Here is a 72,089-nt window from a genome sequence, read left to right on the forward strand (position 1 = left end):
TTGATTAATTTAGAATGAGGCTATTAATTAGTAAGTGAGTTAGAATACTCTAAGATGAGCGGATTAATTATTTATCCACCCTCATGAGACGATCCTCAATTAGTTAATTTTATTTATTTAATCCGACAATTAGGATTTATAATAGAATCTCCCAGATTATTATCTCAGAATAATAATTATCGGAATACGAGTCATGCATAGTTAAATTACGCATTCTCATTAATTGAGGATTTCATTCGAACAAATATCTTACTTTATATCATCGCAATAAAGGTGAAGCGCGAGAGTAAGAATAGCCAGACAAGAAGCTACTTTACCAAAGCAAAAGTTGCTATCAGGTGGGCATTACTTTTACTATACGTATATAGAGATCCCCTGCTTGTCATAGGCCTCTTATACGAATGAATGCATGAGATGATTTAACTGTTAATTTCAGTTTTATATATCTATCAAACGAGTTTAATGCTACCTTTGAGCAAGTTATTTCATGACAAAATCTTTGAGTTAAAGTTATTTCAAGTATTGTCTTGCCATAAAATGTTTAAATTTTAGTATGATATCTATCTGCTTTGGCTTTGCCAATGATGCAATCGAATTCGGGTCCTGAGCAGTTGATAGCTATCCTGCCAGGACTAGTGTACACCAGTGACCGTGAGTCATCTAGCGGGTTGGCCGGTCAAGTGACCGTGAGAGGTGGCCACCTCTCCGGCACAAAGTTCCAGATATGATAGATTACAAGAGAACTTAGTCTGCAGACGAACTTTAAGAATCACAAATGAACTTAGTAAGCTTGGGCCTTTTTAGCGAAAAACTCCCTTGTTGTACTGTTTATGATGGCATGACAATTTACAGTTTTGAAGTATGTATTTTTATACTTAGGCATACGTGCCCACTGAGTACTTTTGTACTCAGCCCTGCATATATTTCTAAATGTGCAGGTTGAGTAGCTGCCGATGGTGATGAAGTGACGAGCGGGACTCTTTTGTCTTATTATGTATTAATGAACTCTAGGGATACATGTCTTCATACATGTAATCAGAACCTTATTCCGTTGCGTACTCAGAAGTTTTATGTTATTTTGGCTAAGTCGGAGCTATCCGAACTTGCTAGTTATTTGAATCTATACGACCAAACCTCCGCTATTTTATAAATATCCCTTTTGTTAAAAATGATGAAATGCGATCCTTCCTTGTTTGATTATCCCCCTTTCTACCCCGTTTCTAATCTTCCCCCATTAGTCATGGTGTCCCCGGCTTAATTATCCTTAATTAGGGCCGGTTGTGACAGAGTGGTATCAGAGCAGTTCATTTGCTCTGAACCCTAGAGTTAACCCATTTTTCTAGTATGATCACTAGTATATATGAGTCAGTCGACTAAAGCTCAACACTTCATCACATCGCCATGCTCAACCAGGAGGAAGAACAGCAAAAGACAAAAGCTTTATATTTCACGCGAATGCGCAAGTGTTTAATATCCTATTTATGTCTTTTATTAAGAAGATCACTCAATGAACTTAGATGCGTTAAGAATGCATGATCACTGTTACGAGAAGAACAATAGAAGCTAGAAACTCAGTTATATTTCACTATAGCCATGGTGAAGTGCCAAGAAAGAGAAAGAGAATCCAATGAAAGTAGTACAAGTGGAGTGCCACGTACGAATCACTGACGCAGGCATAGTTCTTCATTCAGGTTGTTCACGCGAAACGGAACACCTAATCGACTATTGCCTTATTCGATGATAGTTTAAGTATGATATTGCTTATAGCGATGAGTGCGACTTATGTAATCAGTTAGCTAATCCTTAATAAGCTGAGACTCGCTTCTAGCCTCGATTATCACTAGCTATGGCTTGAGGATAACCTTCATGATTCATGTATGAACTTCAGAATTAGACTTACGAGGGGTCAAAATGCTTTGTATATAATGTTATAATATTACGATTAAAGCTATCAGCTTATAGTTTCAGATATTCGGAACCATTCTACTTATAGTACCTATCGCAATAGATGAGGACATGACCGAGAATCCCTATTGATTACGATCACCTACTACAAATTTGAAAGACGAGATGTGATATGGGTACTAGCAATTACCAACCATTATGATTGATCATAAAAGTTTACGCAAGTGTGTAAGACGAGAGAAGTTCTCGAAGATGGTTTAGAGTTTAATAATAGCCAGAAGCGCCGACAGTGGATCAATGCTGAAATAAATGAATTAAGATTCTAATGAGACCCTAAGGATATACTCAAGATAAGTATACATACCTTAACCTATCGAGGACATCGCCTCAGTTAGAACGTCTTGGATTAGTCATTTAGTTTAGTAGCCGGAATGAGAGCATTGACTAAGATCATCCCATGACTTAGCATTACGTATGGTGAAACATACCCTGTAAAGATGCTCAGAGGAGCAAAATCTATTTCCTTATTGAAGGCGTGATATTTCAGAAGGTCTTTTGAAATGACACGGAAGAGTGCTTCAAATTATATGGTTGCATTTCAAGCGCTATGTGAAGAAAACACTAAGTACTAGAAGTACTACATAAAAATCATGTAGAGGAAGATTGTTGAGTAAGGTCGAGCCTACCTTATTTCGCCTATAGAAGATGTTTAAGGATTGTATTAAACTAGGAGGCAGACTCCATGTTTGAGAAGCTCTAGAATATTCTCAAGGACATGTTCAAGATGTTAAGAAGAAAGTGGTGATTTTAGACCAAATATTCCTTTTGCAGCCAATGAACAAGAGTTGCCAAGTTCGGAAAAGTATTTCCGAGTAACTGAGAAGTAGTTGTGTCGGACCTGGCCAGTCCACATGACCAAAATCTCAGTAGTCGTCATATATGGGTCTTTAAACCTATATATTTTAAACCTTCATCTGAAAAGCCAAACGGGTTCAGACTATTAGGTCATTTCGTTTCGACCTTTCAGTCAATTCATTTCTACCCTATGGTTATTCATTTTCAATTGTTTGGCAAATTATTGAAACACTTTGTCTAATTGCCATTTGTGATTTGAATCATTGCGATCTACTAGCTGTTGGTAGATTTTCTGTGACCCAAGGACAAACAGATACTCATCAGATTAAATCAGTCAAACACGTATGCTTCAACCCAAGGGTCAAGCACGTAATGCATACAAACAATCTCTTGTGCATTTAGTAGGACCTTATTTGTGTATTTCGAAAACGATGATCATTTCGATGCTTTTGTATGCCCCTATGTTGGCTTAGTTATTTTGACTAGTATTAGTACGGAAACGCTGGTTAATAGGGCATTTTGGAACTGAGCTCTTTCATGATGAATTTGCAAGATAACCAGTTCATCATGTATAATGCTTGGATAGATCACCATATCTATATTCAAATGTTGATGAAATAGTCGTCATTGATACTAATTTCCCATGTCTATGTAGCGACCTTATCGATCTTTTGCGGCAAGTCACTTCCGCCACATTTTACTTATATGCTTGCACGAGGAAGAGTGCGAGCAAGATTTGAGAATCAAGAAACGGTTTACAGAAGTGATGATATGCATATGTATGTATTGATGACTACGTGTCAACTCATCAGTACGCCACCAAAACAAGGGAGTCCGAGAAGAAGAGGAAGAATTCCACGAGATAATGAAAAAGGCCCAGACCATGGCTAGAACAATATAACGCCACTAACCATACAACAAAAACGTAGAATAGAAGAACTATTTCTACGAGGAAACCCACCTGTCTTCGATAGGATAGGAGATCTAACAAAGGCTGAGACTTGAATACAAGCTAGTGAGCGCATCTTCAATTTCTTGCGCTGCACAGATCTGGAACATCTTACTTGCGTATCCTTTCAGCTGACTTATGGTGGGAAGCAAGGAGGAAGACAATGACAATTGAGTAGTTAGGAAATTTAACGTGGGAATAGTTTAAGACTGTAATATATGACAAGTATACACTCAAAAGCTATCGCAAAAAGAAAGAAATGGAATTTTACAATCCGAAGCAAGGAAGAACAACAATTACTCCATACGGCATGATGTTCTGCGATGCGTCAAGATATGCGCTAGAGCAAGTAGACACATATGAAAAGATGGTTAAAAGAATTATGTGTCGGACTGAGGCACAAGATTAGAATGGCTTGGGCAAGCCATGGTGGATCGTCTTACGTGGAGTTGCTTAGCAAAGCGTTATACATTGAGGCAGCAATGCTGGGAGAGAGACCAGCAACTGCGCCTACGTCTGCACCTCCACAAACTCGGGCTCAAAACTTTTGAGAAAGAAAAAGAGAATGGGATATAGTAACCCTGGCCAAGCTAAGGAAAGGGCCATGGCAGGGGCAGACGTCCCAGCAACGTTGCTATGACACCTCAAAACAGATGGGGAATAACAAGTATGGGACTCCACCCTGCCCAAAGTGGAACAAGAACCATGGGAAACTCTCTAGGACTGGTAATGAAGGTTGTTGCATAGTAACTGGAATGAACATTATATAAATCGTTACCCGAATAAGCAACAAAGGGCGGTTCTCAGGCTAAACTCGCCTGTTCAGACTCTGCATTTGAACAATCCAAGCTTTGCCCAACCATACCAAGAGCAGTAACCACACCAGCGATAGCAACAACAACAATAATAGCACATGTGTGCTTGAATTTAGAGTTAAGCATAAAAATTATTCAAGTTGGAGTGAACAACTCGTATGTTATGTCGATGAGAGACATATACATAATTTTAGGAATGGAATGGATAGATGAGAACTATGCCACCATCATTTGCAATGAAAGTCAAATTTCTTTTCGACCACGGGGAAGAAACTGACACGTTTTCATGGGATCAGCATGGGTAGGAGAAAGACGATCATCTCCGCCCCTCAAGCAACAAAGATGATCAGAAAATGGTGTCCACCATACCTTGTGTAGTTGCACAGAAAAAAAAAAAAAAAAAAAAAAAAAAAAAAAAACTGAGAACAGTATAGGAGACGTGACAATCGTACGTGAATTTCCAAATGTTTCCTGGAGATTTCACCGGGGTGCACCCGTTCTTTTTGTAAAAGAATAAAGATGGCACATTGAGAATGTGTATCCTCTACCGAGGATACACATCAACTTATAGAAAGTTGAACAAGGTGACACTCAAGGACAGGTATCCTCTATCGAGGATAGACGACTTCTTCAAGCAGCTCAGAGGAGTGAGTGTGTCCTCAAAGCTAGATTTAAGGTCTAGGTACCATCAACTATAGATTCGATGAGAAGATGTACCCAAGGTGGTCTTCCGAACCAGATATAGACTCTATGAGTTCGTAGTGGTGTCATTTGGATTGACCAATGCACCAGCCATGTTTGTGGACCTCATGAACCGAGTGTTCCACCCATACTTAGGCAAGTTGTCTTAGTTTTCGTAGATGATGTCTTGATCTACTCGAGGAACGAGAAGGACCATGAGAAACACCTGAGGATAGTCTTAAAAATATTGAAAACAAAGCATCTTTATGCTAAGTTCTGCAAGTGCGAATTTTGGCTCAATGAAGTCACATTTTTGGGACATATTATCTCATGAGAAGGGATTAGAGTGGGTCCTGACAACATACAAGTCGTACACAAATAGAGATCGCCTACTAACCCTAATAAGATCAAGAGTTTCTTGGGATTAGCAAGTTACTATAGGAGGTTCGTAGAAGGATTTTTTTTTTTCAAATATAAAGACCAACGACGCAACTACTCAAGAAGTGAATCAAATTTTCTTGGACAGAAGGATGTGAAAGGAGATTTTAAGAGCTCAAGGAGAAGTTAACCACTGCACCAGCGTTAGCTGTTCCAACGATTGACAAAGAATAGGTGGATTATGTATACACGTCCAAGATAGTACTCGATTGCGTGTTAAAACAAGAAGGAAAAGTGATAGCATACGTATCATGAAAGCTTAGACCATATGAATTGAACTATCTAACTCATGATCTAGAACTAGTTGTAGTAGAGACACCACCTATATGGATTTAGATGTGAGATGTTCACAAACCATAAAAGTTTGAAATATTTTTTTTTTTTCTTTTTTCGAGCAAATGAATCTTAACATGAGATAGATGAGATGGCTCGAACTAGTGAAAGACTATGGCGGTGCTAATAACTACCACCCAGACAAAGCTAACATGGTAGTTGATGCCTTGAGTCGTAAGACTCAACTTAAGTTGGGATCTCCCCTCACTCAGGAAGAGGAACCCATGAAAGATTTTAGTAGAATGAATTTAGAAGTGGTTCAACCACTAGAATCTGTAGAAGGGATTATTGCCACGAAGGTAATAACACCCAACTTTTTAGGAAAGCTGAAAAAAAAATGGGAATGAGACCTTGGAGAAAATACGTTTAGCAATAAGATTAGGAAACATATCATGAGACGTGGATAATGCGTTGATGTTGATCAAAGATTGTGTGTGTTCACACGATGAACAATTCAGAGATGAGATAATGAACGAAGCTCATGACACGCCATATACTGGCCACCCGGGAAGCATAAAATGTACAAAGACTTGAAAGAAGAATTCCGATGGAAAGATATAGCTACACTTGTTGAGAGATGCCTAGCATGCCAACGAGTGAAGGCTTTGCACCATAGACCATATGAAAAATTACAACCATTGGAGATTTCATAATGGAAGTTAGAGCACTTTGCAACAGATGTCGTGACTAGTTTACGAAGTCGAAAAGAGGGAGTGCTACCATCTGGGTAATAGTGGAGCGACTTGCGAAATGAGCTCGTTTTATATTAATACCGATCAAATACGGATCAGACAAGTTAGACCAATTATATGTTTGAGAAATTGTGCGCTCCACGGTATGCTCGTGTCAATCACTTTGGACTGAGATTCGAAGTTTACATCCAGATTATGTATGAACTTGTAGAAGAAATTAGGCACAAGGTTAAATTTCAGTACCACCTTTTGCCCACAAACATATAGATGGTGGAGAGAATAATTCAGACTCTCGAAGACACGTTAAAAGTAGTACAAGGCAAAGGTGAAAGTGATGAACAGTGATGTCATCGATTGAGTTTGCCTACAATAATAGTTATCAGGCAACAATCAATATGGCGCCTTATGAGGTAATGCATGGAAGAAAATATAGATCACCACTCTACTGAGATAAAGTAGGTGAAAAGAGAATTTTAGGAACAGACACGATGAATAAGATGATTGAGATAGTCTGACAGAAATCAAGATGAGAGAGTACCCAGAACCTTTTTGCAATAATATGCAAATTTCGGGACGAAATTTTTGTTAAGAGGGGTAGTATGTAGTAGCCCGCTATTTTATTTTATAATTAAGAGCAATAAATGCAATATTTATTTTTGCATCTTTCAGTTGATTTAATCCAGTGATTAATATTCAGTTAATTCAGCTCAGAGTTCTGAATTAGATGCCATTACCTGAGATGGCCACGATTGAATTATTGAGTAGTCAATGATTTATTTCAGAATGATAATTGACTTAGCGAAGTCGAGTTATTATTTTATTTGTAATCGAAATATTATTTCTATCTATTACTTTACTCAGTCGTGGATTTAATCCCGACTAATAGAGCGAGTTAAATTAGATATTTAATTCGCAGAGGCTTTATAAAGATTAGTAGAATCCAAAAAAATTAGATTTTCAGATCCTCAATTGATACAAAAACTACTATGGGATTCTATTTGTCACCTCAAGACTTTCCAACACTTACAATCATAGTCCTCTTTCCTACTCTATTGCATACTACACGCATGCTCTCCAACAAATACCATCAACAATCATTTCTACACTACTATTCACTATCTAGTGCAAAAAGAATAAGGGAAATGAGTGCTACTTTATCAAAAGAAGGAAAAGAGAAAAGGAGGAAAGAAACAAAAAGGTGAAAGAAACATCAAATACTGTTACAGCACTCCCCTCCCTTCAAACTCTGCGGCCACCTACTCACAGCCATGCTATAATACAAAGTAGCGGTCTTTCAGCCGCACACCTTATACCTAATCCTATTCCTTCACTTGTAAGCTCTCTTATGGAATTAAGATAGTCAAGTAGCCAACTTCACTTAAAAAAAAAATACAACACCAGCCATAATTCTTTTCCTTCTTTTAGGCGCACCAAGGTTCAGAGAGGGAGGGTTGTTTCTTTTAACTCCAGCCTTGATTTCGAAGAGGTAAGTTGTAGCTTGAACTTCCCCATACCTAATCCTATTCCTTCACTTGTAAGCTCTCTTATGGAATTAAGATAGTCAAGTAGCCAACTTCACTTAAAAAAAAAAATACAACACCAGCCATAATTCTTTTCCTTCTTTTAGGCGCACCAAGGTTCAGAGAGGGAGGGTTGTTTCTTTTAACTCCAGCCTTGATTTCGAAGAGGTAAGTTGTAGCTTGAACTTCCCCATTCTTCCATAGTTCACCTGCATTCGTTAAGGAATCATTTTTATTTCAGTTATTCTCCTACTGAAATCAATAGCAGCAGCCACCAAACACCAAACAATTACAAGGTAATTGCTAAACTCAGTTATTCTAGTCAATGTTACATGCTCATACCCATCAAGGCATCTTTTAACCAAAAAAATACTGAGTTCATAAATGAGTCTATATACTTAAGGGGCTTAGCAATCACAAAGTCAGTAAGAACTCTTATGATATAGAAACAACTACATGCTTAGTTTAATCTCTTGCATAATCGAAAATAGGAATCAAGATGATTTATGGCCTGCACCAAATTGGAAAAACAACTAGGCGTCGCGAACCATGTACAGATATGCAATAGAGTCTCCCAGCAACATATATGCAATAATAAAATGGCAGCAATAAGTGAGTGACGTATACAAAACAAATCCCTATTATACTGTAGAAATAAGCTCGAACTTAGCTTTGCCTTGAATGATGCTGGCTCGCCGGAGTTCGAGCAGGGGCAGCGATGGTTCAGAAGCCGGAGCAGCGGCTTCAGCAAGATAGTATCTTGCTGAAGAATGGGGAGAGCGGCGCCAAGGACAAACGGCGACCGCTAGTCGCTGGGTTTACAGACCCAACAACGACGACTGATCTGCTACAACACGGGGAAGAGAGGAGCAGTCGAATTTGTTTCCGGTTGAGTAATTTAGCGTCGGCCTCGCCGGATTTTCAGATCCGAGGTGACGGCGCTGCGATTTCAGAGATAGAGCTAGGGCTCGAAATTTGCAGAAGATGATAGGCTGAATTGAGAATTTGAGAGGTGTGGAGTGAGAGAGGGAGTGAGGCGGCGCCGCTCGCCGGCCTTCACAAGGCGGCGGCGGAACTTCAGCGTGAGGGAGAGAGACGGAGCCTCCGAAATCGAAAGAGGAGAGGGAGATGGAAGCTCGGTTTCATGAGGAAATCGAAGGCGGACAAGAGAGAGAAGAGCGCCGGGCTCAGGCGCGGCGACGACCGACGCCGGCCGGAGCAGGAGGCGGACGAAGCCGCCCTTACGGAAGGGAGCTGTGAGCGTTTCTGAGAGAGAGAAAGAGAGCGGATGATTGTTAAGGAAGAAAAAGAGTTGGGCCATTTGATTTTTTTCTCTTTGGGCCGAAAAATTGGGCCTTCATTTTAATTATGTGGGCTGCAGATCTAAATTTATAATAGGCTGTATTTAATTAGTTTGGGCTAGAGTTAATTTTTATTTGGACTGCCATTATTATTTTTGGCTTAAAATCAGGCCCAATTTAAGGGTAGTCTAGATTAATCTATTTATTAAATTGAGCTAATTCTAATTATTGATTAATTTAGAATGAGGCTATTAATTAGTAAGTGAGTTAGAATACTCTAAGATGAGCGGATTAATTATTTATCCACCCTCATGAGACGATCCTCAATTAGTTAATTTTATTTAATTAATCCGACAATTAGGATTTATAATAGAATCTCCCAGATTATTATCTCATAATAATAATTATCGGAATACGAGTCATGCATAGTTAAATTACGCATTCTCATTAATTGAGGATTTCATTCGAACAAATATCTTACTTTATATCATCGCAATAAAGGTGAAGCGCGAGAGTAAGAATAGCCAGACAAGAAGCTACTTTACCAAAGCAAAAGTTGCTATCAGGTGGGCATTACTTTTACTATACGTATATAGAGATCCCCTGCTTGTCGTATGCCTCTTATACGAATGAATGCATGAGATGATTTAACTGTTAATTTCAGTTTTATATATCTATCAAACGAGTTTAATGCTACCTTTGAGCAAGTTATTTCATGACAAAATCTTTGAGTTAAAGTTATTTCAAGTATTGTCTTGCCATAAAATGTTTAAATTTTAGTATGATATCTATCTGCTTTGGCTTTGCCAATGATGCAATCGAATTCGGGTCCTGAGCAGTTGATAGCTATCCTGCCAGGACTAGTGTACACCAGTGACCGTGAGTCATCTAGCGGGTTGGCCGGTCAAGTGACCGTGAGAGGTGGCCACCTCTCCGGCACAAAGTTCCAGATATGATAGATTACAAGAGAACTTAGTCTGCAGACGAACTTTAAGAATCACAAATGAACTTAGTAAGCTTGGGCCTTTTTAGCGAAAAACTCCCTTGTTGTACTGTTTATGATGGCATGACAATTTACAGTTTTGAAGTATGTATTTTTATACTTAGGCATACGTGCCCACTGAGTACTTTTGTACTCAGCCCTGCATATATTTCTAAATGTGCAGGTTGAGTAGCTGCCGATGGTGATGAAGTGACGAGCGGGACTCTTTTGTCTTATTATGTATTAATGAACTCTAGGGATGCATGTCTTCATACATGTAATCAGAACCTTATTCCGCTGCGTACTCAGAAGTTTTATGTTATTTTGGCTAAGTCGGAGCTATCCGAACTTGCTAGTTATTTGAATCTATACGACCAAACCTCCGCTATTTTATAAATATCCCTTTTGTTAAAAATGATGAAATGCGATCCTTCCTTGTTTGATTATCCCCCTTTCTACCCCGTTTCTAATCTTCCCCCATTAGTCACGGTTTCCCCGGCTTAATTATCCTTAATTAGGGCCGGTTGTGACACATTGGCACCTCAGGCAATTTTTCATCTATTAGATCGTGTGAGGTCCAGAACAAAAACATAATTTACCTATAACATAAATTTTAACCTCTTCACCATACTAAAACAACATAGTTCATAAACCTTCAAATGCATGGTATTCTCCTTTGTTTGAGAGCAATCAGCAAGGTCCGCCTTATTCAGCACAATGATCCGGCAAGCGGAAGTAGTTTTCCTCAATAGCAAATATTCCGATGATAATGGAAGCTAAAAGGGAAGAAAAAGAGATATAAGAAAATATCAACTCAATTTCCTTACTCATAAAAGCATCTCATTTCACAAAGACGTCTTCGGCAAAACCAGCAATAAAACAACTTTGATGAATAAGAAATAATATTGACACATTTCGACAAACATTGTATAGACATGTACAGGTGAAACGTACCTCTGACTTCGAGGATAAGATCGACAAGTGTGGCGCGCTCCTCTATGGCGTGGGTGGGGCCGCCAAGTGAGGAGTGTACCACCACTCGAAGCATTTGCTTTTTGTCACCGCTTTCACTGATTTTCCGATGGCTTCAATTACACTCTCTCTTGCCGCCATTGGCGAGCAGAACGGAGAAATTGCAGAGATCTGAAAAAACTAGGAATCTGACGATTATAAAACTGGGTCTAAAAAAAATTACTATAAAACTGCGAGAAATTAACGACTACCCCATTCAACGACTACCCCAGTTTAATAAATATAATAACGATTATCCAAAGTTAATAAATATAATAAACAATTAAATTATATTTAACGACTCGACTACGACGGACAATTAATTTAACTATATATCAAAAAAAAATATTCTAAAAAAATATAATAAAAATTACTCCCTCCGTCCACCAAAAATATGTCACAATTTCCTTTTTTGTCCGTCCACAAAAAATATGCCACATCCAATTTTAGTAGTAGGGTCCACACCATTCCACAATAACTGAATATTTATTTGATAAATATAATAAAAAAAATTAAATTATATTTAACGACAATTCAATGATGATTATTAATTTAATAAATATAATAAAAAATTAAATTGTATTTAACGATGATGCAATGATAGAATATTAATTTATAAATATAATAAAAAATTAAACTATATTTAAGGATCACCCACGGACAAAATATTAATGTAATAAAAACAAAACATAAATATATATTAGTTCACAGTGCTACAATGACAAACTATTTAGATAATAAAAATAGAAACAATGTAGTCAAATGGCCATAATGAAGATTGGAAATCAATTTTTGGCCCCTAATCTTAAAACATCAAAATATGGTCATTAATTAGGTGGTATGCCTAATTTCCCCTTTTTACTCGGCCGCTGGAGGTTTATGGGTGAGCTGCGCGCTCGCGGGAAAAAGCCAGCGCCCGCTGCGCGTATGACACTTATGGCACTACGCATCATTTTATTACTTAGGGTTTAAACACTTATGGCACTATTAGTGTCATAAGTGCCAAAAGGACCATTTTAAACACTTCCCCGTAGGGTTTAGATATTTCATTTAGGGTTTAGATTATTCATTTAGGGTTTAGATGTTCGATTTAGGGTTTAGATTATCCATTTAGGGTTTAGATTATCCATTTATGATTTCTTGATTCTATTATTGTTGTTTCTGTTGCACGTATGGCACTATTAGTGCCATAAGTGCCAAAATGACTATTTTACTTGGTTTTATTTTGGATTTCCAAAGTAAAATCTTGGCACTAACAGCGCTATGAGTGCCTAACCCGACCCGGTCGTGTGCCTGATCCTACCCGGTCCGCCTCATTAAGGGTAAAAACGTCCAAATCAAAAAATGGCCAAATTTATGTGTGGCCATAAATTGTATTTTATGCTTCATTTTGGCTGCTTCAAAATTTTACTCATAAAAATATATTAATATTAATGTTGCAGCAACGACGGAATATTAAAAAAATAGATACTCCGTCCATCCTAATTCAATAAGCCATGTTTCCTTATTTGGACATCTCAATTCAATAGGTCACTTCCTAAAATGAAAAGTCAATACATAATAAATATCCCCACATAACTCATTATTTACACCTAATGTCATTGTACTTCACATATAATTATTTTTTCCTTATTTATCTCTCATACTTTTGGACACATATATCCTCAACAAAAGTTACTTTCACTCTTCTATTTTATTACTCCCTCCGTCCCAATAATGTTGTCTTCTTTCTTTTAGGCACGGAGATTAAAGAGTGTAAAATTAGTATGGTAAACTAGAAGGTCCCACATGTTTAACAAGAAATTAAGTATAGCTTAAAATTATCATTGTTTCTTCATCACTTTCCCGGCGACAGCAACAGTAGGCGGAGCCACACCTGTGCCGCCCCCTTCCCCGGCGTCAGCACAGCCACCAGCCGCATCGCCGCCTCTCTCCATCCGGAATAGTGAACAGAATCAAGCAAAAGAACAAGAATAAAAATCAAATCTTTAGCCCAATAACAATTTCTTCAACAAATTTTTCATCATCTTCATAGCCCAAGAACAGAAATATAATCATTAAATTTTCCATCGTCTTTGCTAACCAAGAACAGAAAAATCAAGAACAATTTATGGAGAAGCCAAGAACAGAAAAAACAAATTTCTTCAACAAATTTTCCATCGTCTTCGCTAATCAGGAGAGGCCGTTTTTCATCGTCTTCGTTAACCAGGAGAAGCCGCCGACGGAAGGGGCTCAGATCTTCATCCTCAGATGTACTAGGCGAGCCCTAATTTCTGAAAAAAAAAAAAAAAAAAAAAAAACAGAGAAGAGGGAAGGTGGATTTACAGAGAGGGGAGGCTTAGATCTGTGCAAATGGGTGCGGCGCCAGAGGCACGATGGGGAAGGAAGCGGCGCCGAAGGAACGATGGGGGAAGGAAAGGGAGGTGGCGCTGGAGGAACGACGGGTGCAGCACCAGAGAAACGATGTGGGAAGGGGGAGGCGGGAGGAACGATGGAGGAAGGGGGGAATTGTTTGCTGGGTTTAATTGTTTGGGGGGGAGGGGGACCGATAGGTTTAATTAGAATTAATTAGTATTTGACCTCCAAAAAAAGAATTAATTAGTATCTAAAATTTGCCTAAAAATGAAATGAGACAAGATTATTGGGACGGATGTAGTATAAATTATTCGTTTCTTAATATTTGTACCCAAGCCTTGTAGCCTATTGAATTGGGACGGAGGAAGTATAAAAAAAATAAAAAAAAATAAAAATAAAAATAAAATTACTATATATGACGACTATTGCGTCGACAAGCCTTGTTAAGATTGAGAAATTAACGATAATTCTTTTGGCGTCATTAAATCTCATAGCGAATCACGTATTTTCTTCTAGTGTTGCACAGCGGGACATGGTAGCGGTATCCTTGTTTTTGCACATCGTTAAATCTCGTAGCGAATCAAGTATTTAATTATCTCGGTTTAGGACTTGGCAGATCATTCTTGTTCACAAAAAGAGTGACAAATTATTTGGATTGTATTTGTGAGAATATACTTTAATTATGAGTTAATATACTACTCAAGCCCATTTCATATGGCAAAAGAAAAATTTGTCTATGAAAATAAAAATTTGAATTATACAATAATTTTTTTTGACGTAAATATACTAATTTATCCTTAATAACATTTTAAAAAGAGTAATTAAAAAATGTTTGTAGTCCTTCCTAAATTTAGAGCGTAGCCTGTTCCCCCCTCCCCAAATTTCCCCAGCTAACGAGGGGCAGCGGCTCCCCCCACCTAAAATTCCTAGCTCGGACCCTTGTTCTTATGCTTCTACCGCCGCCACTTGCAACCCGTTCTTCTCCCTCTCTCCTCGCTTCTCTTGCTTTCCACTTTCACCGATGCTCTACCGTATGCTGTCGTGGCGACAACTCTTTAGCGTCGCCGATTTATCCATCACTTTCACCGTCTGCTTTATCTGAAAATCACAATTATTATATAGTTTTGCGAAATGATATGTAATAGTGCATTTTATAATGTTACCCATTTTTTTTTGTTACACATTTTTTTTGCAGAGTATGTAATTACGAAAAAAGTGTGTATCACTTAAAAATACAATATTATATATTTTCTGGGACTATTACACGATTTTGCAAAATCACGTTGTCTGACCAAAAATGTTGTTAACGAGTAAATACTAACTTGATATAAGATTGTCAAGATACTCTTACTTATCCATAAATTTTTTTACTTTTATTGGTGCCCAAAATCCATAAACTTTTTTTTTTTTTGTTGGTGCCCAGTTATTTCTATTTTGTACGCTGCTACAGGTTATCATAAGAATAGGTATTTTAAAGCACGACCATAGAACAATATTGTCTGGGTGGTGTAGTCGGTTATCACGCTAGTCTCACACACTAGAGGTCCCCGGTTCGAACCCGGGCTCAGACAATTTAATATTTTGCTGCCTCATAAAATAAATTTTATTAATTTTAATATCAATTTTTTTTTTTTGAAAGGATATCTAAATTAATTTTTATTAGTTCTCATTTATCTCCAATGTTGATTATCATACTCTTTTTCTATTTTGTTTTCGCTTGTTGGTGAAGAAATAAGTAGATGTCATTTTTTCTTCTTTCAAATCATTTTACATGGTTAATAATTATTATTATTTTAAATTCAAATATTTCAATTTTTTAATGCAATTAACGAGAATGAAATTTATATTAATTTTAGTGTGAATTTGTAAATAAAAAATTAGTTATATATCTTAAAATTAGAATTTAAAATAGTATATAGATTTATTTAATTATGTGTATGAATTATTTATTTTATATAAACATATTTATTCTTATATTTTTCTTTTTATGTTATTCACATGTTTTCCTGATTTTTAATTAATCTTGGACTGTTTAAATATAAAGTTTTAATAATAATATAGTTTGACTTTTTAAGAGGTCAAAATTGTTACACTTCCTCCTTCCACAATATAGAGTTCTAGTAAGGGACGCCGAGAATTTTAATAAAAAATAGTTTATGTATTGTAAATGGAGAATATATCTCACTTAAAAAGTAGTGTTTATAATGATAATTAATTATATTGTGAGTGGAGAATAAGACCTACCATGTGATTGATAGTTTTCAAAAATGGAAAGGGGGTAATTTTTGTGGACATCCTAAAATGGTAAAAATTGACTATTTTTTTGTGGACGGATGAAATATTAAATGACGACTTTTAATTTTGTTATATTGATGGTTTAGTGTTATTTGCCCAAAATGGATTGACTTAAATTATTTGTTTTACAATCTATAAATTTAATTATTATTACACGTATATAGTTAATATTATATAATACTCATTAAATTTAATATTATAATCATTAAGTTGATAATAATATTATTATACACTATTTTAAATCAAATACTAATATTTCAATTAACATAATTTTTTGTTACCAATTAACTCATAATAATGATATATTAATATTTTTGCATAATTTAAAATTTTAAAAATAAATAAATACTCACTTCGTCCTTAAAAATTGTGGCTTTATACTATATTAGGACGTCCCTGAAAATTGTGATATTTCCTTATTTGGAAATGACCCCACAAACTTGTCCTCTCACTATTTATAAAAAGGTGTGGACTAATCTCTACTTAAACACAATTACTACACTTTTTCTTAAAACCCGTGCCATCACTTTTGGTCCATAATTTTTAGGGACGGGTGGAGTATATCATAGGATGTGCATTGCACGGGGGAGCATACTAGTCTACTTAACTTTAAGGCATCAATTTAGTTCTTGATTAAATATGTGTGAAACTACCATTTTCTTATATACTAGCATTACCCAGTGCAATGCATGAAAAATAATTTATATTTTTTTGTAAAAATTGTTATCAAAACTTAATTATCATATTTATAAATATAATAAAAAATTAATTTTAATTGAATATATTTGAGCCAAATATTGAAAAACTAAAAATATAAAGAAGGATTCACAATAATAAAAATAAGATAGTTTAAACAGGCCAAAAAAAGTTTAAAATAAAAATAAAAATAAAAATAATTAAAAAAATATTTATTCAAAAAAAAATGAGAGGAGAGAGATATTTTTTTTAATTTTAATCTTTAAATAAATATAATTTTTACATTTTAAATCAAATATTTACAAAAAAATATATCAAATGATCGTAAAGATTCCTCTCAACGTGGCCGCTCTCATGAGGTTTGAGTGTCCTCCAATAAGAGTAAGAAATGTATCTAAAGAAAAAGAGATTATTTCACGAAGTTTCCTCTCTTCGTCCTCTAAGAGCATCCGCATTGGGACCTCCTTGATAGCCTCCTTGATAGCCTACTTGATAGTGTTTGTGTTATTGAGTAGGTAGTGCTGCATTGGGGTTCCTTGATAGCCTCCTTGATAATATTAGTTTTGATTTTATGTTTTTCATTTAAATTTTATTGCATAATTTAAATTGCATATTTAAATACTGGATTAAACATAAAATTTAAAAAACCTATTTAAAACATAAAAAAAATACATAAAAATTTAAAAAACCTATTTAAAACATAAAAAAAAATACATAAAAAATTAAAAAACCTAAAACATCATTAAAATCACATAATTAAAAGCCTAGGATAGACCACGACGCCTGAGCACGTCGGCGACCATGGACGCGTGCAATGCACGTTGTGCGTCCGTCATGTTCGTCGTATCCGTGTTCAGGAGCTGCATATCGAGCTCCCTCTCTCGGATATCGTTCCTCCGCTGGTACTGGGCGGTGAATGCCCTCATCTGCGCGTCGTTCCTATCCAACCTCTCCACAATTTCTGGTGGAGGATCCGAGCTCGTATGCGACGCTGCTGCCTTCCCTTTCCCTTTCTCCGCCGCCTTCGCCGCCTTGGCCGCCGCCTTCGCCGCCTTGGCCGCCGCCTTCGCCGCCTTGTTGCCAATGGGCCGAGCAGAAGAGATCTCCTCGCCCGACGCCGAGGTGGTGAAGCCGCCCTCTTCCGTTGTCTTTGTCCTCTTGGAGGCATGCACGTCTCCAAGGAGGTACATCGACTTGAACTTGGGATTGTTCCGGAGAACTCTCCACGCGTTCCAGAAATTGAAGGAGGCATTGGTTGGGCTTCTAGCCTTGAAGATGGTTTGGGCCTTTTCACGAATCATATCATCCGAATGACCGGACGGCCAATTGTTGCGCGTCTCCACCCAAACAGCTTTCCAGAGACGCACATCCGCGCTCACCCGGGACCAGTGGCCTTGAAGTTGCTTGATGCCGAGGTCGACGCCGAGGATGGGGTTCACACGTTCGCGGATCCGGCCCCAATATGACTCTCCCTTCTGATCCGTCCCACGGATCGAGTCGTTGGTCTCCTCCGCCCAAATTTGGACGATGAGATCCGTATGCTGTGGAAGGTAAGTATGACGGTAAACTTTTGGTTTGTCGTGCTTCATTTTGGTGGCCTTTTCCTTCCTTCGGCCGCCTTTTTTTGGTGGGGAGACACTCTGCTGAGCACTCACCGGTTCCTCCTCGGGCGGGCTCTCCTCCAAGTTGATTCCTCCCATATCGGGATGATAATCGGAGGAGAGATCAGGGCACCAATTTGGATCGTAGAAAGGGTGTTGTGGATCCATGACGGAGAAAATTGTAGGAGAAGAAGAGGTGTGAAGAGAAGAAGGAAGAAGAAAGAATGAGAATAGGTGTGGAGAAGAAGGAAGAAGATGGGTAGTTTTAAAGAAGAGAAGAAGGAGAAAAAAAAAAATTCAAACGGTCGGTCAAAGGTGCGGAGACCGAGGCACTGCAGTCACAAAAATATATATAAATTCGAATTTTCGAATTTTTCATATATTTTTTTTTTAAATTGGGCGCGTGCATTGCACGCGCCATCTCCACCGGCCTATCGAGGATACTCGATAACTCGAGGAGTCCTCGAGGAGCTCCTCGCCGCATCGCCCTCCTCGACGCAGATGGTCTCCTCGAGGACCTCCTCGAGTACCCGCGATGCGGGTGCTCTAAGGACTTTTATAGATTTATTACTTTAGATTTCACTTTCTTTTTGTTTATTTAATATACATATTTTCTCATAAAAAAAAAAACAAATACTATTTCTCATTCTCCGTCTACATATATTATTTAGGGTTAATTACGCCAAAAACCATGAACTTTGGTCGGATTTCCAAACTTGCCATGAACTTTTTTTTTATCAAAAATTCCCAGAACTTAAGGGGTTGAACAATTTTTCCATGATTTTCAAAAATCCCCAAATTGAGTGCTGACATGGCATTTTTGAGTGACCTGAAAAATGATATGGCACCGCCGGACGGGAACCAAAACGACGCCGTTTAGTTGGGCGTAAAACGACGTCGTTTTACCTCAAATTCTAGCCCACGTCTTCTCCTCTCTAAACTCCGGCGAAGAGCCGCCCACCGGACCGCCCATGCCCTCAGTTTTGCAGAGCCCTAGTTTTCCAAATCTCTCATTCCTTAATCTCGCCAGAGCGATGAAAGGCGGCGCCGCGCGAAAGGGGGCGCAACCCTAGGCGGCGCGAGGTCGGGTGGTGGCGCAGCGCGAAAGGGGGCGCAAACCCTAGGCGGCGCGAGGTCGGGTGGTGGCGCTGCGCGAAAGGGGGCGCAAACCCTAGTGAGGTGTGAGGTCGGCGGCGCGAGATCTGGGGAAGAAGAAGATTTTTTGAGGGAGAAGAAGTCGACGGCGGCGATGGATGTTTGGGGAAGAAGAAACAATGTGGCTTCTTTGAGTGAGTAGATCCTAAAGTAAAGCCTAAAATTGAAGATGACGAAGATGAAAAATTGAACTTCTGGATTGGAGAATTCTTCAATCCTAGAGCTGACTAAGTATTCTTCAATTCCAGAGCAAAGTATTCTTCAATTCCAGGGCTGACTAAGCCTTGCCAGAGGCAGCTCTACCGACTTTGCCCGACTCAGCTCTACTCGACTCTGCGACTCAGCTCTGCTCTGACAACTCTACTCTGTCGACTCTACTCTGTCTGCTCTGTCGACTCCCCCACTACCACACCTCTTCCTCTACCGCCTTCCCCCACCACCATCACAGATCCACCACCTCCCCCACCGCCATCCCCCGCGTCTTCTCCAGCGCCCTCTGTCGCCGCCTCCGCTGCCCTACCCCACCAAACTCTGTGTGTTGTCTCTCTCTCTCTCCACTTTCTCTCTCCTGGAATTGACGTCGCCGCCGCGAATCGGAGCTGCTGCTGCGTGAATTTGGTGTTGATGGAATTTAGTGATGATAGTGGTGGATTTGGTGATGATGGTGGTGGAGGGCGGTTGAGCGATGGATCCGCGTGGGTGGTTGGCGGCGGTGGATCTGATGATGGTGATGGTGGAGGGCGGTAGAGGGGGTTCGATGCAGCAGAAGAGGAAGGCGACTGATCTGGTGATTGTGGGAGGCGGCGTGAGGTCTGGAACGGCGCGAGAAGGAGGAAGGCGGAGGTGGTATTCCTCGGCGCTGCTTCGCCGGAGGAAGGCAGCGGCGGTCCTTTGGTAGCGGTCCACCGGCCGACTTGGAGAAGGGGGAGGGAAAATAATGAATTTTTTTATTTTTTTTTTATTGTTTTTCCAAGTACGTGCCACATTAGCTCGGTATTACCACGTAGGCGACATGTCAGCTTGGTATTACCACGTAAGCGACACGTCAGCTCGGAGCTTCACCGGAGCAAAAAAACATGGAAAAATTGGTAAACCCCTTAAGTTCAGGGAATTTTTGAAAGAAAAAAAAAAGTTCATGGCAAATTTAGAAATTGACCCAAAATTCATGATTTTTGGCGTAATTATTTAATCATATTTCACATTACATCGTAAGAGGCGCTCCAACCGTTTGATGAAATGCCCACAAGAATTTGGTATATTGAGAAGTGCTGCAATGTTATAATCGGAAACTTTAATCTATTTTTGCTGATATTACAATACCTCCAAATTCGAAAAATTGAGATGATTGAAAATATTGTGAACACGATTCTAAAAACAATTCATAAATAGTACTATTTCCGTCCCACGAATCTTGAGTCATTTTCTTATATGACAAAACAATTCTCCTTTATTCACCTTTTCACTTTTTCACTTACCACACTTAACACACTAAATACTATTTTCTTAATTCCCGTGCCGAAAAGAATTGACTCAAGATTCGCGGGACGGAGAGAGTAAATTTCATAGTTATTTATGAAAAGTTGAAGGTTTATGATAAGGGGACAAAATTTCAACCATAAGAAATCTACCAATATCGAATAGCCCAACAACTTAATTAAGACTAGATCCAAGCTCGGCATACAGAAAAAAAGGCCACAACAACGACAACAATAACAACAAATTTTCCAAAACGTACCCCGTTGCAACTGGCAAAAAGGGAACGGCAGAAAGTATACAAATTATGTCTACTAGAATAAAACAGAGATGCAATACAGCCTTTACAAATTACTTGATTTATGTAAACGAAAAGGTGTACACGCTACACAACTTTTATTTGGGAAGTCATGTTATATTTTCATTTCTAGGCAAATCATATAAGTCATGACGAATAAAACTTAGAGTTTAGCAATGGCATACGCAGGTAAATTAGAGTTTATGGGGAGTTTCAAATCTTCCCAGTCACCATCATCTACCTTGGAGAAGTAACGATCCACCATTTCATCGCTGATCAACTCTAGCTTCGAGGGCTCCCACTGCAAAACCAGGAGAAACAAGAAAAGAGAGTCTCAGCAAATAGTCTGTTGTTAATTCTCCGACTAAAGATGTAAAAATGCTCGTGCACCTTTGGATTTCTATCCTTGTCGAACAGTATAGCTCTGCAACCCTGAATTTTGGAGTAGATTTTGTTTAGGGATTTTTACGGGAGACAATAGAGAGTTAGAGACAACGAGTTAAGAGTAGGTGCATTGGTACGTACCTCAACAAAATCCTTGCTAACTTCTCCCCGCATCACATGACAAACCATTCTGAATTCTCGGATGAGGCATTTACCAATGCCCTGGAGCCTTCCTTCTCTAATCTGGAGAGGATGAGCGGAAACGTCAGATGTTAGAATCATGTAAAACTCTAACATAGGTTATGTAGTTGCAGAAAAAACTTATGCAATTTAAGCAATCCATGCAGATTTGAGAAATGGACAATGATGAAGGTAAGACAAGCTTAAGTTCCTCAGTTCAAAATATGAACTTTTGCCGCATTTTAAATAATGAGACCTCATCCAAGAAATCAAGTGAAGGGATCTATATAAACAACAATTTTTGAAATATAATTTCTCCAATATCTGACAATATAAATGCATCTGATTACCATCCTCCTAATTTAGAGTAATGAAGCAACTACAAGAGACTCAAGGTTGGGTTGGGCCCACAGATATATGTGGAGAATAAAATTTCAAGCAAGAGATGATACTTCTGAGATGTCGATTAATACAAACTAACAATGCTCACTGAAGTGTACCGATCTCAGAGAGATTTTAAGGCTTATAGGTGAAGCTTTCTTGAGTGACTGAATGGTGGAAGAGATCCAATCGTCCTTCTTGTCAGCGACCACCTTTTCCTAGAAACAGGAAATCAAACAACATGATAAAAAAATTGCAAAACTAGAAGCATCCTAGGCAAAAAGCACTAGATCAAACAAGTATGCCTTGTCTCTTACAAGGGCTGCAATAATATCTTCGATTGTTCTTCGAGAAAAGCACTTATTAATGACATCCAGCCTGCAGATACCATTGCATCAGAATCAGATTTGAAAATCTGGTCTGTGGCCACACTACTAAATAAATCACACAAAAAAACTAGTTATGCAACAATTATGGATTGTAAGAGTATAGTAGTATACATATATAACAACGGAACAAATATGTCAGTTCTGGATCAATCATGATATTTAGATGGACTAGGAACCGTTCAGACAATCAAAAACCATGCATAATCCATTCAGTTACTAAAGTAGGTAGGGGAGTGATTTTCACATGAAGTTACAAAAAACGTTCTGGAAGTTGAATGTCATTATTTGTATCCAACCACTCTACAGAAGCCATGGTGGCCTGCCAAATTCAACTATATTCAGAAAATCTGAAAGGTTTTCTAGTTGTAGCAAGAAAAAAAGTCCTAGGAAACTATAATCAAGCAGAACCAAATTGCTCCAAGATAAGTGGTGTTAATTTATACCTGTGATAAGCACTATTTCTTTTCAAATTTGGAGCATGTGAAAATTCTTCAATTATAGTAGATATAACCACTGGATCACTGGAATTTGCTTTTACAAGTGCTTCTTCTAACAATGGCAATCTCTGTCCAACAATGGAAGCATATAAAAAAATTCAGACATGCCCTATCATCTACAAAGCAAAAATATTCTACAACTAAATATTAAAGAAAGTTCTGCATTAGTCCAATAGGTAGCCTGAAAAGAAAATAAACTTTGCAAAAGTAAGTAATTACAGCATATCACTAGAAAATCTCTTAAGAATACACATGATGATAAAGTTAATTAGTAGAGAGACATAAACGAAAAAACAAACTAATGATTGGAAGGAGTCAATCTGAGGTTCGTAATTAGAATAGATGCACTCTGTTATAGATGGATTTTGTTCCCAATATCTCTACTTATATGATTGGTTAGGTTATGTAGGATTAGAATAAAGGGATGGACAAGGCTTTTGTTTCCAGAGACCTAGTTCGTTTTGTTATTTAAGTAGTAGAGTTGAATGATTAAGGATCATCAGAAAAGTTATCTTAGTTGAGTTGTCAGATTTTCTGCTTGGGAAGGAGGAAACTCAGTGCTTGGCACTGCAGGTCTGCCTGCAAAATTTTGTTTTCTTCTGCAGGCTCTACTGCAAGTTGTTTTCTTCTCTTTTAGTTTTTGTTCCTTTCAAAATGAATTTTGATTCGAATTCTCTTCCATCTAAAAATACCCTTCACTCCACCACAGTCTTACACTGGACCTGGAATCTCTAAGTTTTATACTAGAATGAGAATTTGAATATACCCTTTCTAGAACATTAAGGAGGCGTTTACTTTGCATAATTGATCAAATGGATGATTGAGTATTTTTATCCTCAATGGTAGGATTACTCCAATCCCACTTTTTTGACGGGATAAGAATCAAGCAAAACTAGCTTAAATGATAAAAATAATCAAGGGCCTTAGGATATCCCAAAGTTTCAATCCAACAAAGTAAACAAGGGATTAGCCTTACTTTTTTTATCTATCAAGGCTAATCATTCAAAGTAAACGCCCCCTAAGGGACTATTAAAACAAAGCAGTAGCTCGTTTAGACCTTCCAGTACTACTCAAAATAGTCTTTCTAAAATTAGGCATAGATGTGAATGAAAAAGAGCAAGATTAAGGTAAAAATCAGTTAAACATGTAGTAGTACAAGTTTTGAAATGGTACTAACACCTCACCACAAGTACACTTAATCTGATTTAATTTAAGGGATAATTAAAATATTCTAATTAGAAAAGGCAAGCTTTCACTTGAAGGGAAAAAGGTCCAGAACAGCCAACTCAGTAACAACTTCACCCCACTAATGTCCAGCATTCTGGAGGAGTTGGAAAGAAGTATACCTCTGACTCAACAAAGTGAGTTGCCAGACCACATGCAAGCATTTCAGCACCATCTAACCTTGCACCTGTAAGACCAACAAACTCTCCTGCCAGGAAAAGTCCAGTTTCCAGGAAAGGAAATAAATCAGTGCTATTCGGACACATGCTTTTTCCCACATAAGAACAACAGGGAATGCAATAAAGGCCATCAACGCCATAAAACAGCAGAGAAAATGCAAAGAAATGAATATGTCTGTGTGTAGTTTCTCATAAAGGTAACATATACATATGGTAAAGTAGAATTCAAAAATCATCTAAATTCGACTAGATAATTCCTTGTGGTGATTTGATCTAAACAAATAAGATCCAGATCAATAACAAAATTACTGGAAATGTACTGTACATTATTATCCTCAAAACTGATATGTGGAATGATTAGCAAAGAGAAGTTACCAAAGAATCCAGGGAGTCTTGACAAAAAGTAGGAAGCACCAATATCTGGAAAAAGTCCCAAAGCTGTTTCAGGCATAGCGAAAAGCTGCATGAAGGTCCGAATCTCTCTTAATAAAACAGTAATTTTCTAGATTAAACTAGCATACCATTATCTTCAAAATGAAGAGAAAATACAAACTTATGTCATATTAGATGGACCTATGTAAAATAGCAACATCACTCAACCAGAATAAAGATGGTACCTATAATTCATATAAGTTAGGGAGCCCTAACTTAACCCAAAACCATGGTCAAGGGTAAAGGGTTGACCTGCCTAACTTATATGTCTAACACAATTGCCAATTACGAACACATCAAGTTATAAACTAGATAGTTGGATGTGCATAACAACTACTTCATTTCAGTTGATTCATCTGATCTTCTGTTCTTCACTACAAGAAGAACTATTATGCTTCATCCATGCTATTAATTTCATAATCGGGAGGAACATGCCATACATTAAGCCTTCAAACGCCCAAATAATAAGTCATAGAAGATCAGCATTTTCGTATATGAGCAACACATGGTCTTGCATATACTTTTAGAACTATGCCTCTGAAAAAGTTTATTTCATAATCGTGGTATATTTATCACCTCAAACATATTCCAAATTTAACCCTAGTTGTTCTATAGCACACACTAAAAATGTATATCTAGAATGCTATGTTTTTCTCCTAGATCAGTGCAATGTTCAAAAGAGTATAAACAAGGCAAATTTGTAGATCCTTCCTGCATTTGGGGTTGCAAACTCAAAAGATTATGGTTATTACTGCTATCAGAAGAATACAGTTGCCCAATCCAATATCACACGTCATATAACATTTATCATAGTGCTTTCTGGTTTCAAATCATATCCTTCTCCAGGATATGGTATCTTACATGAGCGGTTACCTTAGCAAACTGTAGTTATGGTTTTTCATGCGGGTTGGAAATGGGAAGCGGAATTTCTTACAAACACTTAATCTTATTTCATTTCTTGTATTAAGATATGCATGCAAATAATGATGAGCATGCCTCACATGTGTGTATATTTAAAGCTAACTATTATTAAGATGTATCAAGCAAAGATCACAAATTCACTAAAAGGTAAAATTGAGCAAGATAAGTACCGAGTTCTCCGTGGCAATGCGGAATCTACCGTGTACAGAAACACCTGCTCCTCCACCCATGACAATTCCATTAAGAATTGAAACCTTTTTAATGCATTTTTAGAAGAACAGTTAGTCATGCATCATAGTTCAAATAAGAAAGGTAGCCAATAACCACAAATAGTTAAGACAAAAATAGCAAACCAAAATGTGAATTTTTCTAAATAAGAACCTGGGGTTTGCGGTATGTAGCTATGACATAGTTCATTGTGAACTCCTTTCTGAAATACTCTGCACCTAACTTCCAATTACCTGATGCTCAAAGGAAAATATCAAGCATTATCAACTGTAAGGAAAGAGCCTTCAGTTATTAACTCCAAAATGTTGATAACATCATTCCACGAGAACGAATGGCTTATAATGAAAGCAGGAGCAGATAAAAGAATTTCAGACACAAATATCGCTCTGATTCTAATGAGTCTAAGTCTAACTAATCAAATCCCGGTAGCAGCAAAAATTAGCTTATTAAAAGGAAACCAAAGCATGCATTAACTTGGTTAAAGCAAACTGTAGAATAGTTCATAATCAGAAACCAATAAAAATGACACAGAACAATTTTCTTAGGAAGCTACACAAACTTTGAACTTCTAGTAATAAAACAAGAAAAATGTTTCACACTACTTACATCCATTGTATCTACAACTAAAATTGAATGTTCATGTTAGTCTCAATTAATTGAAAAGTTCAAAATCTAAATTCACCAACTTCTTGACATTCTAGTTTTATAGCCAACATAAGTGACTCATAATCCACCATTTTGTTTCAACTTATATGCATAGAACTCACTAAACTAATAATCAGAATCTATACAAAAGCCTCCAAATGCAACCTAAGGTTGTTTTTGTTAGACTATAGGAGTTCGTGAGGTGAAACTGTTTATGGGGAAAAGAGGCAATACCTTGTTTAATATCACGAACAACTGCCGCTACATCACCTCCAGCACAAAATGCTCTCCCTTTTCCCTATTATTTATGGCCAAAGATCAGAACACTTCATCACTTGTGCAGGTGACAAAGCTCAATTTTAATTATCTTAGTATTTGATGGAAAATACCTTTACAATTATGAATTTGACAGAGGAATCTTCTCTGCAAGCAAGAAAAAGCTCCAACAGACGTGACACCTAGAGCAAGATCAGAAACAACTTCAGCACATGATCAAACCAAACTTAATCAACAATGTAACCAAAGGCAATATCGACATGATGTAAGCAGAAGAAAGCAATCCCACAACAGATACAGGAGCATAGTGCAGAACAAAACCAAGAACAAAAGGGGAAAGACTCGTTTTGACATAGTTTTACCGATTCCCGGCAATCGGATCTCCTATGTTTTCTTAGAGCAATTAATGGCTCATATTAGTAATAACTGGTGATGTTCTATAATACACTCTGATCACAAAGAAAATTTGCACATATTCATTCAGCAAAATCTATATAAAAACCAAATCCAGAAATACATAGAATACGTTGGTTGCACAGTCTTCAGTCCACTTTACTCTAGCTACCACAAGACATTCTCTAATCAAAATGATCTTCAATTACTAAAAACAGAATCTAAAACAGCTAAGGATCAGCCACAATCAAAACGTTCAAGCTCCCAACAATTTCACCGAGCAGCCAATGATCAACCCAAGACATACCATTACATTTGAAAGTGCATTGAGCTGCTTAGGCCTGTTCAACATGAAAATCCTCCCACATGATCTCTGTTCCACCAAAACCTGCAATTTCATCATAACTCGTAAATATTCAAGTAGAAACTAGGCGAAAAAAAAAAATCCACTATACTTAGGATCACAAGCATAAAATTTCAGCAAAAGACAACATTTTCAGTTCATATGGGCAAAAGAATTTAATCAAAGCCCATTTCTTAATTGTATGCCGGAAAAAACCAGATAGTTATAAAACGACTTGGAGATGTAACAAGAGATTAGGAACAATAAAAAAAGTTTAGAATCGAAGAAGTAAGTGGAAATTGGTGAAATTTCACATACCTGATCGGTTTCTCCATTTGTAGAAGCCATTGTACTTGTCGAAGGTCGTTTGGAGAGGAGAGGATAACAAATGGGCTAATTAGCAATCAGCAAAAACAATACTAACACGAATCGGTTATTCGACTATCAGCTGCCTTTCACTGAATTTCCACTCCAAGAAATCGCGATTGTGTTTTTACTCGAAAACCGAACCCATTTTATCTACAGCCAATTTTCAAAATATTTAGAGCAACTCCAGCAGTTACTCTAGCGGCCAGCGTTAATTTGACGTGAATGCTTCCTCCAACAATCTCCTCTTCGCTACTGTAAATTAGAGTTGGTGAACAGTGACCGCTTCCGGTAATTTTTTTTTTCTTTTTTTTTTAATTTTCATTTTTTGTTGTTTTATTAGAGCATCCGCATTGGGGGTTCCTTGATAGCCTACTTGATAATATTTGTGTTATTGAGTAGGTAGTGCTGCATTGGGGTTCCTTGATAGCCTACTTGATAATATTAGTTTTGATTTTATGTTTTTCATTTAAATTTTATTGCATAATTTAAATTGCATATTTAAATACTGGATTAAACATAAAATTTAAAATTACTTAAAACATAAAAAAAAATACCTAAAAAAATACATAAAAATTACACCAAATTCAAATTCTGCAAAAAGCCTCAATCTTCATCGCACATTCAGATCAAGAGAAAATCCCCAAAATTCAACCCAAAAAGCCTCCGCCCCGCAGCAGCGCCGCCTCCCCACCGCCCCCTTCCAGCCACCCGGATCCTCCAACCCCGGCATCCCCTTCCTCTCCTTCGACGTCAACTCCGCCGCCGCCTCCACCTCCTTCTCCGCCGCGCCGCACTTCCCCTCCTCCTCCGCCGCCTTCGACGACGAGCCGCCGTTCCTCGAGGAGCTCGGCATCAACACCAAGCAGATCTACCAGAAGACCATCTCCATCCTCAACCCCTTTTCGAATTTTTCCTTTTTTTTTTTAAATTGGGCGCGTGCATTGCACGCGCCATCTCCTCCGCCCTTCGAGCATACTCGATAACTCGAGGAGTCCTCGAGGAGCTCCATGCCGCATCGCCCTCCTCGACGCCCTCCCTCTCCTCGAGGAGCTCCTCGAGTACCCGCGATGCGGGTGCTCTTATACTACTTGTTTTTTCTTTTATCTTTAGAAAATGTTGCTTGCTTTAATTTGTAAAATATAATTTAATAGTTTCTATATTATTTATATTTTTAAATTAACATAAATATATACTCTCTCTAGGGGTGGTAAAACGGTTCCGGTTAATCGGTTTTAACCGTAACCGAACCGAAAAAACCGGTTTTCGGTTAACTGATAACCGGTTTTTACCGGTTCGGTTCGGTTATCGGTTAGTGTGTTCATCACTAATCGGTTTAACCGGTCGGTTAACCGGTTAAACCGATTAACCGATTTATTTTACATTAAATTAATTAATTTATATTTTAATATTTTAATTTAAATAATACATTAATATTTCAAGTATCTATAACAAAAATTTTGTTCTAAATTATTATAAGTTATGAGTTGGTGCAGTGCACCTTATTCTTTCTTTCAAAGGTTAAGAGTTCAAATCTTATTGAACACATTCTACAAATTTGATTTTTTAAAAAATAAAAACTGGTTAATTCGGTTAACCAGTTAACCGATTAACCGAATTAACTAGTTAAATTCGGACAAATTGAGAAATCGTGGATTAATCGGTTTGATCAGTTAACCGATTAACCGGGCCGGTTAATCGGACCGGTTAATCGGTTAACCGGTCCAATAATCGGTTCGGTTATCGGTTAGGGAAATGGCCCTTAATCGATTCTGATTAACCGGTAAATCGGTTCGGTTAAAACCGAACCGACCGGTTTACCAGCCCTAACTCCCTCCGTCCCACGAATCTTGACACGTTTGGTTTCGGCACGGGAATTAAGGAATTGTAGATTAGTATTTTAAGTGTGTAGTTAATAAAGTATAAAAGTGATAAAATAGAAGAGAGAAGGTAATAAAAGTGATAAAGTAGGAGAGAGAAAATGAAATCAGCGTTGTCTGTATTGCCGTTAATGTAAGTTTTCATAATCCTCCTATAAATTTAACAACATTCAAATTCCAATAAAATTCATCACAGAGTAGCTGCATCAACAAATGCTCTTCCAGGTTGCCTTAGCGCCAAAGGTCCATGACATCCAAGAAGCTTGGCATTCACACCATCAGGCATAATCCTGTTCTCAGACTTCCATCGCAGATAGTCAGTTCGATTGTACTTGGTAAATCCCCATTTCCTGCTGACGATAATCTTTTGACGACCAAGAAACTTAAATTCTGCACGGCGTAGAGCCTCCTGAGCATGAGGGCTGTTGCTATCCTTGCAGCGAACAGACAGAAGGACCCGACTAATGGCTACACGAGCACAGACACCCTGGGGCTTTCCAAAAGCACCCCTCATTCCAGTCTGGAGCCTATCAGCCCCGGCACATGACAACATTTTGTTGATACGAAGGACATGGAATGGGTGAACCATCACTCTCAAATGGAAAGCATCATTTCCAGCAAACTTTGCCATGTACTTGTTGCATGCAATATGTGCTGCTTCAAGTGCCTCACTTGAAACATTTTCCTTCTCCCAACTGACCAAATGCACACAGAAAGGAAATTCATCAATACCCTTTCTTTTCATTCCCACATCATAAATCCTGATCTTGGGATCAGGCACACCACGACAGAATCGTGACTTTGGGTAGGGTTTGTTCTTGATTTGACGATAGCACCTTGCAGGTCTTCTCCCCATGGCGATGAGTCTGCTCGGCTCCCCGATTCAAGACCTCCTCCTATAAATTTAAAGTTATACCCTAATTTACTCACCCCTCTCCTCCCGTCATAATATCTACATTGATTGAATCAATTATTCATTCATATTATGGGACCACTTATAAATCAAGTCTGCATTAATCTGACTCACGATGATTTATGATATTTTTTCCGTCTCTTCGTCGAACGAACAAGACAAAGAATCAGAGACCATGAAGTCATTTTAAGACAGAGAAGAAAAAATGAAGAAGAAATGAAGAGAAATGAAGAAGATGTGATGAAAAAAATGAAGAGAAATAAAGAAGATGTGAATTTAAATAAAAGAAAAATGAAGAAGAAAAAAAATAAAAAAAAATCGGCAGTAGTCATTTTCTACTGTAGAGCATTTAATATTTGAAATTCAGATTTTTATTTTTTATATTCAGCGCGTGAAGACACGTGTGTGCCTTAAAGAGGCGATGAACCAAGCTCATCTGAACAAGTCGTGACTCGACCTCCCCATCTCCGCATCGATCGACTAATTGTTTGGGCTGACTCGAGTCAGCCCTATGAGCCAACTGATGTGAATGTTCTTAACAAGTGTATTTATTCTTTTCGATATTATAATTTAGGTAAAAATAATTAAAGAGTAAAAAGAGAAAAAAAAAATAATGGAGTTCACTTTTCTTTTGTGAGATGAATAATTTAGGTGAGAATGATTAAAGGGTATAAAGATTAAAAAAAATGGTAGAGTCCATTTTTCTTTTGTGAAAGTAATAGTATCATTTTTTTTACAAAGGAGACACTTGTTATGGGACAACTCAAAAAGGAAATGAAGACACTTGTTATTGGGGATGTCAATCAGGCCAGTCCATCGATTTCAGACTAGTCATGTCGGGTTGTCGGGCTAATCGGGTGCAGGCTAATCAAGTTGAAAAAAAATTGGGTTAAAAATTTATAACCCAACCCTAAACGGTCGGGTTTTGGGCTAACCCAATGAACTAATCGGGTCAAAGGCTTAAAAATAAAATTATCTTTTGTATTTTGGTGTGGGAGCGATCTTGTTCAGGGAAGGCTAAGACGAAGTCTAGAATGCCAAGTGTGGTTACCTGCATTCCTATCAATGACAGAGAACCTCTCGAAAAGTTCCCTTAATCCATCGGTTAGTTCGGGTAAACTGCAAGTGGACAATGAGGATATTCGACAAGTTACTACCGAGAGACAAGAAGGCTCTGATTGGTGTATACCCGCATTTACTCAGCCATTAGAAATAAATCTCCGTCTCCAGAGTCATCGAAGGAATTGAATAAGGGACTACCGATCTACTTGTTTACTTGTAGCTATGAGAAACTAGAGGGAGGCTTTCCCCTTCCTTGCTACGATCGGATCGTACATCAGAGCTTGCAAACTTGGCTTTATAAGCCCAAACCAGAACAACTCTGAACATTAGGGAAGTTTGATCATGCCCTTAGACTCGTTACGTTGTTCGAACTCGTTGGCAAACGCGCTCACAAGGTGCACAATAAGAATAAGATCAGCCCTCTTTTTTTTTGTTCACCGCGGCACGTGATCCTTGCAGTAACTGAAAGTCCCTTCCTCCGGTCGCTCCTATTTTCTTGTTCTTTCTGTCATTTATTTGGGACCTCCCAAGGAGCAGGAACGCCGAAACTTTCGTCTTTATTCACTGGCGGGCAGATATTTTATTATTCTTAATGATCTTATATATAACTAGTGTTGTATCCTATGCGATGCCCGATATGTATAGCTTTGAGAAATTTTAATACTCCCTTCGTCCCACCGAATTTGATGTGTATTCCTTTTTGGGCCGTCCCAACGAAGTTGATGCGTTTCCTTTTTTTGGCAAAATTTAGGTAATTTAGAACATTAATTAACAAAATTAATTGCACCGCTTATTTTTCCTTAATCATCCCAACATACTCCATTAGGTCATTTCTTAAAAAATCTTAGCATACACAATCTTGACTCCTTCGCCGCCGCCGCCGCCTCGACGGCGGTGCCATCGACGGAGGGCAGCGCCCCTTCTCATCTCTTCGTCTTCTCTCTCTCCGGTAGAAAGGGGGGAGGAAGAGGACAAATACGTCTACTGACTGAGAGATACCTTACCAATGCATCAAATAAGTAAGTTAACAATAGTCGGACAAATACGAAGATTTTCTGTTCAATCTTTCATGCGGAATTCGATGGAAACTTGCTTTAACGAAAATCTTTTGTTTGAATCTCGTATTATTGACTTAAATCAAACTGATATGATTTTGGTAAACAGTTTGGGCTAGTGCAGTTTGTGACGCGGTGAGGTTAGCTTGCTAAAAGGTTTTGCAGATAGAGCAAAACTGATCCTGAGTACAAAATGTAAAAACACAATCAATTTTCTTTTGCTTAAGACTTGTTGGTTTGAACATAGTAAGAGCATCGGCATCGCTGGGTGCGATGGCCGGATCGAACCCGGCCTATCGCACCCAGCGCCGTTGCTGCACCCGGGTGTGAAGGGGGGGGCGATGCATCGCACTCGGCGGAGACGGGAGCGAAGGAGGGGGCGTGTAAACACGCGCCCCTTTTCGAACCAAAAAAAAAAGGAAAATTAAAAAACAAAATTTAAAATGAATGCAGTAGCCGTTTTTTACCGTTTTTTTTTCGTTGGCGTTTTTTCTTTTTTTTTATTATTTCTATAGCCCCTCTATATATACATATACAACCTCATTTTCTTCTTCATCCTCAAACATTCATCCATTCTCCTCATTCATCCATTCATCCATTCTCCTAATCTTGTATTGCAATGTAGGATTTGAATTTTAATTTCTTTTATTTCTATCAATGTAGGATTTGAATTTTAATTCAATGAAATTTTAATTTCTTAATTATTGTAAAATGGAAACTAGAATAAAACTAATTCAAAAATAAAATAAAATCTATTGCACCCAAGTGGGTGCAATACTATTGTTGGAGTGGGTGCAATAGAAGTGGGACCTATTCTATTGCACCCACTATGGGTGCAAGCATTGTGGATGCTCTAAGTATAGCAAGGTTAGTTCCCAATAAACAAGGCAAGAAAAGAAAACATTAAGTACAACACAAATATTTTAACGTGGTTCGGAGCAACTCATCTTACATCCACGACCCTGACACTCAGGGTAATCCCTTAACCTTTAGTTAGCAATTTTCGCGGTTGCAATACCATACTTGAAAATTTACGTGATTGCAATGTTGTTACTTCGCCAACTTTCACACTTCTCACTTGAAGCTTACTCGTCGAGTTCTCCTTATTCACTTTGTGTTTACAACTTTGTGAGAAGTTACAAAGGGGTAGGGGGAAGGGGAAGGAGGGAAGGGGTTTATCCAACTAGCTGTTGGAAGAAGCATTCTACAAATTTTGATTCGTTGTTCACTTAAGAACCTCTTGTTGTAGCGAGGAATGACTAAGATGTTAGACCTGCACATCCTTACCTTGATGTTGATGTTCAGCAGTCATCCTTGTACTTTCTTCTGAAAAGCGAGATTCATATTTAATACATATTCAGAGGCATTTGAATGTTCGGAAGATTGATACGCTTTAAGGGCTGACTTTGCTTTGAGCTTGTTGACCTTAGGGCTGACGTGGCATAAATGAGTCTGAACACGAGTCAGCTTGTTATCCTTCAGTCAGTCTGCTTTGATTAGACTGATACTTCCATCAATTTAGCGTTGAGTACAACAAAGTCTGCGTGCTCTGTAGCTGAGCACGAACCCTGATCAGCTTAGCCGCATAGCTGATCCTTCAAGCTGGGATTTTCTCTTCAACCTGAGACTCAAGCTGGATCTTCTACTAAGATCTTGTCTCAGCTTGATCCTTAGCTGGTGTCTAGCAGTAGCCTTCAACTTCTTCAGTTAACCACAACAACTTAAAATACTTGTGATATTCAAGCTATGTTTTGGTCATCAACAGAGTTCCATCCTTGGATTTTGGCCTTCCATCAAAACATAGAATTTTCTCAACAAAAACCGATCCGCAATCGAATCGATAAAATCGTCAATTTCGGTCGGTTTAACCGAACCGAATGATTTTTTTCTTTTCGAAATACCTATTTTCAATGCTAAAAAATCATATATGATAATAAAGAAACCTATTTTGAAATTCTAAAATTCGAAATCAAAGCATAAACTAATTATAGTAACAAAGATTCACAAATCTTAAAGACTTAAAGTTAAGCAACAACATTAAAAACCTAACCAACCATTATAGTTTTCCAAGTCTCATGTCTCAACAAGACAACGCCACTTAGTTAATACCAATATTCGAATGAAATAAAACATCACAGAGCTCCAAATCATCTCTTACTTGTCTTCAATTCTTGTTTCTTCAAACCTTCTTTTGCTTCAAGTTTCCACCAAATCATCATTGACTTCACCGATGCCAAGACTTATCAAAGCTCCAAAATAAAAAGTATAAACAATCAAACAATAACAAATTAAACAAATTTCTTATAAAAATAATTGACAAATTAAAAAAACCTTCTTCATGCTTTTGAATGCCCTCCAAATTCGATTGTAATAAGTTGCTTTGACTTCCTCAACCAATTTTGAGTACAAATAAGACTCTCAACAATTCTAGGAGTTAATGAACTCCTAAAAGGATCAAGAAACCTTCATCCGGTGTTAAAATTTGACTCAGATGCAATCGTAAAATAGGTACCAATAGTATATGTTAAGTGAGATGGGCAAGAATAGGCAACCTATGTTGGTTAACCTTCTAGCGACCTACTATGTTGAAGCTCTTTGTAGCATCAACCCCCTTTTCTTTCTCGGCTACATAGACATCCAAATCATTCGAAAATTCATTATTTATGAAATGATTTTGTTTTTTGAAATCAACAAATAGATAATGAGTTGAACTAGAAGATTCTAAGGCCTGTGACTTTGAAGCTTGATCTTTCTCTTGAGTTGCCTGTATGATTTGGGGTTGGAGTAGGATGCAAAAACTTGTAAGCATCATACAATTGATAAAGTTCATCTTTCACACTTTCAATTGCTTCCCCAACATATTTTCCATACACCTCAACAGTCAATTTATAGAAAGTTTTCAACACCAAACTCAAGTTTTTTTTGCATTATCCCAATCCACACAATCAAGTACCCCTTCATCTTTCTCAAAATTAATCTGATAAAATGGATCTTTAACTTAAAAGAGTTCAGAAGCTTTCTCAAACTTGCAAAAAACATCCAACATCAAGAAAGTTAAATTCCATTTAGTAGGTACATCCAAACACAAAAGACTTTTGCAATCATTGTTTCTTTTTTGCAACAAAGTTTAAATCTTTCAAGTCTAGCAGAAGATTGCATAATAATAATATCTAATAGCATCCATAATCTTTTTAACCGACACATCCAATTCTTGCAACCCATCTTTTACAACTAAATTAATAATATGAGCCACGTACACACACCTCATATGAAGAAATTTCTCTCCCATCACACAACAATTACGAGCAACCAATTTGTTTTCAAAGCCATAAGACAAGTATCATTCAAAGAAGCATTATCAACTGTGACTAAAAATACTCTCTTAATTCCTCACTCATGCAAACAACCATCAATTTGTCTACCAATGATATCACTCTTATTTTGTGCAGAAGTTGATGATTTTTTATGCAAAACTCAATCCTCATGAATCCAATGAGCAATAATGCACATATACTTAATCCTTTGCAAAGATGTCCCAGTATCTATAGTAATACATGCACTTAGGGGTGCCACGGGCTAACCGGAACCGGCGGGTCAACCCTGAACTGGCCCGAAAGTCAACGGTCCAGGCCCGGACCGTTGACCACGGGCCAGTTCTGGGACCGGCCCGCCAAGGAGCTCGGTCCGGCTACGGTTCAAGGGGAGGGTGGCCCGCCGGTTCGGCCCAGAACCGCCGGGCCCAACCAAATTTTTATTTTTTTTTAAATTTTATATTCAAATCATACATATTTTAATGTAGGATAATTTTAACTAAATGTAGTTTCACTATTTATAGTGTACTACACATGGTAGAGAGTCATACAATTTTCAATGTGGGATAATGTAGCTTCACTATTTATAGTGTACTACACATGGTAGAGAATCCTACATTTTTCAATGTGGTATAATGTAGCTTCACTATTTATAGTGTACTACACATGATAGAGAATCCTACATTTTTCAATGTGGGATAATTTCAACTTAATGTAGCTTCACTATCTATAATGTACTACACATTGTAAAGAATCCTACATTTTTCAATGTGGGATCACTCAACCTAACTTATAAATATATAACTTATATTCATGTAATAACTTATAACTTATAACTTATAAATATATAACTTATAAATATGTAACTTATAAATTATAAGGTCTAGGGATCAATTAGTTATTTAGTTAGTATCAGTTAGTTTACTTATTCAATTTTGAAGATAATGTAATTTGTATCCTTGTAATATTTTTTTGGTACATAGAATAAATTCAATAAAGATATCTATCTTTACATTTTTATGAATTCATTTGAATTTTTTATTCCCAATGTGTTAATTATTTTTCCTTTATTTTATTTCAATTCAATTGTCATTTAAAGAAAAGATGACATAAAAAATATTATTATATTATTAAGATTTTTAAGTTGAGTAAATTTGAAATTATTTTACTTGGTAACTTGAGTAATTACAAGCTTTAAAAAACACAACATATATTTAAAAATTATATACTTATATGACAATAATATATAAGTTATTAAGTAATTTAAGACTTTAAGTTGAATAATTTTAACATTTTAAGTTTTTAACATCATAATTTATAAAACTATATAATATAAGTTGAGTAATTTTAATATTTTTTCAACATTTGTAAAGTAAAAACTATTACATGAATATAAGTTATAAGTTACAAGTTATATATTACATGAATATAAATTATATATTTATAAGTTAGGTTGAGTGATCCCACATTGAAAAATGTAGTATTCTTTACAATGTGTAGTACACTATAGATAGTGAAGCTACATTAAGTTGAAATTATCCCACATTGAAAAATGTAGGATTCTCTACCATGTGTAGTACACTATAAATAGTGAAGCTACATTATTCCACATTGAAAAATGTAGAATTCTCTACTATGTGTAGTACACTATAAATAGTGAAGCTACATTTAGTTGAAATTAACACAAATAATTTAATTTCATTAAAAATAATATAAACAAAAAAAAAGTAAAAAATCGGGAACCGTCGGTTTTCGGCCCGGCCCGTAACCGCCGGTTTCGGGCCTGAAAACCGGCCCACCCAGAGACCCTAAGGGCTGATTCATGTTCAGCATTCCGGCGGCCCAGAACCGGCGGGCCGCGGCCCGGTGGCACCACTACATGCACTTGAATAAGAGTTTTTTAAAAATCCATCAACGTCATCTTCTCATCCTCAAACATCTTATAAACATCACGTGATATAGCCCATCCTGAAGGTATTTTAAACTTAGGTTGTAATGCAACAAGAAACTCTCTAAATCCTTCACCTTCTACAATTTTAAAAGTCATCTCATATTTGATTATCATTTCAGCCAATTTTATCCTACAAAAATATTGATGAAACCTCCAACTACTCAAAGTACCAGATACAGCAGACTCGACACCCCTACCTCAAGTATTGGTTGTAAAGATAATTGAGATTATCTTAAATCTGAACTACAAGGGCGATTCTTGCATTTATCCAAGTGATTATTAAGTGAAGTCATACTGTTTTTTCTGGAATTACAGAAGTAGATGGTACCACAGTATTTGCACCTCACTTTGTTCCTTCCATTTTCATCAACAAACTTCGTAAACTGGTCCCATGCAGTTGATTTTTTTTTTTGTCTTTCCTTGTTGATGTTACTTCGAGCTGGGAGGTGGCATGCGTTGGGCGGTCCCATTTCTCCATCTTTTCTATTTTCAGCCATAAATCTGCAACAAAATAACATTTTAAATTAATAGTACTAATAGGTTTTCAGATTTTCAGATTTAAATAAGCAACAACAACATAAATCAACAACAAAAGCCATAGATTTTCAGATTTTCGAATTTATATAAGCAACAACAACATATAATCAACAACAAAAGCCATAGATCTTCAGATTTTCATGTAAACAATAACAACCACCATAAAGTTTCAAATTTTTATGTAATCATGTAAGCAACAACAACATATAATATATACAACTATAAATGCCGATTTTCGGACATAGATGTTCAACTATAGATGTATTTCGGATATAGATATATACAACCAGGATAAATCAAACTGATAAGACCATTGCAACGCCAACATATGCTCAAAATGAAACTAATGATTTTACTAACAGAGTCAAAGATGAATAAGTACAGAAACAAAACCATTACACAATGAATGCGAAATTCATTAGAGGATTTAAACATTCCACAATTTAATTACCTGTGGACTGTGCAACTTATGCCTCTGTGTCGTGCACCGAACTGCCGACTACCGAAGAGGGATCGCGCCGGGGAAATGGGGATGTTGTTGTGTGCTTGTTGCTGTGTTGAAGGGGGAAGGCCGACGCACGGCAGGTCGTGCCGACAAAGGGGGAAGGCCGATTGCGGCCTGACCAAGAGGGAAGGGAAAGCCCGATTGCAGCCTAGCCGAGGGCGAAGGGGAAATGCCGATTTTGGCCTAGCCAAGAGGGAGGGCTGAATGGTCGATTGTTGAAGGGACCCAGGTGGATGACGTGAGGACGAATGAATGAACAACGTCGCGCCGGTGGAAGACGACGGAAATGGGGGAGTGAAGGAGGAGGGATGCAGTTGTTGTAAAGTGTGAAATTCATAAATCTAATTTTGTATAGAGTGTATTAGTGTTTTCAATAATAGAATTAAAAATAATACTCCCTCCATCCCACTAAGTATGGCTTCCTACTTTTGGGCACGATAATTAAGAAGAAGAGTGATTAAAGGATAAAAATGATAGATAGTGGTGGAGCCCACATCTTTTTGTGAGAGAGAGTAATTTCTTTTTTTGGAACAAAACATTATTAATGGGATAGACAAAAAAGGAAAGAGAGCCATTAGTAATGAGACGGAGGGAGTATATATTATGTATTATGTAATATAAATGATATATATATATATATATATATATATATATATATATTAGTTTGTTCGGTGACTGATCAAAAAAAATCAGAGGAACTGAAATCAATCCGATTTTTTTTCGATTTTTCATCTCAAAAATCGAACCGCAAACCACACCGCACCAAAACACCGCGGTTCGATCAATTTTTTCGGTGTGTTTCGATTTCTACATACCTATAATAACCCATTATTTTAAGGGTTAATAGCCGGAAAATACACGAACTATTTTCAAATTTGCATATTGCACATCACCTTTAAAATTAGCTCCAGAATACATCATCTTTTAATTTAGTTGTAAATTGCACACGCCGAAAATTCCGACAACTCTTAAGTTTGACCGACGATGACATGGACAACCACGTGACTTTTTTTACATGCTGGCAAACCACGTGGGCAAAACGACGTCGTTTTGATATTTTGAAGAATAAAAAAAAAATTTTAAAAATCCTTGATTTTCCGGCGAGCCATTCCAGAATCAGGCGAGTCATCGCTTTCCCTCACCTCCACCATAACCACTAGCACAAAAATCTCCACCACAAAAATCAAACACCAAAATCCGCCCAGCCCAGCCTTTGAATCGAAGAAATCAAACATCAAAATCAAAGAAATCAAACATCAAAGAGATCAAAACACCAAAACCACCAAAAATGTGACGTTAACATATTACCTCAAACTTCATCACTCATATAAACGTAAGAGCAATAAACTTTGAATCTACAATAAAGTGGTACAAGACTATTGAGTAGCGACCAAAAGGAAGGGACCAAACCATCTAGAGCTTCAAGCATAAATGAAGTCATCCTCGATATCAAGCTGCACATGTCGTACCTGTATAGTCTCCGGAGCTTTCGCAAGACCAGGAGGAGGGCCGGGCCTTCTGCTTAAATCCCTAAATCTCCCCAAAAACACCAAAACCCCCAAAAATTCTCCCCATTTCAGAAACCCTTTTGCTTAAATCCCTAAATCTCTCTGAAATCCCCTCTCCTTTCTGTCACCGCCACAGATCTAGATTTGCGTCGCCTCCACCCAGTTCGCGCCGCCTCACCTCCACCATAACCACCACCGCATATCTAGTTTTTTTTTTTTTTTTTTTTTTTTTTTGCAGATTTCCAAATTTCCAAATAATTAGATTTTTTTGGGGAAGAGGGGGGTGACGCTGATGTTGTGCGAAAAGAAGGTGGCGGTGGTGCGTCTGGAAAAGGTGGCGGTGGTGCTCGGCATCAACGCCGGTGAGGAAGAATGGGGGGCACTGTTGTGAGGCCATTTACGTAGAGAGAGAAAGCAGAAAAGGCCGGTGAAGAAGAACTGGAAAAGATTATCCTCTTTTTTTAAATTTTTATTTGGGTAAAGTACCAAATACCCCCCCGACGTTGGCGTCCCTATCGCGTATAGCCCCCCATAGTCAGGGTCAGCGCTGTTTACTACCCTAACGTGGCAAAATCGTTGCAATTAACCCCTGCCACTTAACGGACGTTAACACCGTTAGATTAAATAATTTTTTTTATTTTTAATTAAGGAATAAGACGGCAGAGCCACCGTTAACACCGTATAATGGAATCGGCTGCTGAGCCCTTGTCCTCTACGGTGGAAATAAGACGGCAGAGCCACCACAGCTGCCGCCTGCCCCCTTCTTTCTCGTTCTCTCTTTCTTTCTCACTGACACACACAGACAGACACGGTGATTGCTGCGTCGCCACGCCGTTGCTTCATCTCCTCTAGCGAGTGCCGAGCTTGCAGAACCAGTCATGGTTCGACCCTGTAGTCGAGGACAGCGCAAGTTGCGCGGAGAAGAAGAGGTTGGTTTGCCGGAGAAGAAGGCCGCGCTTAGGGTCAATAGGAAATGGCAATCGGCGGTGCGGCGGCTGAAGATGGCTGACGACGGAGGTCAGATTGGGAAAGGACAGCGGCACCGCGCTACGCGCAAGGGGGGCAAACCCTAGGCCGCGCGTTTAGCCTGAAGCTCTTCCACCATTTCGCCCCTCCCTCAATCCAACTCCAATCCCAAGCTCCCACCTCCAAGAACCCACTCTATCCACTCCAAAACCCACAAATTCTCCCAAAGTCGAAATCTTTCCATTCGGGCCGTCGTAAAATCTGCGCGATGCGAACAAAATCCGATGATTTTCTTGAGAAGATCGAAAAAAACGAATCTTTACTAACCCCCAACTCGAAACTGGTGAAATTTCTCTTCTGGGTGTTTCTGTGGGCGTCTGTCTCCGTTGGGCTATACGCATTTTCCGGCGATGCTAAAGCAGCAGCAGCCGATTCCATTATACGCTTCCGGTGAGAGAGAGATACAGCTGGCCCACCTTAATTAAAAATAAAAAAAAATTATTTAATCTAACGGTGTTTAGGGCCGTTAAGTGGCGGGGGGGTTAATTGCTACGATTTTGTCATGTTAGGGTAGTAAACAACGCTGACCCTGACTATGGGGGGCTATACGCGATAGGGACGCCAACGTCGGGGGGGTATTTGGTACTTTACCCTTTTTATTTATACTCATTCAAAACGACGTCGTTTTAAATGCCGGTGAGTCCACGTCTGAAAATTCCGAGCGCCACGTTAACACCGATCAAGGTGGTGGTCAACGCATGTGCAAATTGCAACAAAATTAAAAGTGATGTATTCTGGAGCTATTTTTGAAGGTGATGTGCAAAATACAAATTCGAAAATAGTTCGTGTATTTTCCGGCTATTAACACTTATTTTAATCATATCTTCGGACCAGTAAATGCAATGACTATATGTTGCATCTTCCAGTTATTATCATAAAGATTATGATTATCAATTTGAGCCAATTTAGTGATCTAAATTAATATATCAATATGAGATACACAGCTTATGATAGTTCGGTCTTTTAGCTTCGCATGACATATCGTGTTCAGATTTTTGTGGAAGCATTGGCTATGATTTTTTTAAAGCTTGGGCCCTGAAGTTATTTTAATTATTGAACTGCCTTATGTTGAGCCTTATTTGGGTCGATATTATTATCATTCCCCTATTTTATTTAAGCTCAACTAAAGAACCAATTTAGATTAATTGATTAATTAGACTCAGCTGCTTTTAATTACGGATTAATTTATTATGAGATTATTAAGTGATTAATTGGATTAGCTACTTTCTTAAATTGATGAAATAGAGCGAGGCCTAATTAATTAGCCAGCGGGTTAGAACACCCTAAAATGAGCGGATTAATTATAGATTATTAACCAGATCTCATAAGATGAGCCTTAATTATATTTTATTAATTTAATCATATACTATGAATCATTAATAAAATTTCTATATTATTTCAGATAATAACTTGAATAAGAGATATTCATAGTTAAATTACGCATTCTCATTAATTGAGAATTTTCCTTAGTTGGTTGTCTCACTTTATATTCTCGCACTAAAAGGTCAAACACGAGTGATGTTATTCAAGGAGTCACTGCACCGTAGTAAAGCTTTGCTATAATTAAATGTTATGTTTAAGTGTTACTCATTCCGTCCACGATATCGTTTTCACTTTTGCTATTTTGGTCCGTCAAGAATATCATTTTCACTTCCATTTATAGTAATAGCGTCCCACAAACTCACCTCAAAACAATAGTGGGACTCAAACTCCATCCACAATAATACCAACTACTATCCCCATTTTCTTAAGACCCGTGTCGTGCACAAAGTGAAAACAATATCGTGGACGGAGGGAGTATTTTTTTAAAAATCATTTGAATCGAAAATATTTAAACTATTGTCTTGACATAAATGTTTTGAGATTTGTGTATGATATCTATCTGCTTTGGCTTTGCCATTGATGTAATCGACTTCGGATCCTAAGTGGATAGTTATCATGCCAATAGTGACTATGAGTCATCGAGCAGGTTGGCCGGTCAAGTGTCCGTGAGAGGTGACCACCTCTCCGGCACACAACTTCAGATATGATAGATTACAAGAGAACTTAGACTGATCAGTTGAACTTTAGAATCACAAATGAATTTAGTAAACTTCAGCCTTTTTAGCTAAAAACCCCTTGTTGTACTGTTACGATGGTATGACAATTTACAGTTTATACAAGCATGTATATAGTTTTGGCATACATGCCCACTGAGTATCCTCATACTTACCCTTCATATATTTATAAATGTGCAGGTTGAGCAGTGACTGAGAATGATGAAGTGACAAGCAAGGCTTTTGTCGTTGTTATATGAATGAACTATTGGGATATATGTCTTCATACATGTAGTCAGATTATGTTATTTCGTTGCATATTTTTAAGTACTTTGTTATTCTTAGACAAGTCAATTTCACCCAAACTTAAGATGATAGGTTGTTGAAATTGTATGAATCTCTATGATCAAACTTCATTTATCTTATGAATCTCTTTTATTGACGTTGATTCTGACTCAATCCTTTATTAAATGCTATTCACTTTCTTTCTATCCCTGCTTCTAATCTCCCTCCCTTAATCACAGTTTTTTGACTTAACTATTCTTAGCTTAGTCCGGTCGTGACAACACCCCTACTTGACATACACACACACACACACACATATATATATATATATATATATATATATATATATAGGGGTGAGCTAAAATAAAAACACCTTTTAGATTATAAAATATGAACTATTTTCAGCCCTTAAATAATCAAGATCTACGATTGATTCATCACCTTGTTGGATGAATTTATGGTCCCGAGTTTAAATCTCATAGGTAACAAAAAATTTAGTTTTCGCAATTCATACATTTACAGTGAATTCATATATGTTCTACATAGAACTCGTACATTTTAACTAGTTCGTATTTTATATATTAAGAAGTGTTTATACCGTAGTCTATATGTATAATATATAAGGTTAAGTATCAAATAAGCCCCTAACATAGAGCCCCTTATTACGTATAGATTCCTATAATCGAACTTGGTCCAACTAAACCCTCAACCTACTTAATTTCCAACAAGCAGGCCCTCTTCCCTAACGACGACTTAACGCCGTCTATTTTTAATTTTTATTTTATTTTATTTTAATCAGCGGCAATGGCATTGCTACTGTTCCGTCTGAGTTCAGAGAGGGGTGGTAGCACGTGTGCTCCAGCGGCGGCCCTGTTGCTGTTAGTCGGAGCAAGAGACAGGGGACTTGGGACTACGGGAACCCAACTTTTTGTCTACCTTTAAGATTCGAACTCAGGACCATAAATTCATCAACAGAGTTACGAATCAACCGTAAATCTTGATGATCTAAGAGCTAAAAATGATTTTATTTTATATCTCAACAAGTGTACTTATTTTAGCCCTCTCCTATATATATATATATATATATATAAAAGTAAAGAATATGCTATATAATTTCCAAATGGGTTGGTTTGGAATAATTAAACCTGTAATTAGCTGTATTAACAGAGAGTAGTATTTTATTTTGGGCGAGAGATTGTCAGTATCCTCAACAAAACCAAAAACTTGTTCAGCTTCGGAAGATTGAGTTTCAGAGAGTAGTCCCACAGTTCCACTACTCAAATCAACAAACGGAAAACTCTCTTTCCCAAACCAAATTCGCCGTTTAAGAATCGAACCCAATCATCGAATCGATGGATTCGCCTAGTGAGAAGGAGTGGCTAGCATGCTGTGGGAGCGCCAAATTTGCTCAAGAAATGGCCTCTGCCGCTCCCTTCTTCAATCACCAACAAGCCGTCGATGCTGCCAGGGATATCTGGTTCAATAAAGTATCCATCTTTCTCTCGATCTCTCTACATATGTGAAGATTTAATGAATGATTCCTTTATCCCTTTTTGTGCTCTTCTTATTTTATGTAGGTAGATGTGAACGGATGGCTAGAAGCGTTTGCTGCGCATCCTGCAATCGGCGAAAGCCCTTCCAAAACCGTCAAAAGTCCAACCAGTGCTCAGTTCAGTTTCTCGCTCTTCTATTGTCTCCTCATTTATACGTAAATTACCTAGTGTTTGTTCGTGATTTCTGATAAACCATTGTGATTGCAAAATGTAACTGCCCAATTTCTAGCGGAAAGAGAAGAAAAAAAGAGTAATCTTTGAGTTGCTGCTGGCATATTCTTGATGGTTCAATCCAATTTGTATCACAGGATACAATTAGAGAATGTGGATGAATTAAGCCGTTGTGTACATTGTTGTTTTTTTTGGGCGTGCGCTAAACTGAAATTGCTTGTGTCGCTTTCATAGAAAATAACATCTTATTGAGAAATTTACGCATCTTAAGCAACATTCCAATTCGTACAGTTTTCTCACTAAATAGTGGCCTTTTTTTACGGCTTAACATCTCTTCTGATGTTTTGAGTTCCTATATTTGTTTTATAAGGAAAATATTTTTAAGTTTTGAGAGAAGCAAAAAAAAGATTGGAATTGTATATGTCAAATTTCGATTGTGGTTTGTTTGATGTGGTGAGATTTATTGTTCTCATCTCTAGCAGGAGACGATTTTTTGTAAGCCTGGAAATGATAAGTTGTTTTTGTAACAGGTGGAGCAAGGGAGAGCAATCGACTGCTTTAGCAACTGCTACTGACGCTACATTACAGGTATCTACAGTTTAACAAGTGTGCTGTTATGTTTTTGTATGTTACTTATCATTAGCAGTTGATTTTTGAAACCAAATCGAGCAACTTCCCCTCAGTTATAACCTATAAGCCTGAAAATATTTTAGTGCTCAAGATTGTTGCAAGAATGGTGCCAGAACAAATATTTCTTTAGTTTCAAACATTCTAATGATTCCTAATGACATCTAGTGATGTGGAAAGATGCTAATAAATATAAATTTCATGTGATAACATAGACATGAAGATTATGAGAAACAATCAGAAATATAAATTGTATCTTGGCATGCCTTTTGCCGTTATAACCAGTCTCAAGGCTACATTATTCTCTAGAACTGAACATTTTCTTTCGTTTTAGATGTTTGACCCACTAATTTTGTAGGAGCTATATGAATGGAATGCTCGCTACAGACAAAAGTTTGGTTTTGTCTTTCTCATATGTGCATCTGGAAGAAGTACCCCTGAGATCCTTGCTGAGATTAAGGTAAATGTCTTGTTGCTTGGGTAGACAACCTTTTGAGGTCATTGTCCGTGTAGGAATAAATCTTTATAACTGCTCTTATCTAGTTTGTAATGTGGTTTGATGTTCAAGCCTCTGTCAAGCTTTATAGTCTACAACTTATATAATTGCAGGAAATATGGGAGACATCATCTTCTTTTAATTTCTTCCCTTACTTTATGTTGTTGTATCATGAAGATTGTAAAACTCTGTGTGTGTGTTGTGAATCCATTTTAGTGTATCAGAGAATTTAGATTTTACTATGATAGAAAAAGAGCTTTGTAGTAAGTGTTTCCGTGTTTCTAGTGTGCAACTAGCCTTCCATTTTGTTTATTCTTCCAAAATAAGTTTGTTGTTCCTTTGACATTGTTTCTATTGTGATAAAAAACATTTTTTCTGTTACTGGCACATTTCGTTGGATGCATTTTCGAATATGAACTGATAATTCCTTAGAAGTGAATCATATTCTTTCATGTGCTCTGAACGTCCAGTTGTGGACATTGCCATATATGCCTAAATAGAAGTATTCATGTGATGGAAAATCTTAGGCTAAATACTATCAGACCTTGTACAATTGTATTTCAATTTTTTTTTTCATTTTTTAATTATTTTTAACATATTCAAGAAATTTTAATAGAACTTCATTGAATAATCATTATAAATATAATGAAAAATAAAGAAAAAAAACAAAATTCATGATTTGTTGAGTCTTGAATTGATAGTTTCAATTGTATAATTCATATTTTGATAGTTTTTATCTTTCAGGTCCCAAATTGATAGATAATCTTTCGTTCGGGCCCTAACACTGCTAGAGTTTATTGGCTAATTTAATCCTCTTTTATAGATTAATTTTTTCTCACATCTTCATTTATTCTTTTCTTCCTTCTTTTCTTCCTTCTTTTGTTTTTCTTTTCTTCTTTTTTTTTTTGGGTAGAAACGGTACCATAACAGGCCAATCATTGAGTTTGAGCTTGCAGCCAAGGAACAAATGAAGATCACTGAACTACGTATCACTAAGCTATTCCCAGCTTATGCAACTGCTGCTTCCATCACCAAGACCCCTCATAATGCAGATGTGCTGACAAAAGCAGGAGGTTCTGTCTCAGATTGGCTATTTCCATTTCTAATATTTAGTTTATGCTGGTCCGTGTTTTACCTGGTTTCTTCTCGTGTTTTCGAGTTTCTGGACCCTAACTTATTGGAACATGAGGAACTTTAAATTGAGTAGAAGCTGCTTTCTCTTCACTTGGAAGTGCTATATGTAGTGTGCAGGTTGCGGTGGTAGATTGTTCCCAAAATACCCCTGATGTAGTTTTTCTCTAAATATGTTTTAGAGAGTTGATAGAGAATTATGAATGAGTCTCTCTTATGTTTTTTTCATGCTGTTTTGGGCCGTTTGGCTGTGATGTGATTATCAAGACTGATTGCTTTTCCTTAGAACCCTGAAATTTATTGTGAGACCATCAGCTTGTAACTTGTACATACTATCTAATAGATGAAAGACAATAAAAGGTTAAACAAGGAGGAAAAAAGAAGAAGGGGGAAGAGAGAGAGAGAGAGATGTAAGAGAATTCAATGCAATCATAGAACAATACAGCTGCCTGTTTGCCTTCATACATGAATATGCATTTGTTGGTAAATTCTTGATATGCCATAAAGATTGTGAAAACAAGAATTTCGTAACTTGTAAAGTTTTAGTTATGCTTTCAGATTTTTCTCTGAACTTGTTTCTGCTTGGTCTGATGCTCTATGTTAACTGTAGAAGATCGCATGAGTGTGATCGGAGGACATTTGGCTACTGCTGCGGCCGAGCCCTCAGGAGGATTCACAAGGACACGGCCACCAATCACGACCCACATCCTTGATGTAGCTCGTGGGGCTCCAGCTTCTGGCGTTGATGTGCGCCTGGAGATGTGGGCAGACAAGCAATCACGGCCATTGTTTGGTGAGGTTGATTCGGATTGCTGGAAACTTGTGGGTCGGTCAAGTACAGACAGAGACGGGCGGAGCGGTCAGTTGATGAGTGTGGTGGATGTTCTGAATCCCGGGATATATCGGATTAGTTTCGACACGGGGAAGTACAACCCTGAGGGGTTTTTCCCGTATGTGGAAGTAGTGTTTGAAGTGAAGGAATCGCAGAAATGGGATCACTTTCATGTTCCTTTGCTGCTTTCTCCATTCTCTTTTTCCACGTACCGTGGGAGCTAGACTCTTAAACATTCGATAATGGGATGCGAAATTGTAAATTTTCATGTTCAAATGTGATGTTTTCTTATGGAGATGCTGTTGAGGTGTATTTTCAACCAAGTTATTGTGTGTCTATATCTTGATGCAGCCTTTAGATGGCTAAACATAAAAAATTGTGTAATTTAATACTTGCACTCTAAAGTTATTGTGTATCTATATCTTTGATTCAACCAAATTATTTCTATATATCTAGGGAGAGAGAGAGAATAATAGGATCGTATATAATAATCACAAAAAGTTACTCTATCCCTTCACAAAATATAGTTATTTTTTGTTGTTTTGAGACATTTACAAAATTTAATCTCTTTTCTTTTTGAAAACTTTCTATCACATTGTGGACCCATTTCTCTATTCATAATAAAGTTAATTATTATTATCAATACTAATTTATAACTGAGATCCTTCTCCACTTATAATACACTTAATTATTTTTATTAAAACTCATGTCGTCCATTTTTAAAATTATTTTTTGTGAACGGATGGAGTAATTTATTTTATTTTATTTATTACCAACGAAAATTTTAGTAGTAAATAGCATATTGTCCTCGGTCAATTGTATTACCGAGAGATTATCGATTAAAGTACATCGTTGTGATTTCTGATGTTGGTAAATATTTTACCGAGGAGAATAATCACTCGGTAAAATTACATCGAATATTTAGTCGTTTTATGCAACAATTTTACCGAGGGAAAATTCCCTTGGTAATCCCTTAGTAGATGTGTAATTTCCATCAAAGCCATTTTCCCAAGGTAATACGTCGGTCCTTTTATAATAAAATTGAGGATTTTTCTCTCAATAATTACTCGGTAATTATTGAGTAATTATTATTTTTTCATGAATTTACTAGGTAGTCAAAGTTAGTGGATATATATTTTAATAATTGAAATTTAAAAAATAACTATAATTTTAAAATATGATGGGAAAAAATAGCCGTTAAACTGCTCTTTTATATAATATATAGATTTTTATATTTATTTTGTACCTAGTCACGACAACCTATTTCTCAATAAATCCAACTACAATCACATCTTTTTATAATATAAACATAATTTAAAATTCATTCAAATTCAACATTGTCCAATATCCAACAATTTGTACGCGCGTGCATCACACACACACACATATACATACACACACACACACACACACACACACATATATATATATATATATATATATATATATATATATATATATATATATATACACATTGAAACTAACAATATGTGCATATTAAATATCATAATAATGTATTCAAAGTTATTAATTAAAGTACAAAAAATAAATCGAAACCTTCTGAGCCGCTGTTCCTCGGCAGTTGGGACCTTATGAACTACTGAACATTTCTTGTGTTCCCCGAAATGACTCATCCAACCGGAGTTTATACTCGCGCTCCTCCTGAATTTACTACTGCATCTCTCCAAGCCGAGTATCAACATGCTGCGAATGGAGATGAGACGTTTGTGATATACCACCACGAGGCTCTATGCAAGGGTATCATTGCTGAACATCCTTTGTTTTTTATCGAGGTGGCCTCTTATCACCTTATCCACATATATTTGACTCAAATCAATACTCTCTTCCCGCTGCTCAGCAATCCCCCTCACTCTTGCCTAATTAGTGGATATTACAAGTCATAAACATTGAAAAAATTATTTCATACTTTTTAATACTACTATGCTCTACTTTGTGTGAGAACATCTCATAATTAATTTCATATATTTAAATAATCATGCTTCCATATATTTACAAACTTTCAACACTCAAAAAATCTTTTTTTTTGCTAAATAATCAATGCTTCTTGGTATTACAAATACAAGGGTCATCGCGGAAAAGCCAAGATTCATTAGAGCATCCACAATGGGGAGACGCTATAAGGTAGTCTCCACCATAGCGCCTCCCATCTCCAGTGCATTGACTCTATAAGAGGCGCTATAATCTTCATTTTCATTTAATCCAATTTTTACTCTTATATTTTAAAATTTAATATTTCATTAAAATTTAAAATAAATATTACATTAATTAAAGTAAAAATTAAATAATTTAAATAAATAAAATTTAAAATTCAACATCAATTAAAAAAATTACGATAATTTAAATCTACACTACATAAATCCTCTACGCCTAAGCACTTCTTCGACCATGTTCTTGTGCCATGCCAATTGAGCATCTGACATATTAGAAGTGTCCGTGTTGAAAAGTTTGAAATCGAGCTCCTCCCTTCTCACCTCGGCTTCTCTAATTTTTGTTAGGGCAGCTTTGGCTTTTATTTCAATTTGTTTGGATTTTGCTTTGGTGATGAAATTGGTTTGGGTGGTAAATTTATCGATTTCGTAGTATTGCGTGTTCTCCGTCGAGGATTCCACTCTCTTCCCCTTGTCTTTATCATGTTTTGCCGCTTTCTGACCTTGGGGACTTGTCGTTGTTGTGGTCTGCCCTTCCGAGCCCTTCAACTTCTTGGAGGAGTGCATATCCTCGCCCTAAGATGGAAACCGCTGACACTCGCACAAGATCATCCAACTTTGAAATGCTTGAATTGGACTCCATTGTTGGCATCGTAGATTTCTTACGCCTGCTGAGTGATTTGCTCATCACTCATTCCGCTACCACAACTGGCTTTACGTTTGTCGTATATCGTTTCCCACACCATGAAGTCCTTTTGGACTCGTTAAAAGTGAAACTTGATAAGTTTGTTCTCACGACATGAGCTCCATCAGGTTTAATGTCGTTGAATCTCTGAGTGATATCTCCCCAATATTGGGTAGTCTCCGCCCACGACATGCAGATGAGCTCCGTCTCAGCGTACGTGGACATGTACCCTGTGTGGGAAGACTTTGGCTTCGGGCCTCCGACGGCTTCGGCTTCAACGACGGGCGGTGGGTTCGCCGGGTTGGCAGAGAGCCTGGGGAGAAAATATTCGAGCTTTGAGAAGAAGGCGCGAACCCCATCATCGGGTTGGAACTAAGAATACCCGAACCTCGAGCGTAGTTCTTCATGTAATCGTTGAATTCACGATCCATTGTTTAACTAAATATGAGAGAATAGATGGAGAAGAGATGGAAGAAGAGAGAATTGTGTTGGATGTGAAAAATGAAGTCTAGAAGAAGCGATATTTATAGAGAATAAAAGGAAAAAAAAAAGAAAATTTGGGAGAGAGTTGTTATTGCCCCAAACAGTTAAATAAAAATAAATTAATTTCGCAGCAAACAGTCTTTTTTGTCAAACTTTTTTCATATTTTTTAAAATCATGCGAGTGCTATGCGCACGATCGCTTTTTCTCACCTCTGCACCCGGCACGCCCAGCACGAGCTGGGGGCACGCCAGCGCAGCGTGCCGACTCGGTCCGGCGCGGTGGGTGCTCTTAGAGCAACTGCAGCGCCGAGTGCGAAGGGGGGATCGACCCGGGGCGTAGGTGGGTGCCGCGCGCTGGAGACGCGCTCAGATGCGAGGCGGGGTCGAGGCTTCAACCCGGGGCGAGAGAGGAGAGTGTATGGCGCTTCCGAAGGACGCGCCCAATTTTTTTTTTAAAAAATACAAAAATCGTTAATTTTTACAAAATTCGACCGTTAGCTATTTTTGTTTTTATTTTTTTTTTAAAAAAAAACGACCGTTGCATTCCAACGGCTATTTTGATTTTTTATTTTTTTTCTTTTTTTCCCTTTCTATAAATACCACTCTTCCTTCCTTTCTTTCAAATTCACCAACATCTTCAACTACAATTCTCTCCCAAAAACAATTCTCTCTTCTACATTTCCAAAGATGGATCATGAGTTCGATGAATACATGGAGCAACAAGGCGGATCGAGGGTTCCAATGATGGGGTTTGCTCCATTTTCACAAGCCTCCAATGTCTTGGGTACAGGAAATGTTCCTACGCCGGCGGCGAACGCCAACGTTCAAGAAGAGTCGGAGGAGGTGAAGCCGAAAGCCAAGGGCACCCGCGCTGCATATTCTAGCGAGGAGTCCGAGCTCGTGGCAATATTGTGGGCGGAGGCAACCCACAATCCTATTTTGGGGACCTCCCAAAAGTTGCTCCAATATTGGGGAGCAATCGCCGAGAAGTTCAACGCGCTCAATACGTCGGGAGCGCCGCCGCGAAAGCCGGATCATCTCAAGTCCCACTTCGCCCGTGTCCAAAAGGAGACAAAATTCTTCGAGGGCTTCTACAACACTTGCAAGGACAATTGGGGGAGTGGTATGAGCGACGATCAAATCTTCCAACAAGCCCAGACGATGTTCGAGGCGAATTTCAAGAAGCAATTCTCCTACGTCAAAGCTTGGAAAGTGCTTCGTGACTGCCAAAGATTCACGTCGCAAGCCGGGGATGTCCACTCCGCCAAAAAGTCGAAGGGCTCCGATGGTGGAGCAACCACTACTTCTTCGGAGCCGAGTGTCATGGCGAGACCCCAAGGCCAAAAAGCGGCAAAGCGAGACAAGGGCAATGCGAAGAAGGGAAAAGTGTCTTCGGGAGGAGGATCGACGTTCTCCGACGCCCTCGAGAAGGTGGCCGAAAGCATGAAGGAGCATGCTCTCAAAACGGGGAAAATCGCCGAGGTCAAAAAAATGCAAGCCGAGATGAAACGAGAGGAGATGGATATGAAGCTCTTGAACAAGGACACGACGGGTATGACATATGCACAATTGGCCTTGCACAACTACCTAGTCCAAGAAGTGCTCAAGCGTCGAGGGCTTATTTAAATTAGGAAATTATGTTATTTTTTATTTTATTATCGTATTTTAATTATGTTTTTAATTTTATTTAAATTATTGTAATGTAGAATTTTAATTTTAATGAAATTTGAATTTTAAAAATAAAAGTGTAGAAATATGAATTTTGTGGAAATGAGGATCTAAGCACCCACCTAAGACACAATGCATTGGAGAGGGGTGTATCTTAGGTGGGACTCACTCCTAAGACACCCCTCTAAGACACCACCATTGTGGATGCTCTTAGGCTTTAGGCCCTTTTTCCATTATGGCATCAACTAATTACTCCCTCCGTCTCAACTTTTAGTATCCATTTGAGAGTGATACGAGTTTTAATAAAGTGGTTGGGTGTGTTGTGAGTGGAATAAGAGTATCATCTTTTATGTGAGTGTAAAAATAATTAAAGTGGAGCGAATGTCCCACCTACTTTTACTAAAAATATAAATGAATACTAAAATATGGAACGACCAAAAAAGGAAAGAAAAATACTAAAAGTTGGGACGAAGAGAATATTTTTATTTATCTTTCCGTCGCAAATACACTCGGTTATACCCAAGACTACCTCTTTTTAAAATTAATACTAATACAATTTTGTATGCCTAATTAATTATGTACTTCTTGTTAATTAACTTTATAGTAAAATCCTTTTCCACAATAGATGCGCTAGTGTATAAGATGCGCATAAATATACTAGTGTATAAGATGCACTAGTGTAGTGTATAAAGATCCTTTTCCACAATAGATCTTGTTTTACTATAGTAAAATCCTTTTCCACAATAGATTAACTTTATAACAACAAAAAATCTTAAATCTTGTTTTTCGTTGCACTAGTGTATAAGATGCGCGTCTAGTATATTTATGCAACAATTGTATGATGAAAACTGAAATTAGAGATTGCCATGAATTACATCGTGTCCACTATTTTAAAACCAACTTCATTGACAAGAAAGAAACTCTCCAAGCTTAACATCTGTCGTCTACTTCAACCATTGTCTATCTACAGAAAAATCTTATTTATAGAAAAGTTATACTCCAAATAATTGCCTATAAAGTTTCTTCTCATCATTTACATGCATTTGCTCCAAATTCAGAAAATACAACGGTGAAAGTAAAAGTTTAGCGAAGATGCAGGCCATCAAGGAGAAGATAAATGACTTGAAGGAAATCCGAAAAGCCAAGGCTGAAGCAAAAGAGGGGGAAAAAGTAAGAAATTTTCTATATCTTGGAATCCTCATTCTTTTTATAACTCGTCATATATCACATAAATTTTAAGACTTCATAAATATACACGCCATAGATAGTTTTGTAACATGATAATTAGTATCGTGTTTGTGTCCTTATCAAGTTTTGTAACATAATAATTCGTATCGTGTTTGGGTCAGATCCGTATCGTTTTCGTATAACATAATATTTTGTATCGTATAACATGATAATTACTATTATTATTATTATTATTATTATTATTATTTCCTAACTAGGGAATGAATTTGTTGTCTCCTGTTGTGTCAACACGAAAAAAATTGTGTCAGCTTCGTGTTCGTGTTTGTACAAATCATATCGTGTTGGTGCCACGCAAATCCTTGTTCATATTCATTGGTATGACGTCGACACGATAGCGATCAGACACACACCATGTGGGCAAGTAGCTATAGATATATATGTGAGTAATGATTGAGTTGTGTAGGCAGAGAGAGAGCTAGCAAGAGCTCGACTGGAGGTGGCTCATGAGGTGAGGATGGCGAGGGAGGCTGAGGCGGCGATGGATTATCACGTCCAGAAAGCGGCGGAGAAGGCGGCGGAGCACGAGAAGAAGTTCCCTCAGGATGGGTTAAGGGCCGAGGATGGCGGCGATGAATCTCATGGCCGGGCCATGGCCAATTCTTCTGAACCACCTGCGCCTTATTCATCTGATCTTTACAGCGGCGGCGCCGCCCCCGATTCCGGCCACAACAAGGCCAATTTCATCGACGCAGCCTCCTCTCCCTCGGAAGCCGCCGCCCCACCATCGCAGAACAATTTTCTGTAGACTCATCATCCATTTCCATCCGCATATATATAATTTCTCATCATGAATAAATTAACTTGTGCAGATGCATTGCTTTTTGCAATCAGCTGCTGCCATATTTTTACTTTTTTTTTTTTGGTTTGATTTTAAAGTACCAGCTTCTGTATTTGAGAATTGTATTTTATTGTGGTGCGTGTCCTCGTAAAATAGTTAATTAGTCATGGAAATTAACGAAGTAAAATCAAAGATGTAATTAAATCCTTTGTTCAGGAAAAACATTTTATTTTGTCATTTGTTTTAGAGGTAACCGCGCCTAAATACATGAATTTTTATACATCTCTCATTTTATATACATGAATTATTAATTTTGTCTTCATATGCACGCAATTTTAATTTTTTCTAGTTTATTCCAATAAATGTTGAGGTGAAAGGCTGTAGTTATGGGTTTATCATCATATTGATTTAAGGGTTTGAGATTTAGGTGTGCACGATTAGGACTTCGAGTGATAGATTCGTGATTTAGTTGCGGCAGCAGGAATTGTCAACATGACAGTCAAAATCACCAAAGTACACATACATACACTCCTCTCTCTCTCTCTCTCTTACACACACACATACGAACGCGCGCACACGTCAAACCCTTCCCCTTTCCCCACCCCCGCAGACCCTTCCCCTTCCACCACCCGCTGGCTTCGCCGTTCGCCTCTCCATCAATCCAATATCTTATTTTTCAGCTTACAGCAACGCCGTGTTCTCTATCCCTCGACCGACGGGCAGCAGGAGCCCTCAAGCTGCCGCCACCGCCGATCTTTCTCTCCATGGCTCGACAACACCTGCCACCACACGAAACCAAGCCCCTAAATTCATTCTACAGCCTAGGCGATACACAATAAGATCACACCAGGCTTCTGCGGAAATTCTGGGGGGCAATTTTAGACGATGAATTTTGGGGATGATTGAGGATTGGGAGGCAAGGATAAGAGAACAAGTCTGGGGTTTGTCGTGATCAGTGCAGTAATCAAGCGGGCGTTTGCGGAGGTTTTGGGGTAGGGCAATTTCCTTCACTCATCCATTAATGGCTTCTGGAGGTATGGCTTCTCATGTTTTCACATGATATTGACATTGATAAAGAAAAGATAGGTAAAGATTGTTTAGCTTGTATTGCTTCTGATTGTATTTCTTGGATTTACAATCATTCATTTATACTACAAAATGTAAGATCATAGTCGTACAAAAATCCCTATGATTAAGGGATTTTTGTTCATTCCTGACTTTGCATGCTTCATTTATTGCTTTGTTCATTTTTGACTTTGTAGACTCCTTTTCTTGACTTTTGTATGTTCAACACTCCCCCTCAAGTTGAGTGACGGGATTTCCGATACTTAACTTGGAGAGAACTTCTGAAAAACTTTTGAAGTCCACAGCCTTTGTTAGAATATCAGCGAGCTGATCTTCAGACCTCACAAACGGGAGCTCCACAATCTTTTCCTCAATCTTCTCTTTGATAAAGTGCCTATCCACTTCGACATGTTTAGTTCTATCATGTTGAACTGGGTTCTCAGATATGCTGATGGCAGCCTTGTTGTCGCAGTACAATTTGCACGTCTTTGTTGGATGAAGGCCTAATTCCATCAACAATCTTCTTAGCCAAAGAACTTCGGTTAACCCACTCTTGATCCCTCTGAATTCTGATTCTGCACTTGAGAGAGCAACCACTTTTTGTTTCTTGCTTCTCCATGAGACAAGATTTCCTCCCACAGATGCAAAGTATCCAGCTGTTGACTTTCTGTCATTTGGGTTTCCTGCCCAGTCAGCATCAGTGTAAGCTTGTATCTCAAGGTGTCCAGCCTTTTTGAACAGCACTCCAGAGTCAAAAGTCTTCTTCAAATATCTCACAATTCTGAGCGCAGCTTCCATGTGGTCAGCCTGTGGTTGATGCATGAATTGACTAACAACACCAACAGCATAAGCAATGTCAGGTCGAGTATGGGAAAGATAGATTAGTTTCCCTACCAGACGCTGATATTGTCCTCGATCGGCTAACTGAGCTCCTTCCACAATTTGTAGTCCATGATTTACGATAATAGGAGTTTCTGCTGGCTTGCAATCTAGCATCCCAGTTTCAGCTAGGAGATCTAGAGTATACTTCTTCTGGCTGATGAAGATCCCCTTCTTTGATCTGAGAACTTCAATTCCGAGGAAGTATTTTAGTTTCCCTAAGTTCTTCATTTCGAACTCTTTGAACAAGCTTTCTTTCAACTTCTGAATCTCCTCTGTGTCATCCCCTGTTATGATCATATCATCAACATAGATGACTAAACAAGATATCAGATTACCTCGTTTCTTTAAGAATAAGGTGTGATCTGAGTTGCTTTGCTGGTACCCAAACTTCTTCATGGCTGCAGTGAATCTTCCAAACCAAGCTCTGGGAGACTGCTTGAGCCCATATAAGGTTTTTTTCAACTTGCAAACTTCACCCTCTCCAAAATCTCCTGAAAAGCCTTGAGGCACCTCCATGTAGACTTCTCTCTCTTCTTCAAGCTCTCCATGTAGGAAAGCATTTGTAACATCGAACTGATGAAGATCCCAGTCCTTATTAGCAGCAATTGAGAGGAGTACTCTGACAGTGTTCATCTTTGCAACAGGTGAGAAGGTCTCCTCATAGTCGATTCCATACATCTGTGTGTATCCTTTTGCGACCAATCGAGCCTTGTAACGCTCAATAGATCCATCTGGTTTTCTTTTGATTGTGAAGACCCATCTGCATCCTACAGTTTTCTTCCCCTTTGGTAGTCTACACTTATCCCATGTATGGTTTCGATTCAGTGCACCTATTTCTTTTTTCATGGCATCTCTCCAATGTGGAATTTTTAAGGCCTGTTCCGCATTCTTTGGGATCTCTTCGTCATACAAAGCTATTTCATATGCAGCGGCAGTTTTGGAAATGTTCCCTTTGGCGATACTCCCAATAGAATATCGAGAATTTCTCCCAACTTTCTCGGGGGTGTACCGTTTCGGAGGAATACCTCGAGTACTTCTTGGAGGTAACATATATCTCCCTCTATCCTCCATTTCCTGTTCTGCTTCATCATCTTGAACAGTAGGGTTATTGACATTAGAGGGCAAAATGATGGGTTCAGAAGTCGTTACCTCAGATATCAGGGTTGGAGAAGATATGGGTGAAGTAGAGAGCGGAGACTGTTCATGTGTAGATGGTGATTGCTCGGTGGCCAGGTTAACTTGCTCTGTTAGATCTGCTTCCAGGTCCGGAGTTGGCAACCAACTTAACAGGTCATCCTTACTCTCCCCTTGACTGGTAAGGTGGTTGTTGTAAAAATACTCGGTTTCCAGAAAATTGCAGTTCATGGTGGTTAAGATTTGACGTGTTTGAGGATTGTAACACCTATACCCTTTTTGATTAACCCCATAGCCAACAAAGACACACTTAAGAGCACAAGGAGAGAGCTTTGTTCGTTCATGTTTAGGAATATGAACGAATACAGAACACCCAAAGATACGAGGTTGAAGAGTAAGGGCTTCAGGTATTTTAGCAAGGGTAGAAAATTTTTTCAAAGGAGTTTTAAGCTGAAGGGTTCTTGTGGGGAGACGGTTTACAAGGTAAACCGAGGTTGCAACCACTTCTGGCCAAAAGGAATTGGGTACTTTTGACTCAATCATCATGGCTCGAGTCATTTCAAGTAAAATTCGATTTTTTCTTTCAGCAACACCATTTTGTTCAGGAGTATGGGGGCATGTAGTTTGATGGATTAAACCTTTTTGTTGACAAAAATGTTTCATGGAATGATTAATAAACTCCCCCCCATTATCTGTTCTAAGGGTTTTAATATTTTTCTGAAATTGAGTTTGCACCATGGTATAGAAATGAATAAATTTTTCAAAAACTTCAGATTTGTGTTTTAGAAAATATACCCACGTCATCCTAGTGCAATCATCAATAAAGAGCAAAAAATATCTAAAACTTTGACCCCCCATGATAGGTGACGGACCCCAAACATCAGAATGAACAAGTGAAAAAATCGAGTTTACTTGAGTATTAGTAGGCTTAAAGGATTGTCTGTGGCTTTTGGCCAAAATACAAGTTTCACAAGATAAACCCTCAGTTTTCATAAGTTTAGGAAATAAAAGCTTAAGATAACCCGTGGAAGGATGCCCTAAACGTCGGTGCCAAAGCCAGGCTTCCCGGTCTGCAGTTCCATGAGCCAGCATCACCTTGCCTTGTTGAGCTATCTCATCCACATAGTATAGTCCATTCCGCTCAGTACCACGCCCAATAATCTTCCCCGTCCTGATATCCTGAAGAAGACAGAAGTGGGGATGCATCAGCATGGTACAATTTAATTCTTTTGTAACGTGGCTGATAGACAATAATTTGTGTGAAAGAGACGGGACATATAGACAATTTGAAAGTTTTAAAGTGGGAGACATCTCTATTGTTCCTGCTCCTTCAACCCGAGTTAAGTCACCACTGGCCGTTTGAACATGAGTTCTAGAGGATTTTGATGACTCGATAATATCATTTTTATCAAAGGTCATTGTATCAGTGGCTCCACAATCAAAAATCCATCCTATATCTCTGTCTTTGTTTTTATTTGTGACTTGGTAAGCAATAGAGGTATCTATGGATTTTCCACATAAATGGGGGCTAATTTTCGAATTATGGGAAAGTTTGGGTGCATTTGATAATTCCCCCAAACTAAAGGAATTAAAGTGGGGTTTATTTTGTAATTTCTTTAAACCTTTGGACTGAAAATATGAGAGGTGGGGTTTATTTTGTAATAAAGGAGAAGTGGGAGGGTTTAGTGGAAATCCACCAAACCCTTTACCTAATAATTTTCGGTCAATGGAGGTAGCCGCTTCTCCTCTTCCAGAAATGCCTTCTTTCTCTTTCATCCACCCATATTCTCGATCAATTTGGTGCTCCTCTTCCAGAAATTTTCGGTCAATTGAGGCTTGCGACGCCTCTCCTCTTCCAGCCACTCCCTCCTTCTCTCTCGTCTGTTGAAGGCCGGTGCTCACCGCCACCGCCGATCCGGCGATCTCCGCCGTCTCCACACCGATCGCCGACTTTCCCTTCGCATTTTTCCGGTTATCTTCCCACCAATCGGGATATCCGACGAGCCGAAAGCACATCTCCTTCGTATGTCGCTGCATCCCACAGTGACTACAATGGAGTTTCGATTTATCTACCTTCTTTCGCGATGATGGGGCGTCGGTTTGGTATGTCTGAGATCTTGCGGTGGTGTTCTGTTGTTGGGCTCCTTCCGGCCGTGAGAAAGGAGGTCGAGAGGTGGTGAGGCCAACGCCGATTCCTCCCGATGATGTAACTTCAGAGTCGGTGGGGGAAGTTGCCGGCTGTAAGATCAGAAGCCGGGCGGCCTCCCTCCGTACTTTCGAAAATGCCGACTCGGCTGAGGGAGAGGGAGATTCCTTAAGGATATCTCGCCGGATTCCGTCATACTTCGCATTTAATCCGGAAAGAAATTGATAGAGGCGGCGATTCTCGATTAATTTCCGGTACTTTGAGATTCCTTCCTCGCAACAGCCGATAGGATTGGGCTCTCTTCGATCAATATTGAGCCAAATGGTCTGTAGATTACTCCAGTAGTCTTCCAAGGTTAGTTGCCCTTGATTGACCTTGTTGGCTCTCACTTCCAGGTCGTAAATTTGAAGTGGGTCAGCGGTTCCACTCCCGTACGTTACAGCCAGGCTATCCCAGACGGCTTTTGCCGTCTGATGTTGGGCGAAATTGATTATCAACTTGCCTTCCATATTTTGTATTAACCATGAGAAAACTGACAGATCCGATTCCTCCCATTTGTAATAATCGGGATCCGTCGATTTTGGTGGCGGTGGTTGTCCGGTGATATGGCTCGACTTGCCTCTGCTCCCTATTGCCACCTTCATGAGGCGAGCCCATAGGGCATAATTGTTACCATCCAACTTGAATCCTAGCGTGACGTTGTCAGAATTTCGCATAAGATTCGTGATTTGTAGTGTTAACTCCTCTGAGTTTGTGTTTGTGATTTGGACCTCTCTTTCTGACATGTTGGATGTGCTGTTTTGTAGGAAGGGAAAGACCGAGATCGGTCAAGGCAGATGGCTGTATTGGTCGAGGTAAAAGGTTTGAGGAGGGTATGGAACGATGATGAGAAAAAAAAACTGAGTTCCAAGATTAATCCTGCTTTGATACCATGTTTTCACATGATATTGACATTGATAAAGAAAAGATAGGTAAAGATTGTTTAGCTTGTATTGCTTCTGATTGTATTTCTTGGATTTACAATCATTCATTTATACTACAAAATGTAAGATCATAGTCGTACAAAAATCCCTATGATTAAGGGATTTTTGTTCATTCCTGACTTTGCATGCTTCATTTATTGCTTTGTTCATTTTTGACTTTGTAGACTCCTTTTCTTGACTTTTGTATGTTCAACATCTCAATCTATCTCTGCAATTTCCTTTCACTTCTCCATTAATAGCTTCCAAACATATTAATCTCTCTCTGCATTTCCTTCACTCCTCCATTAATGGTTTCTCGATCTCTTTCAGCAATTTCCTTCAACCCTTCATCAATTTTCGGAATCTGTTATCCCAAATTTACTTCCCGCCACTCGAGCTCCGCAATTTTATGTTTGCTATCATGAGGGTTTTAGGCAGCAAACCCTCCTCTATTGCCCTCGCACCGACAAACTTTTCTCTACCGTCCTAAAATTTAAAAAAATATAGAAAAAAAAATCGATTTCGCCACATATGCGACACATCAATTTCAATTTCTCAACGTAAGTGACACATCAGTCTTGTGAGACAATTACGAATAAATTATAAATTGATATATTTCTTGATCAAATTAAAAGCCGATGATATAATTAAACCAAAAAACGAAAGAGTGGATTTTTAAAATGATCACTTTCATATTGTAAAATTAAAAACTGTCCACTAATATAAAAATATTAAAAAATGACCAATGTTACCAAAATACCCTTCACATTAAAAATTAAAAAAATGTCCACTTCATTTTACCCTTTAAACATCACCACTTTAAAAAATCCCGCAATTCACAACCAGTGTGAATTCACAACCAAAATTTTTTGTTGTGAATTCACAATTCACAGCCAGTCGAATTCACAACCAGAATTTTTTGTTTGTGAATTCACAATCAGATTTTTTTGGTTGTGAATTCACAACCAGTCGAATTCACAACCTAAATTTAATTCACAATAAGAAATTTTTGGTTGTGAATTCAAAACCAGTCAAATTCACACCGAAAATTTAATTCACAACCGTAAACCCTATCTAAACCCTAAACCCTAAACTCACTCTAAACCATAAACCCTAATCCCTGACCCTTAAACAATCGAATTCACAACAAAAATTTTCTGATTGTGAATTCATAAGCCTAAGCCCACTCTAAACCCTAAATCCACTCTAAACCCTAAACCCTAAAATCTAAACCCTAAACTCTAAACCCTAAACTCTAAACCCTAAAACCTAAACCCTAAACCCTAAAACCTTAACCCTAAACGCTAAACCCCACATAGTCGAATTCACAACAAGAATTTTTTGGTTGTAAATTTACAACCAAAATTTAATTCACAGCCAGAATTTTTTGGTTGTGAATTCACAATCAGTCGAATTCACAACCAGTCGAATTCACAACCAAAATTTAATTCACAACCAGAATTTTTTGGTTGTGAATTCACAACCAGTCGAATTCACAACTAAAATTTAATTCACAACCACAATTTATTTTGGTTGTGAATTCAAGTAGTTGTGAATTTGAGTTTTTAAAGTTTGAATTCACAACTAAAACTAGAATTTATTTTGGTTGTGAATTCGAGTTTTAGTTGTGAAATCATAGATCTGGTTCTGATCAGGAATATTAAGTTGTGAATTCATCGAGCTGGTTGTGAATTTAAGAACATTAAATTGTGAATTCATAGATTTGGTTGTGAATTCGAGAATATTACGTTGTAAATTCATAGATGTGGTCATGAATTTAAAAATATTAAATTGTGAATTTATAAATCTGGTTGTGAATTCAAGAAAATTAAATTATGAATTCATAGATCTAATTGTGAATTTAAAAACATTATTAATAGATGTATTGCAACATCTCTATTATTCAAAGACTATTTCCACAAATTTACAACTCCAGATTATACAAAATCAAACCCTAATTTCTTCGTCTGAAATCTGATCGACGCATTGCACAATAGCAGGGTTACAAGAAGTTGGTGCTGCTTCTGAACTACAGGAAAAATAACAGCTGAAAACAATTGCTCAAATTACTAAACAAACTACCTCAACTTGTCACATCAAAAACAAAATCACAATCAATTCTGATGACAAAACTCACATTTCTTCAATAAACAAAAATAGATAGAGAAACAGAGATAACTAGACACACACAACTACTAACCGGAGGAGAAAAAGAAAGGGGTAGAGAGAGAGAGAGAAGAGAGAGAAAGAGAAGGAGGCGTCGCTTGAATTTGGATGAAGCCGCCTAAATCTGGATGGACGGCATCATTTTCGGCGCTGCTATGGGCGAAGACGACGAGGCTGGGGGAGGCGGCGCTTCACCGGAGGAGAGAACACGCTAGAAATCCGACGAAACCCTAATCGAAAGGCCTCGCAAATCGCCTCTTCTCCGCCGCACCCTCCATCTCCGTCACCACCGCACCACCGCCTACAAATAACCCCAAAACCACAAAAACAGATGATTTTCCATAAATCCTTGCAAATCCCTAATTTATTCGAGGAGATCTGCCTGCCGGCGAAATTGAGCTCATAATCTCAAGAATCTGGACCTTCAATCGACTGCAGGGTCGAGGGGCTCTTCCTGCTCCTCGATGCGGCTGATTCAACCTGAGATTCAGGGCTTCGATTTTAGAGAGAGAACGCAGCGGAAGTCGAGGTCATAGAAGCCTATTCGGAGGGCAGCCAAGTTGGAAGCGAGCTCAGCCTTGGGGCCGTCGAAGTTGGAAGAGAGCACGGTGGAGAGCCGCTCGTGGGCGGCGGAGGACGAGAGAGAGAGAGAGAGAGAGAGAGAGAGAGAGAGAGAGAGACGTGAAGAGAGAGAGGAGAGAGTGATAGAAGTGACTGGCTAATTTTTAATATTTTATAGGGAGGGGTATTTATGACTTTTAGCATAAAAACTAGCCAGTTTTAAATGTTTTTATTTCATAGGCCAAATTTTAATTTTACTATATGAAAGTGGCCATATCTATATATTAACTCAAAACAAAAAACACTATTTTCCGTCTATCACCCTATGAATAGACTATCTTTTACTCATCCCGTCCACGAAATGAGTACCCATTTAAGGGTGACACGGGTTTTAAGAAATTGATTAAGTGTGTGTAAGTGGAATAAAGGACCCATTTTTATTGTGAGTGAGTTATGCTGGTACACTTACCAAAAAAGGAAATGGGTACTCGTTTGGTGAACGGACCAAAAATGAAATATGAGTACTCGTTTAGTGGATGAAGGGTGTATTATAATATAGTACTTTATTCGTCTCAATTTTTAGTATCTATATTTTTATTTTAGTTTGTATCACATTTTGGTATCAATTTCTATTTTTAGTAAAAGTAGATGGGACCTTACTCCACATTAATTAAACACTCACATAAAAAGGTTATTCCACTCACAACACATTCAACCACTTTATTAAAGTTTGTGCCACTTTCAAATGGATATTAAAAATTGGAACGAAGGGAATATATCATTATCCACTATTTTTCATTGACTTAAGTCTTCTTGGTAAAAATAACAAACCTTTTACCCAAGTATAAAAGGTAACAGAAGAAAAAATATATGCCAAAGACTACTTCTGGCACTACAAGAAATCTGGGTGGAAGCCGACAAATTTGACGATGGAATCCTCTACATCGGTGATTTCCTATTGAAAAGTAAAAGTAAAAGACTTTTTTGTTGGGAACTTAATGAAATATCCTAATCCTATTTTGATGATACCAAAATCAATAGGTTTCAATTGTAATAGACTAGAACTGTTCGAACTCAAGTGTTAGAGTTCTTTCTCTAGTTTAGATTGTTGTTCTGAAGACTGAAGAACGAAGGACTGAAGACTGAAGATGCTGACTGAAGTATCAGCCGAAGGATCAATTTCAACAAATTACTTAATGCGTGCCACGTGGATTCAGCGGACTGATACTAAAGTCAAGTATCAGTTAAACATTCTTCCTCGGACTGAACCTCCAACGTTCAAAGGAAGCCACGCACTCCAGAAGTACAGTTGCATTAAATGCAGAGATCTCAGGATCGTCCTTTCTCTGCAGAGGCCATTCCTTTTGGTGATTACCTTTTCAGAGATGTCGCATCTCCTGCTCTTCAAAGTAGCCGTTCTCACCAAACAAGGAACCTCGAAGATTGAAGCCTCAGCCCAAGTTCAAATTACTCTCTAACGGAAGAAATCTTGAAGACCATCTCCGCCAACGGATCTATTCAAGACGTCTCCAATAAACAGCGCTCGAGGATCACTTCAATCTTCACCGATTCAACAACATAAGCTGAAACGCTGCTAAATTTGTTTTACTCAGCTAAACCAAGCCTGTCCAAAGTTTGAATCGAAGAAGAGAATTACCAAGCCAAAAATCAGTCACTGCTGATTACATACATTCTCTTAGACCTTAGGCAAATATTGTATATCCAAAGCCTAGGTAAAACTGACTGCAAAGAACTTGTTCTTTGTGGTTTAGTTGGCAAGTTTTCGAACCTCTCTTCAACCAACCGAATTGAGTGTTTGTGTCAAAAAGGAGTTCAGACCGGTGTTCTATCTCCGTGAGGTCTTAGTGCCCAATGTGCGCTAGGAGTAAGAAATCCAACAAGGTGTGTTGGTACTGAAGATATGATCTTCAGTCGTCTCGATTGTGTGCACCTGGAAGCACACGTTCAGGTTTGCTGTGCACCCGTAAGCACGAGCATCGGTTTGCTGTGCACCCGTAAGCACGAGCATCGGTTTGCAGTGCACCCGTAAGCAGTTGCCAGTGAAGTTGTTGGTCTGATCAACCGACCGTGGATCAAGTTCGACAAAAGTATTTGGACCAAAGAATGAGATTTGAAAATCTCCTTAGGGAACATAGGCAAATCATCATAGAAATTCTTTATGTGCAAGATATTCGATGTACTATCTCTCAGATGAAGTCGAAGTTGATAGAAGAAGTATTCAACAGACTGAAACTTCTACAGTCTGAAACTTCTTTATGTGCAAGAAATTCTTTATGTGTTTGAAGTATTCAACAGACTGATCAACAGACTGAAACTTCTACAGTCTCATAAGCAAGAACATCTACCTCTTCTTGAAGAAACAGAAATGAACTTCAAGAAGACATCAGAAGTGTCTGAAGGAGTGATCCATGAAGCAACTCTGCAGATCAGAAGAAAGATGAAACAAGAGAAGTAGGTGTAGTAACAGTCGAAACCAAAATGCTCAAAGAAGAATTAGTCATCTTTTAAGGGGGAACTTCCACTGCTTTAAACGTCCAATTTAAAACTGGCTGACGTGTAAGTTTCTCTCAATTTGCTTGTAAGTGTAATGACTATTTTTCTTTACCTTCTCTCCTTAGAAAACTATTACTAGGCTGGTTTGTAATGATGATTCAATTTCTTTGAATTATGATTTTTAGAATTTACGTCTAAATATGGTTGTCACACGTTCACACGATCCCGCCCTTTTTACTAACAAGCGGACTGATCCACACGTGTCACGTCTCTATTTGCACGGATTTTAAAAGATCATTGAAACCGCTTTGTGCACGATCTTCCATATTCTCTTCAAAATCGTTTCATCTTCTGCAAAGGATTTACTTAATCTCTGAGACTCTTTCATCTCAAATCAAATTGTGTCTTCTTTCTACTTGACTCACCGTGAAATCCACAGTTCATCTTCTGTAAGAAATTTTCAAGATTTTTGCAGAAACCCTTCATATCACAAACTACTCATGGCAAAATCTTCAAAATTCGTCTCTCAACAAGTTGTCTGCTACGAATCCATCGTCACTCCTGAGGCTCTTCAGAAGCTCCCTGAACAAAACAAGATCAATGAGATCCAGAAGAAACATGGATGGATTAGTTTCTTGCAATCAACACCAAGCCTCTTGCTTGATGATCAAACCATCAAGAAATTCTACGACACTATAAAGCTTGATGAGGCCACTGGAGACTATCTTGCAAGGATCAAAATCTTCAGCTCAGAAGATTTCAAGAAATCAACTGAAGTCGAGATCAATGTCTCGAAGGCCATGAAACAAATTTTTCAACTTCCTTCTGAAGGACTGATTCCCACATTCACAAATGAAGAAGCTGTCACTCTTTTGACAGTAGCCCTGTAAGAAGATGGTTCTTCCACGACAAACATCAAAGACATCTTGAGCATGTCCAGGCTGCACTTTCATCTCAAACCTATCGCCAAGATGATTAAAAGATGCTGGTTTGGTATTCTTGGATCACCAGATCACCTGTCCAGACCTCACAAACTGGTGCTGATCACACTTCTACAAGAAGGCCCATTTAACTGGGGAAAGGCCTATCTTCAAATTCTAGCAGAAGAAAAGGGGGAAACTCACTCCTCCAAACATCTGCGTCAAGGAACAAGAGTTTCATCCATCATCCTTCACAGCACCAGGTCCATTCAATGTTTCTGGAAGAATGCCACCAAGGTTCCTTCAACAATTCAACTTTTTGAAGGACAAAAGAACTCAGCCAGAGTACTTCCTAGTGTGATCAGTGAAACCCCTGTTTCAACTACAGAGGTTCACTACAGAACTCAAGGATCAGTCAAAAAAAACCTCGACAGTCTTGCAATTCCAGTCAAGAATGATCTTGATTCTTATCTGTCACAATCCAAGGAATGCATTGAGGAAGTTGCAAAGAAGACATCAGAGGATTTACCAATTCCTGCTGGTGAATCTTCTCAACAACCACCATCATCCTCTGCTGATCCTTCTCCTTGTCAAGAAAAACAACAACCAAACAGGTCTCCAGCAGCTGATAAAGAAGAAAGTCCAATAGAAGAGCTACGTCCTCCTCTCACCGAATTCTTCCAATTCTGTCTCGAAAGCTTCAACAAAAAGGTCAAGTATGCCGAACCTACTGATATCAATGTTGCTTCATCATCCACCGTGACACCACTTGTACTTCTCAAGAATTATCTGATGCTCTTTGCTCAACACTGTGTCTCTGTCACCTTTCCTTCAATGATGGCAACTGAAAATGCTGAAGAGTTTCAAGACCTCGTCAGCTACTTCTTCTTCATCTTTGTCAAAACTATGCCGAGATCTAAATTTCATGGAATTGACGAAGTTCTGACAAACACTGAAATGGAAGCTCTCGAGGACAGTGTCTTTGAAAAATTTAATGTCACCAATCTCTGGGATGCAATCCATGACTGGTCTCCAAACTTCAGACAGTATCTGATTTCCAAAGGTCTACTCAAGGAAGATCTCAACAGTGGTGATGAAATTCCCTATGAGAAGCCAACCTCCCAAGCTCATCCTACAGCTGAAAACACAAGGAATGAATATTCAACTGATGAAATCTCAAAGTCAGCAAAACCGCTTTCTGATGAGGAAATTCAACTGTTAAAGGAAAGGATGCTATCACAAGAAAATGAGACTTACGATCTCAGGGTCAAATTTACCTTCCTTTAATCAGCGGTTATGAATCTTCAATAACATTTTGGAATTCAGATCGAAGCTAACGCAATGCCTGAGTCTCATGACCATAAGAATCAAGAATGAGACAAGAAAGGAAAATGGAAGAAAGCTGCAGAGACTTCTGAAAATCCAGAAAAGAAAACGAGCAAGAGACTTCACATCGACTGAAGTCAAAGGAAGGTGTAGGATGTCAATTGTCTTTAAAATTCGTAATTTTGTAATTGATGTTCTTAGAACTAAATTGAAGCTCACTGACTGATTGATCTAGTCTTGCAACTCTGACCGTTGATGCTTTGAACTGATAGACCATCGGTTATAAATGTTTCTCTCGTTGATAGCCTTTTCAGTCAACCTTTCTTTTATTAAACTGGTTGTCAAACTGAGGGGGAACTTAGTTCTTTTAAACCAGTTAAAGTTGTCCTTCTTAACTGATCTTTCTAATCAGTCAATGAGATTATGAATGGAAAATTTCTACACTTACTATTCCATTGAGCCACTCACTTTATCCTGACTGTTTGTTGGGAACTTGACTGAAACTTACCTACAGAACAATTTTTTTTAAGTGTTCTTAACTGTAACTGATAGAAACTGAGATGATTTTTTTTTGAAATCGGTGACTATGTTTTCTTGCTGAACAAGATTTATTCAAATTACCTTTTGAATATATCTTATTCTGACCTTCGCATGATTTGATCTCCTTCTCCGACCCTTTTTCATTTTTAAAGATTACGCCAAATACTCTTTATCATTTAAAATCTCTTATTTTAAGAAATTTCTCTGACGGGCATTTATTACGGATTTCAAAAATCATTAAATTTGACTTGGCGCGCGGATTTCAAACCGCCGATGTCTTTTCAATTGCCCTATGTAACTGTTCATCTTCCACGATCACACTTAGTCACCACGTCTCTCTCTCATCTTATCAACATTTTTGCTCTCTCTCACTCTTGCATGCAATCTAACCGCAAATCCACAGAACCCTACTATGAGATTGTCCTGTGCAAAATTTGTCTTCTACAGATACACAAAAATGGCTAAATCTGATGGAAAGAAGTCCGGCACCAAGAAAACCGACTGCACCACCAAAGATATCAGATATGAACAGTCAGTTGACACTCCATCATTTCAGACCAAGCCGGAACACGCAGAAGCGGAATAGATTCTGACTCAACATCGATGGATGACCTTTGTAACCAGATAAGCGGATTATCTTCTCACTGCTGTAGTCAAACAATATTATCAGAATTTGCGATTCACGAATCAGGCGAGCTCCTTTCCACAATCACAGTCTACACCTCATCAGATCTCTCGGATGAACAGGAAGGAACTCTTAATGTTTCAAACATTGTCAGAGAGCTGTTCAATCTCTCGAACAACGGTCCGTCACTCTCATCCCCCTCAGATGAAGAAGCCAACACCACTCTCAAAATGACAATGAGGAAGCCAAACGAGTTTACTGAAGGGACCCTTGTCTTATCTCTTCTACAGCCTAGATACTCACTACTAGGCAAGATCATTCAAAAATGTTGGATTGGCGCGACAGGAACCCCAGATAAAGCATCTCAACCCCAGAAAAACATTCTGGCCGCTCTTTTGACGGAAGGACCTCTCAACTGGGAATAGGCTTAACTCAATCTTCTTTTCAGCGAACCTCGCAATTCCAAGCCTGTCAACTTACTCCGACAGGGAAACAGAGTCTCTCAAATCATCATCCAAGGGACGAAGCATTTTTCTCTCATTTACTGGCCGGATATGGTGAAATTCACTTATGGATTTCGACTCTTTAAAGTGGCTAAAGGTGGACCTAAGCCTTCCAAAAAATCGAAGGTAATTGTTGTTTCTTCTCCAAAAGCTAATGAGTCGGAACCCCTTGAATCTCCCACTGCTGAACGCCCCATTCCCTCTCCTTCCATTCCTGCCACAAATGTACCTCGCCGTCCCCGTTCATCTTTCCCAAAAACATCCAAATCCAAATCCAAAGTTGTATCTAAACCCTCTCCCAAAACTCCAATCTCTCACAAATTCAAAGGAAAAGCTGTGCTACAGTCTCCCTCAGAACTTAATCATTCTGGTTCATTAGAGAAAATTCAAGCTGTTGCAGCCATGCAATCTAAAGCCAAACGAGATGCCACAAATCATTTGCTACATCTCCTTGGTGATTTCGATACCTCTCTAGAAGTCTATCAGAACCTTCATAGACTTCTTACCTGCACATTTCTCAAAACGACTTCCTGCCCTCAAGTCAACGATCTTCAACGTTTTGAGACTGAAGATTCTTTTGAAATTGAAGAAGCCACGCTGTTCAGCATCTTCAATTTCACCAGAGTTTGGTATATCATTTATG

General features: G+C 38.2%; 4 protein-coding genes, 1 long non-coding RNA gene and 1 other non-coding gene across 8 annotated transcripts; 3 read left to right on the forward strand and 3 right to left on the reverse strand.

Annotated features, from left to right (window-relative positions):
• Nucleotides 1-8,263: 8,263 nt before the first annotated feature.
• LOC131015869 (uncharacterized) lies at nt 8,264-9,513 on the reverse strand. The gene is made up of 2 exons (XR_009098706.1): nt 8,855-9,513; nt 8,264-8,397 (listed from the first exon to the last, which is right to left on the reverse strand). It is a non-coding gene; the product is annotated as an uncharacterized LOC131015869 (long non-coding RNA).
• Nucleotides 9,514-15,334: 5,821 nt separating this feature from the next.
• On the forward strand, nt 15,335-15,408 carry TRNAV-CAC (transfer RNA valine (anticodon CAC)). Its single transcript has one exon. It is a non-coding gene; the product is annotated as a tRNA-Val (tRNA).
• Nucleotides 15,409-21,286: 5,878 nt separating this feature from the next.
• On the reverse strand, nt 21,287-28,474 carry LOC131015861 (3-hydroxyisobutyryl-CoA hydrolase 1-like). 2 transcript variants are annotated; one of them, XM_057944301.1, is made up of 14 exons: nt 28,146-28,474; nt 27,792-27,872; nt 27,205-27,273; nt 27,050-27,113; nt 26,324-26,403; nt 26,113-26,196; nt 24,965-25,049; nt 24,533-24,618; nt 23,133-23,254; nt 22,618-22,678; nt 22,420-22,518; nt 21,881-21,982; nt 21,746-21,787; nt 21,287-21,656 (listed from the first exon to the last, which is right to left on the reverse strand). In XM_057944301.1, the coding sequence occupies exons 1-14, from the start codon at nt 28,173-28,175 to the stop codon at nt 21,519-21,521; spliced, it is 1,143 nt and encodes a 380-aa protein (XP_057800284.1). In that variant the 5' UTR covers nt 28,176-28,474; the 3' UTR covers nt 21,287-21,518. The 2 variants fall into 2 exon arrangements, with proteins under 2 accessions (XP_057800284.1, XP_057800285.1); XM_057944302.1 differs by lacking the exon at nt 28,146-28,474 and adding an exon at nt 27,977-28,084.
• Nucleotides 28,475-30,240: 1,766 nt separating this feature from the next.
• Nucleotides 30,241-30,957, reverse strand: LOC131015864 (60S ribosomal protein L10-like). The gene has a single exon (XM_057944307.1). It carries the CDS (start codon nt 30,927-30,929, stop codon nt 30,264-30,266), a length of 666 nt encoding a protein of 221 aa, XP_057800290.1. The 5' UTR covers nt 30,930-30,957; the 3' UTR covers nt 30,241-30,263.
• A 14,433-nt stretch (nt 30,958-45,390) lies between these two features.
• On the forward strand, nt 45,391-49,510 carry LOC131015862 (uric acid degradation bifunctional protein TTL-like). Of its 2 annotated transcripts, none has more exons than XM_057944303.1 (6): nt 45,391-45,749; nt 45,840-45,931; nt 46,517-46,574; nt 46,972-47,073; nt 48,023-48,182; nt 48,851-49,510. In XM_057944303.1, the coding sequence occupies exons 1-6, from the start codon at nt 45,615-45,617 to the stop codon at nt 49,294-49,296; spliced, it is 993 nt and encodes a 330-aa protein (XP_057800286.1). In that variant the 5' UTR covers nt 45,391-45,614; the 3' UTR covers nt 49,297-49,510. The 2 variants fall into 2 exon arrangements, with proteins under 2 accessions (XP_057800286.1, XP_057800287.1); XM_057944304.1 differs by having other exon boundaries at nt 45,403-45,749; nt 48,854-49,510.
• A 5,578-nt stretch (nt 49,511-55,088) lies between these two features.
• Nucleotides 55,089-56,339, forward strand: LOC131015865 (late embryogenesis abundant protein 6-like). The gene is made up of 2 exons (XM_057944308.1): nt 55,089-55,246; nt 55,728-56,339. The coding sequence occupies exons 1-2, from the start codon at nt 55,169-55,171 to the stop codon at nt 56,067-56,069; spliced, it is 420 nt and encodes a 139-aa protein (XP_057800291.1). The 5' UTR covers nt 55,089-55,168; the 3' UTR covers nt 56,070-56,339.
• The last annotated feature ends 15,750 nt before the right edge of the window (nt 56,340-72,089 follow it).

Source organism: Salvia miltiorrhiza, chromosome 3 (assembly GCF_028751815.1).
Source record: "Salvia miltiorrhiza cultivar Shanhuang (shh) chromosome 3, IMPLAD_Smil_shh, whole genome shotgun sequence".
Taxonomy (NCBI): domain Eukaryota; kingdom Viridiplantae; phylum Streptophyta; class Magnoliopsida; order Lamiales; family Lamiaceae; genus Salvia; species Salvia miltiorrhiza.

Coding starts and splice junctions, on each gene's coding strand:
- LOC131015861 (XM_057944301.1), bottom strand. CDS start 28,175: ATGGCTTCTACAAATGGAGAAACCGATCAG. Junction 24,619..24,964: donor AAGACTCCCTGGATTCTTTG/GTAACTTCTCTT, acceptor TTTTCCTGGCAG/GAGAGTTTGTTGGTCTTACA. Junction 23,255..24,532: donor CTCACTTTGTTGAGTCAGAG/GTATACTTCTTT, acceptor ATTGTTGGACAG/AGATTGCCATTGTTAGAAGA.
- LOC131015864 (XM_057944307.1), bottom strand. CDS start 30,929: ATGGGGAGAAGACCTGCAAGGTGCTATCGTCAAATCAAGAACAAACCC.
- LOC131015862 (XM_057944303.1), top strand. CDS start 45,615: ATGGATTCGCCTAGTGAGAAGGAGTGGCTAGCATGCTGTGGGAGCGCC. Junction 47,074..48,022: donor AGATCCTTGCTGAGATTAAG/GTAAATGTCTTG, acceptor TTTTTTGGGTAG/AAACGGTACCATAACAGGCC. Junction 48,183..48,850: donor TGTGCTGACAAAAGCAGGAG/GTTCTGTCTCAG, acceptor TGTTAACTGTAG/AAGATCGCATGAGTGTGATC.
- LOC131015865 (XM_057944308.1), top strand. CDS start 55,169: ATGCAGGCCATCAAGGAGAAGATAAATGACTTGAAGGAAATCCGAAAA. Junction 55,247..55,727: donor AAGCAAAAGAGGGGGAAAAA/GTAAGAAATTTT, acceptor TGAGTTGTGTAG/GCAGAGAGAGAGCTAGCAAG.